The 70,804-nt window shown below is 45.5% G+C and overlaps 2 protein-coding genes and 1 long non-coding RNA gene across 6 annotated transcripts; 1 reads left to right on the top strand and 2 right to left on the bottom strand.

Annotated features, from left to right (window-relative positions):
• The first annotated feature begins 1,040 nt into the window (after positions 1 to 1,040).
• Positions 1,041 to 31,984, top strand: CDC25A (cell division cycle 25A). 4 transcript variants are annotated; one of them, XM_082347397.1, is made up of 16 exons: positions 1,044 to 1,964; positions 2,976 to 3,049; positions 4,559 to 4,601; positions 5,246 to 5,282; positions 5,787 to 5,888; positions 7,966 to 8,085; positions 11,542 to 11,676; positions 12,186 to 12,260; positions 14,944 to 15,117; positions 19,716 to 19,814; positions 21,693 to 21,755; positions 21,843 to 21,941; positions 22,638 to 22,768; positions 24,452 to 24,563; positions 24,774 to 28,988; positions 31,478 to 31,984. In XM_082347397.1, exons 1-15 carry the CDS (start codon positions 1,795 to 1,797, stop codon positions 24,912 to 24,914), a joined length of 1,575 nt encoding a protein of 524 aa, XP_082203523.1. In that variant the 5' UTR covers positions 1,044 to 1,794; the 3' UTR covers positions 24,915 to 28,988; positions 31,478 to 31,984. The 4 variants fall into 4 exon arrangements, with proteins under 4 accessions (XP_082203526.1, XP_082203523.1, XP_082203524.1 ...); XM_082347398.1 differs by having other exon boundaries at positions 24,774 to 27,095; XM_082347399.1 differs by having other exon boundaries at positions 24,774 to 27,095; positions 31,883 to 31,984.
• Positions 31,985 to 59,215: 27,231 nt separating this feature from the next.
• On the bottom strand, positions 59,216 to 59,955 carry LOC309608131. The gene is made up of 2 exons (XR_014232661.1): positions 59,850 to 59,955; positions 59,216 to 59,509 (listed from the first exon to the last, which is right to left on the bottom strand). It is a non-coding gene; the product is annotated as an uncharacterized lncRNA (long non-coding RNA).
• An 8,278-nt stretch (positions 59,956 to 68,233) lies between these two features.
• LOC309608121 (bolA-like protein 2) lies at positions 68,234 to 69,185 on the bottom strand. The gene has a single exon (XM_082347517.1). It carries the CDS (start codon positions 68,573 to 68,575, stop codon positions 68,315 to 68,317), a length of 261 nt encoding a protein of 86 aa, XP_082203643.1. The 5' UTR covers positions 68,576 to 69,185; the 3' UTR covers positions 68,234 to 68,314.
• Between the last annotated feature and the right edge of the window lie 1,619 nt (positions 69,186 to 70,804).

The following is a 70,804-nucleotide window of genomic DNA, read 5'->3' on the forward strand; positions in this document are numbered from 1 at the left end:
AACACAGCCATAAATAAAAAAATTAATTAATTAATTAATTAATAAAATTAAAAAAAAAATTGGGTTGGCCAAAATGTGCCTTTGGTTTAAAAAAAAAAAAAAAAACCCAAAAAAAAAAAAAAAAAAAAGAATTAAACGAATTAGGGCTTCCCTGGTGGCAGAGTGGTTAAGAATCTGTCTGCCAATGCAGGGGACATGGGTACGAGCCCTGGTCCAGGAAGATCCCACATGCCGCGAAGCAACTAAGCACATGCGCCACAACTACTGAGCCTGCGCTCTAGAGCCCGTGAGCCACAACTACTGAGCCCATGTGCCACAACTACTGAGCCTGCACGCTAGAGCCCATGAGCCACAACTACTGAGCCCGTGCGCCACAACTACTGAGCCTGCGCTCTAGAGCAACAAGAGAAGCCACTGCAGTGAGAAGCCTGTGCACCGCAACAAAGAGTAGCCCCCGCTCCCCACAACTAGAGAAAGCCCGCGCGCAGCAACGAAGACCCAATGCAGCCAAAAATAAAAAAAATTTTTTTAAAAAGGATTAAACAAATTAATAGATAAAGCCCTTGGAACACGGGGACCTAAGCACTACATAAGCGTTAGCTATTATTATATTTACGGTATTGCTATCCCAAATGAGGTAAGAAAGGGTGGGAGAGAAGGAAATGATTCTGAGAAAATATACAAGAGCTAAAATGGAGGTGAGCAAACAGTGCCGAGGCCCACAGTCCAGGCCGTAGGGTTAAGTCTTGTGGTCAGCGGCTCATGGCCAGAACTACTGGCTGGACAGGAGTCAGCGGTCCAGAGTTGGGCCCTGGTGTTCAGGAGGCAGAGCCCAGTCCTTGGGTCATTCACTTCCCTCTCTCGTGATAAAATTAGACTTGGAGGCCCAGGGTGGGAGAGGGGCCCGGACGGCCTTCTCCACCCTCCACATTTCCTCAGCTTGTGGAGCACGGGACGGGGAGGCCGATACAGCTTCGGCTTAACGGGGGTAAGAAGTGACTGGACTGCCGCTGGCTGTGGAAACTACGCTTCCCAGCATGCAATGGGTCAAGAGGGGCCTTCCGGTCTCCCCCGGCGCCTCGCAGGTTCAGCTGGGAGTTTTCATTGACCTCCGAGCCCCTCTGGTTCGGAGGAGCTCAGGTACCCTCTAGGCCCCTCCCCTTTCTGAGGAGGGGTGACCTCGCGGAGTCCCGCGAGCTGTTTCCTTCTTCCGCTCTGATTGGTCCAGCCTAGCTGCCATTCCTGTGCGAGGAGGAGAACTGGTTACTGATTGGTGGATTCCGTTTGGCGCCAACTAGGAAAGGGAGGGCGGGGCATTGGCAGGCCCCAGTGAGCAGCTATTACCGCGAAAGGCCACCTCGGCAGCGACAGCCCGGGAGGGAGGTGAAGGTCGGCCTGGTTTTCTGCACTCCCGGGCTGGGCAAGAGAGTGAAAGAAGAGTGAAGAGAGTGTGAGACCAGGCCATTGCCTCGCGGCTCTAGCCGCTCTCCCTCCCCGACCTGCCCCGCTTGTTTGGATTTAATCTTCAGGTTGCCGGCGCCCGCCCGCCGGCCTCGCGGAGTGAGGGGAAGCACCCGAGCCTGTGGCTGGCGCCTGCCGAGTCCGGACACCACCCGTCCTCTTCGCTTGCCCGCGGCAGCCGCGTCCCTGAACCGCGGGGTCGTGTTTGTGTTTGACTCGCGGGCGCCGGCAGCGGGGCGCGCGGCCGAGGCCAGTGCCGGCGGGGCGGGGCGGGGCGGGCGCGGCGGAGGCGGAGGAAGAGGGAGCAGGATCCCTGGGAGGTAGGGCGCCGCCATGGAACTGGGCCCGGAGCCACCGCACCGCCGCCGCCTGCTCTTCGCCTGCAGCCCCCCTCCCGCACCTCAGCCCGTCGTGAAGGCGCTGTTCAGCACGCCAGCCGCCGGGGGCCTGTCGCCTGTCACTAACCTGACGGTCACCATGGACCAGCTGCAGGGACTGGGCAGGTGAGGAGGGACCGACGAGCGGTGCCTCAGGCCGCTGGCCTCCCAGACGGCTTTCGGGTAGATCGGGCCGGGAAACCGGCCGGGAGAAGAGCGAGACCTGCCTTTCCGCCGCTTGGGGGCGGCCCCACCGGCGGGGGCCTGCCATGTGCACCCGCCCCCCCCGCCAGGCCGAATGTTGGGCGGGAGAGGCCGTTCGGACCCTCCAGGGCCGCCCTCAGCCCCGAGCCGGGCCCGGTAGGGGGTGGGGTCGGCCCCGACTCCCCACCTTCGCCACCCCTTTCAGATTGCCCTGTGCTCTTATGTCCCTATCCCAGGAAGCTCTTTGAAATCTCCCTCCACGCGGGAAGAGCAGGCCCTCCTAGGCGCTCACTTCCACCCTTTGCTGAACCACCTCGTAGAAGCTTAGTTTCCTGTGAGCTTTGTTTCCTTTTCAGCAAAGGGACGTGGCATTTTCTTTCTTGGCGTTTGCAAAATCGTCGCAATCCCTCGCCCCGTGCACCTTCCTGATGTCCACCCCGATGCTTTCCTAAGACCAGGTCTTTTTATTCAACTTTCCATGCCCAAAATCTCCCTGCTCTTTTCCTTATTGCAAAAAATGCATCCCACCGTTTTTCTGGTGAAACTGCTTTCTCTTCAATCTTGGACGTCACATTTTCTAAATAAGCACATGTCTTTTCCAATCTCTGAAAAGCAGAAACTTGTCCTATTCACTCCTGCTGCTAGCTCAGTACCTAGAACACATGCTCTCATTTCAGGAAATACTCCAATAGTCATCTTTGTCGTCCTGTCCTATAGTGTGACCCAGGCCATGCCAACCCACTCTTTTCTCATCTCCTTTTATGCTCAAGTGCTAACTGGGTGTTCTGGGTGTCCAAGTGTTCCGTGGTGTGGCCTAAAAGTAATGATGGTTGATGGCAGCATGGCCACTTGCCATGTCATGGCCTGTCTCCTGTATGTAACCTTTTAATTATGTCCTAGAGCTATAGAGAGAGTTACTTTTCTTGGTTTCAGTGAGTATGAACAGCCACTGGAGGTGAGGAATAGCAGTCTGCAGAGAATGGGCTCCTCCGAATCAACTGATTCAGGTATTCTTTTAGTCTTAAACATTTTTATCATGTGTCTGCCGTGTGGGAAGCAATACTTGGAATTTGCTGAAATGTGCGCTTTCACCTAGAAACTTAGTTTGGTGAGTTGAGATAGTAAACAGAAAAGTCCGGCATTGAGTGACAAACACCCTTAACAACAGTACAAAGGAGCCCCTGTGGCAGTTTATGAAGAGAAGAAACGTGTCAAGTGGCCACAAGGAGGTGGTTTGTGCTTGGTGTTGAGGATGAGTAGTAGTGTGAAATTAACCATACCACTCTACGTGGCATTCAGGAAATCTTATTGGTTAAAATGCTGCGTCAAATTATTGGAAGTATAATGAAATTATTTCATTGAGCCTGCTATGGAGAAACTGTGCCAGTGCATTTTATTGTAATTTGTAAGTTCATGTTACTGCAAGGTATATTTGCACAGATGCTTTAGGTTAGGGAACTGCAAGAACAAAAGTCTTAAAATGTAGGCTTCTTAAGAGCCAGGGATAGGATTGTGGCAGTGTGGCAAGGGAGAATGTCAGGACCGGTAACACCTAACTTCCTGTACGATTATTTAGACATCATGGAGGAAAGGTGTGTGCTAGGCAGGCCCTGGTGGCTCTGGGCCACGCTGAGCAGTGTCTCCTCTATTCTGCTGCTGTTGGTGAGTTGAGCACCTCACTTGATGTTATTTTGTTGAAGGCAATAAATACTTGCCTTGCTTGTCAGAGGACATAATTGTATTTTCCAACCCCCTGAGTTGTGCACATGATCTGACAGGATATAAGATATTTGAAATCAAAACTATTCCAGAAAACGGGTACCTATTCTTTCCATGGTTGGAACTCACAGAAAGTTAGCCTGGGTAACCTCTATCTGAATAACGAAGCAATCATGAGGTTTGGTTTAGGAACTTTTTTTTTTTTTTTTGATTGAAGTATAGTTGATTTACAATGTTGTGTTAGTTTCTGGTGTACAGCAAAGTGATTTAGTTATACATATATATAGTTCTTTTTCATTATAGGTTATTACAAGATATTGAATATATATAGTTCCCTGTGCTATACAGTAGGACCTTGTTGTTTATCTGTTTTATATGTAGTTTGTATCTGCTAATCCCAAACTCCTAATTTATCCCCTCCACCTCCTCCTTTCCTCTTTGGTAACCATAAGTTTGTTTTCTACATCTGTGAGTCTGTTTCTGTTTTGTAAATAAGTCATGAGGTTTGGTTTAATTCACTCTCCTCAAATTCTATTTTCCATGATGGTATTTGCAAGTAGGAAAGGATGAGTAGGTATACTATGAAAATTTAGACTTTTACAAATACGAAGTTTTGGCAATCATGGAGACTCAACTTCAATTCTGGCAAAAGTCCAAGCCATGAGCCTTTGTTGATGGCCTTAAAGAAACAGTACTAGTAGTTTTATTTATTTATTTCAATGACAAAGTGGTGTATCATGTATTAAATCCTGAGAGGTTTTTTTGTTTGTTTGTTTGTTTGTTTTAATTTCCCACAGGCTTCTGTCTCGATTCTCCTGGGCCCTTGGATAGTAAAGAAAAGTATGTATTCACTGCTTTTAAATATTTGTACTTAGAGAAAGTTTAATTTTTTTAAGGAAATTCTTCATGCTCTGGACTGGAGCTCTGGATTTAGCTATCCCTAGTAAGACCCCTGGATCCTATAAACAGTCTGGTATCTTTTGAGAATGAGTAGTTTGTGTCAGCGGTTTTCAGAACTTCCCTTCCTTTATTTTAGCTGTAATTTTGGTGTTCTGTTCCAGTCTCACCCACATCCTTGCTCCGCCTTCTGACATCATTGTCTTAAGAGAACCTTTTGTTTGTTTGTTTTTTGTTTTGTTTTGTTTTGCTGCGCCGCAGGGCTTGCTGGATCTCAGTTTCCTGACCAGGGATTGAACCCGGACCATGGCAGTGAAAGCCCGGAATCCTAACCACTAGGCCACCAGGGAACGCCCTAGAACGTGTATATTTTAAGAGAAGACCTGGGCTTGCTTTTTTCACTAGAAACCCAGCAGTGGGGATGCTTATGAGAACAGGACAGCTTCAGAAATCTATTCTTCCATCTTGCCTAAAATGGGAATGTTTGACTCTCCCCTCACCCCACCAAACTGTAGGTTTGCATCTGCTAATATATATACCTCTTTACTTGCTTTATTCTCATTATTTACTTTCTGATTTCACTGCAGCCTTGAAAATTCCATGAGGAGAATAAATTCCCTGCCTGTAAGTTAGTTCCCTTGTTTATTTTGAGCCAATACCTATTATCTGCCCCTTAGCTACCAGTATAACCTTGATAGTAGACCTTAATTTATACAGACTGCTTTTCCTTACTTTGTCTCATAAACATTCAAAACACTCTACCTAAAGCAACTTCAATAGTGGCTAATTCTTGAGGGCTTTTTCTTCCATCTCTAACTATTAGAGTTTTATCCAACCAGGAAGGGGGTTCTTTTTATGTAAGTGATGTTATTTTGGGGTTGATTTGGTACCTAAGTCCTTGCTGAGAGGGCTGTAGACGTTGTGAAGTTAGGTGTAAATCCATGTAGTGGGAACTTCTATCTTGTGTTCTCGCAAGGTGGAGCCCTAGCCACATTTACTGGTTACCCACTGCAGTGTATGAGGGGCTAGGTCTCCCCAACCCACCACCACCATATGTTTTTTCTTTTAGAACTGAGTTTCCATTGAATTTTCATTTATGTACCCTAATTCCTCTTTTCACTTTGATAGCAGAAGCTCTTGGGGTGTAGCCCAGCTCTGAAGAGGAGCCATTCTGATTCTCTTGACCATGATGTCTTTCAGCTAATTGACCAGGATGAGAACAAGGAAAATGTGAGTGTGGCATTAATCTACTCCCCTGGGGGCAGAGGTCAAACCCACAAGTGTCTGTGGCTTATGGAGAAGTAGCTGGGCTGGCTGCTTCCTGGGAGACTAAACCTTCACCAAAGTCATGATGGTCTTTGGAGTCAGAAAAACCTAGATTTGAATCCTGCTGCTTGCTAGCTGTGACCTTGGCTTTTTTTAGGCTTCTTTGTTTCTTTGTGAAATAGGAGTAACAGTCCCTTGTAGGATTATTGTGGGAATTAAATAAGGATAATGTAGATAAAGCATTTCAAATGGTTCCTGGCAAGTAGGAGTTGCTCAGAAGGTAGCTCTGAGGAGGAATTATATCCATGAACACTTTATCTGGAAGGGTCTGGCCAGGCCTTCCTTGCTTCTTTGTGCTGACCCTGGGATGAGTTAGAAGTTTAGGGAAAGGCTTCTTGACAGTATTTGAAAGAACAGAGCCAACAAGTCCCAGGGGATCTCAGAGTAACTGAAATGGTAGCTTAGAGGGTGAGTTGGGGTAGTGCAGCCAAAAGTCCAAGAACACCCTGGCCTGGCTTTTCTCACACCTGGCGGGGCCCCTTGCACAGAGTAGGCACCAAAAGAATTCAGTGAATCAGCTCAACTTTCCCAGTCTTCTTTCTCACTGTATTTCCACATCTATTTTCTCCCCTTCTTCATCCCCTGCTAAAATGCCACATTTCATACTTCTTATAATCTTCTGGACTTAATACTTCCAGAACCTACTGCTTCCATGAACTCTCCCAGTGATTCCTTTGGCAACTTGCAAGATGTCCTGAGGGAAGTACAGAAATGAGTTCCTGCCTTGAGTGCTTAGAACACTACGTCTCCTTCTGTGTAGTACATTTAACCAAACAGTCCAACGCTATTGTACCCATGCCTGGTCTCTCTCCCCACAACCCCAGGTTGGCTTCTCCCAGGGTTGCCTGCTTGGAGCTTCATTCTGGAGGGGAAACAGCATAGGTTAAAGAGCTCTTGCTCTGGAGTTGTCCAGTCGGGTTACGAAGCCAGATCTCTCAGCACATCACTTAACCTATGGGCCTAGTTTCCTCATCTGTAAAGTGGGGATGATCGGATGGATAAATGAGTTAATGCACTGAAAGCACTGTATGGGCATGTAAATACTCTGTGATGTTAGCTGTGCTTAACAAGTTCTTCAGTGGATATTTTAGGGTAGGGGAATTATTAGTGCTAAACTTTAAGTAAATGAAATCATACAGTTTGTATTCTATCACTTCTGGCTTTCACTCAACATTATGTGAGATTCATCCATGTGGTTGAATAAACCAGAAGGGTTTTTGGTTTTTTTTTCTCATTTTATTGAGAAATAATTGACAGGTATCACTGTAAATTTAAGGCATACAGTATGATGGCTTGATTTACATGTATTGCGAAATGATTACCTCAGTAGGTTCAACTAACATCCATCTTCTCATATAGATACAGTAAAAGGAAAAGAAAGGAAAAAGGGAAACTTTTCTCCTTGTGATGAGGACTCTTAGGATTTACTCTCTTATCATCCAGAAGTGTTAGCTATAGTCATGATGTTGTCGTTAGTTTTTTTTCCCCCATTGCTTTTAGTATGGAAAGCAGTAACTTTAAGTGTTTTCCACTTAATTATCTCCTATTGGTAGAAAGAAGATGGAAAATATAAAGGCCTCTTTTAAGTTTAGACTGAAAAGTTTTTATTCCTATTCAATTATATTGAAATGAAATTGCTTTCGATTTTAGAAAGTTTTTTTAAATTGAAGTATAGTTGATAGAAAGTTGTTGATTTAGTTTTTAACTCATAGTGTTTTGTGTACCTGGCAGATACTCATGTGTTTATTAGGAAATAAAGTGTTTGTGGTAAGAGAAAAAAGTGCTGTATTAGAAGTTAGCTTTTGACAGAATCTTTGAAATTCTTAATTACACAGATCCAGTATTGGAATTAGATCAGAAATGGGTTTGGAGGCAGGTGATCAATACCCACTCCCTTGCTTGTCTCCTGAAGCTATAGCCGAGACCCTAGAGCTGGTTTTCATAGACAGTGGATGATGTCTCAACTTATACTGTCTTGCAGGAAGCCTTTGAGTTTAAGAAGCCAGTAAGACCTGCATCTCGAGGCTGCCTGCATGCTCATGGACTGCAGGAGGGTAAAGATCTCTTCACACAGAGGCAGAACTCTGCCCCAGCTCGGATGGTATGTGCTCTGGCTTTCACAGTCCTGGGAGTTCCTGATGGGAAGAGATGAAAGCACCCTCTTTAACCTGGAGTTGAAGCAGCAGCTCTTGCTGTCTTTACCTTGACTTTGTTTTTTTGAAACTAGACTCACATTTTTGGTGTTTCTGCTGTGTCTGGAGAGCAGACAGGCAGGAGCAGAGTGAGAGGTGATATGTTTGAAATATTGGACTTGAGCAAGGAATATTTGACCTTGTCAATTATGGGAATTCTGCAGGCATCCTGGGTCATTCTTCTGAATGTATGTATGGTGGGGTTATACGTCTTACTTCAAACTTGTCTTTTACGATGCGTCCTGAATGCTGAGAGGTACTTCCCAGAGTGATTTTGTTTGGAGAGAGCACTTGTCTTCTTCCAAACTTGGTTTATTAAGAACTATTATGTATTCCAGTGAACCCATTGCCTATAAGGCTCCTTGACAGTATTTGGGGCCACTTGTCCCACAGTTATTTACTTGCCAGAGACTGTCATTACTTCCTAATTTCCTACTGATGATCTGACAGACAGCTATGGACTAGAGAGGCCCAACTTGAGCAAAATGACCACATTCGGTTTCCAGGTTTTCCTGGGAACTTGCATCTGAAAATACAGCTTTCCAGTCTGGCTTATGGTCTGAGGTTCAGGTTCAGCTAGTATTGCTACTCTGTCTAGCATTTGCACAAAGCAATTTATGTTTTCTTGTCTTTAATCTTCATAAGCCTTTGAAGTACCTGGAATTACCCCACTTTACAGATTGGGAAAGTGTGGTCAGGGAGGTTGGGTAATTTTCCAAAGGACACAGATAAATGAAGACCAGAATTAAACAGTCTGCTGATTCCCAAGTACACAGTAACCCTTTGAGAGCTGGGTGTCCAAAACTAAATATCTCTAGTGTACACCTGAAGAACACAGCACCAGGGTTTCCTGTGATCACTTGGCCATCCCTAATTGTAGGTGCTGAAGGTACAAACTGAAAGAAAGCCAGTGCTAAGCTCAGTGGTTTGGCTTTTGATCATGTCAGAGGGTATTTCTTTCTTTCTTTCTTCTTTTAAAAATATTTATTTATTCATTTGGCTGCATTGGGTCTTAGTTGCGGCATATAGTATCTTTGTTGTGGCGTGTGGGATCTTTTGTTGCGGCACACGGGGCTTCTCTCTAGTTGTGGCATGCGGGCTCAGTAGTTGCAGTGCACAGACTCTCTAGTTATGGCACGTGGGCTCTCTAGTTGCGGCACGTGGGCTCTCTAGTTGCGGCACGTGGGCTCTCTAGTTGTGGTACACAGGCTCCAGAGTGTGTGAGCTCAGTAGTTGTAGCACGTGAGCTCTCTAGTTGTGGCACGTGGGCTCTAGAGCGTGCGGGGTTAGTTGCCCTGTGGCATGTGGGATGTTAGTTCCCGGACCAGGCATTGAACCTGAGTCCCCTGCATTAGAAGGTGGATTCTTAACCACTGGACCACCAGGGAAGTCCCAGAGGGTAGTTCTTTTGTATCCTTGCTTTTAGTCTCCAAGCACCATCTATATTTCCTCATAATGGCTTCTTGGTGTAGGAATCATGGAGAAAGAATTAGTTCCTGTCCAGAGATTGTCATTTTCTATAGCATATCTGCACCTGGGGACGCCAGAAGCTGGGTTACAAAAATTGGTATTATACCATAGTGTGAGCCTTCAGTGGATGCTGCCCCATGATAGAGTTATCTGCTCCTAGGCTCTGCTCGCTGAAAAACTGCCAGTGTGCCCAAGGTGTGCTCAGGTACACTTGTGGAGGATGAGAGGCAACCCAGAACTTGTTTTATATTGTGAAGCAAAGCTAGTGCCTGAACCCAGAGTAGGCCAGCTGCAGAGAGGACCTCTAGGTGAGGTATCTACTGAGAAAACCAGAGGGCTGCTTGAGGATTAATGCATTCATACCCCAAAGAGATTCGTTGCTATGGGAGAGAAAAAAATCTATCTCTGAACTTTTTTCCTGGCTTTGGGAAGTACCTGGAAAAGAAATAATTCATTATCATCAATGTTTGTATTAGCAGTGTTTATCTCTAGATGGTAGATTTTTGAGTGGTTTTTATAAATTTTCTATACTAAATATATATTCATTTTATAATGGGGGTTTTACCTGAAAAACAAGATAGGGTTGCCTAATGAGATATACTCTATATTTTGACTCCAGGAATGGTCTCTCCTAGGGAGGGTATAGTGGGGAGAAAAGCTTGGGCTTTGTGGTCAAACAGGTGAGCTGTGTGATCTTGGTAACCTCTCTTAAGCATCGGTTTCCTGATTTGTTAAATAAAAAGAAAAGGATTAACTACCCTTAGTGTATTGTGAGGCTTAAATGGGATTATACAGAAAAGGTTATATCCTAGTGTCTGGCACAAGTAATTCCTCAGTTAAAACTGAGCAGCTGTCATTTAAATTCCAGTTCCAAGTCTAGGATGGACTTTCTTTGTTGCGGCATGTGGGATCTTTCGTTGCAGCTTGCAGGCTTCTCTCTAGTTGCAGCACACAGGCTCCAGAGCGCGTGGGCTCTGTAGTTTGCGACACGTGGGCTCTCTAGTTGTGGCGTTCGGGCTTAGTTGCCCCATGGCATGTGGGATCTTAGTTCCCCAACCAGGGATCGAACCTGCATCCCCTGCATTGGAAGGTGGATTCTTAACCACTGGACCACCAGAGAAGTCCCTAGGATGGACTTTCTAGAACTTTCTTGACTTTATATCCCTCTGTCAGAACTGGAGTTACAGAAGCATTCTCTAGTCCATTTTGTGGTTTCCGTAGAGACTTGGTATCTTCTCACCCTTCCTCATTTTAGCAGATTATCACTTCGTCACAACCCCCATGCTGATCCCTGTTCACCAATTATAATCCTCAGAAAAAACAAACCTTGCCCTTCACAAGAGGCTAGCCCCAGATCTCACTGTAAGGTGAATTGCTCCTGGGGAGAGTTCTTTGTGAAGACTACTTGGCCTGACTCTACTCAGAACTGAGTGTGGACATCAATTCATTTATAATCTTAGGTTTCATTTTCCTTTGATTAGAGCTGCTAAAGCTTCTTACAAGAAATATGTTTTCGGGGCTTCCCTGGTGGCGCAGTGGTAGAGAATCTGCCTGCCAATGCAGGGGACATGGGTTCGAGCCCTGGTCTGGGAAGATCCCACATGCCGCGGAGCAACTAAGCCCGTGTGCCACAACTACTGAGCCTGCGCGTCTGGAGCCTGTGCTCCGCAACAAGAGAGGTCGCGACAGTGAGAGGCCCGCGCACCGCGATGAAGAGTGGCCCCCGCTTGCCACAACTAGAGAAAGCCCTCGCACAGAAACGAAGACCCAACACAGCCATAAATAAATAAATAAAGAATCAGTAAAGAAATATGTTTTCCTCCTAAAAACTAGTGACCCATCCAAGGAAATCAAAGCTGATTATTTATTAACAAGCCATGAATTCTGTCTTGTAGCTTTCCTCAAACGAAAGAGATGGCAGTGAACCAGGGCATTTCACTCCTTTTTTTATGCCCCAGTCACCTGTGACTGCCAATTTGTCTGATGAGGATGATGGCTTCATGGATCTTCTCGATGGAGAGAATCTGAAGGTACTATGTGTGTGTGTTTTCCCATCCATTTTACAACTACCCTGGAGAGAAGTCATCTGAAAAAGAACAGTGATCCCCCAACTGGCGGATATTTTTATTCATTTGTTGGGAATTTATTGAGACTCTGCTTCTAGCCTGATTAAATCCTATGGAGGAGTTCAAATGAAGACACTGATGTGATCCTTCTTACCCTGAAGGAGCTGACAATCCATTTTTCTGGCAAGAGATATGAATCAGGAACAGTGGAAGAATATCTGCCACGTGGTGTAAAGCTGAGGAGAACAGGGTGCCTCCTCACGGCCCCTCAGGGGCATACCTTTAGCTATGCTCAGATACCGGGACTGTTAAGTGTTACTCTTTTCTGACCTTAAAATGTTGGGGACGGGGAAGGGGGTGAACATTAGAATGCTTCCTATCCAGGTCTTTCTGGTATTCTGCAGGAAGAATTCTAAAGCATTTAAACTAATGTTGTCTCTGCTGGACCTTTGTGACAGTTTTTCTTTGTTTAGAATGATGAAGAGACGCCGTCCTGCATGGCAAGCCTCTGGACAGCTCCCCTTGTCATGAGAAGAACTACAAACCTGGTAAGTCCTGGTGTGTCTAGAGGGAGCCACAGGAATCAAAATTGTTTCTTTTGAGATCCTGTGGTTGGGTCTATGGGCCTTTCCCTTGACTGGTCGCTAGTGTTTCCTGGTGTTAATGCACACTGTTTTTTCAAGTTTGTTTGTTTGGAGTTTTTTTGTTTTTGTTTTTGTCCTCATTGGTGTGTGAGGAAGTCTGGGTAATATAAAATGCATGCAGTTCTTGTTTTTATAATTTCTAGTTCATCTCAACTGTTCTTGGTCAGTTAATGTCTTTTCTATACAACTCTGACCTCTCTATTAACTTCTTTAAGATCACTGGATAATGCTGGAAAATATCTGCTAAATTGAACTTAAGAGACTCAGTTATTCTCAAACTCTGTCAGATTTGGTATCAGCTTAGATTTTAACTGACAGCTTCATGGGTGAGCAGTTTGTATCTGACAAGGAATTTGATCTCAGGCAGCAGGAATAGAAAGACTTCTGCTACAGGTACCATCTGTACCCACCCAGCCGATGGCCCTGTAGCAGATAGCGCTATCCTTCCTTAAGAGTGTTGACTGGAGAACCCTGGCCCAGAACAGAAAAAGGAGATGCTAGCCCTGCCCTATTCTGATGGGGAAGGAGAGAACACACTGGACTACCATATTGTTTTACTTTCCACAGCTGAGAGAATGTGGAGAGACTGGAGCACATTCAGAGAACACCCAGTAGAAGGAGGAGACTCAGACTGTGATAGATATTATGGACTGGTTGAAAAAGTTGGGACAGAAAGGCTTCATTTGAAGAGGAATTAATTAGTCTTTTTTTTTTGGCCTCGCTGCGCGGCTTGCAGGATCTTAGTTCCCCGACCAGGGATTGAAAGCGCCGAATCCTAACCACTAGACTGCCAGGGAATTCCCTGAAAAAACCTTCTCAATCTGAAGCCTTTAGTCTGAAGACTGTTTACTTTTTTTGTTGTTGTTTGTTTGTTTACTTTTTTAATATCCTTCTCATTTATTTACATTCCTTAGCATCAGCACACTTGGCAAACAACAGTAACTCACAAAATGTCTCTTTCTCTCTCTCTCTCTCTCTATATATTTTTTTAAATACCCACCTATCTATATAGACTATAGACTTCTGTTTCCATCAGGGACACTTTCAAACAAAGTCAGACGCAAGGCTGTGCCTGTACAGGAACATATCCTCATTTATGCAAACACCTAGGGAAAGTGAGATAGTATCACAATACAAATACAGTTATACACCCTTAGGTATACATATAAATTGATAAGTATATTTTTAAGTATCAGTGCCCCTGAACTATAAATATGGAACAAATGAACTACAGTCTTGAAGCCACTTACACATTATAGTAGATTAATATGCAAAGCTTTGAGGGAATAGGCTACCCCAATACAAATGTTATGATGAAATTTACTAGGTCCTTTTGAAAGACAAAATTATATACAGTGTGAGAATGCTTAGGAAATGGCTATCAGTTTTATAAGTTGGATTTAAAAATCATGAATAGTATGTCTGGGCCCTTCACAGTGAGGGGTTTCCTTTCACAATCATAGTAGACTTACAATTGCCAGGGGCTGAGCTGGAACTGGGGTTTCTGCCCTTGAGGAGCTTACAGTTCCTCTGAGATCCTATTAAAAGCAGTAGGCCCTCTTCCCAAAAATGCTTCCAGCTCTCCTAGGTAAAAAACAACAACAACAAGACAAAACTGACCTTACTTTTCTGAACAACATACTGTTAAAATAAACTTCTGTTAAAATAAACTTCAGAAAAATAAGGGGAAAATCCTTGGTCTCTAGGAGAGCCAGTGTGGGAGTGACATACTTGCTGGGGGACTATCAGGAACATTTCAAAGAAGAGGCAACACTGAAATTTTAGTATCAGCTTGAAAGGGAGTGGTTTACAGGGTATGAAAGGGCATTCAGCACAGAAGGAAAAGCCCTGCCAAGGAACACTGAGTTGTGAACGGGCTGAGATGAGTTTAGAGAGCTGAAGTCAGACTGTCTCTACCACTAGTCAGGTGGGCTGCCCTCAAACTGAGAAATTAGTCTTTAAAAGATCAAGTGCTATAGCACATCTTCCTGTATTTCCTTTGGCTTTGTAAGTCTTGAATTAAAATGCTCTGGTACAATCCAGAAAGAAAAACAACCAAGTAGAGAGAACGACTTTTGAACACAGTTTTGAAGGCACCCCCGCCCCCTGCAAACTTAGACTCAACTCTATTTTACCACCTTAACTGGCTCTGATTTATAGTATAATCCAGCTACCTCACACCCTTCTGGATTAAGGTGGGCTGTTAAAGCCTGTTCAAGCTGCTCGAGCAAAGTGCAAGTAATAAACTAGAAGGGAAGAAGAAGCCAAAAATGTGTCCCTGGCTGGAAGGTAGGTAACAGTTATTTGACTCTTAGGACCCTGTGCAGACAGTAGGCTTTTGAGGGCATGGATAGTCTTCCTCATTTCCATATAATATCAGCTTTAGAACATGTTCATTGAACACCAGGGACTTGGTGTCTACAATGTGCCAGGAACTAGATAAATGGACAGTGTCTGTTTCCTAATTTAGGATGGATCAGTCTTAAACCATCCCAGGAAGTCCTTGGTCTATTCTCTTTACCATTCAAGTGAGTGTATGTTAATGAAATACATTAAATGGGTCTCTTTCCCCCCCACCCCCACCAAGGGCAATCGTTGCAAGCTGTTTGACTCCCCTTCCACGTGTAGCTCCACCATCCTGTCAACGTTGAAAAGAACAGACCGATCGCAAGAGGAGTCCCCACGTGGAAATAGGAAGCGGAGGAAGAGCGTGGCTGGGGCCAGTCCCGAAGAGGCAGCTAGTCCAAAGAAGCCCCAGGAGGTTAGTTATGCAGGTTCTTTTTTGCTCAAGGACTGTGATATTGTATCTTTCAGTTCTAAAATGTTCATTTGATTCTTTGCTGAGACTTGCTGTTCTTGTTTCTCATTTGTTTCAATCATGTTCATAATTGCCTGTTGAAGCATTTTTATAATGGCCAGTTTAAAATCCTTGTCAGGCAATTCCAACGTCTGTTTCTGGTGTGGCTTTCTGTTGATTGTCGTTTCCTATTCAAGCTGAGATTTTCCTGGTTCTTGGTATGACAAGTGATTTTTCAATTATATCTATATTCTTTGGGTATTATGAGGCTATGTAACTCTTCTGTTTTAGCAGTTAGTCCTCTGGTACTGCAGGAAGGTGGGGATGGAAGTTCAGTTTCCCTTGATATGCCACCTAGGGTGGGGCAAGCCTCATGTTTGCTGGGCAGGATTTGGAGTTCAGGCTCCCTTCTAGGCCTCCGCTGACACCATCCCAGTGGAGTAGAGATTGGGACACTTAAGTACAGCTGGGCAGGGGTGGAAGTCTAAGCTCCCTACTTGTCGGGCCATGGAGTAGGGCCATAAATTTTTTTCCTTGGTGTTAGTTTTAATTTTTTTTGTGTCCTGTTCTATGTAGATCTATAAATTCCCACTACTTTAGGTTTGTCTCACAACTTTGAAGTGTTTCTCATTGTCACTTAGTTCTAGGTATTTTAGTTCTTTTATTTCCTTGTGATGAGAACTCTTAGGATTTATTCTCAACAACTTTCATATATACCATACAGCAGGCTTAACTATAGTCATCATGTTGTACATTACATCCCTGGTACTTATTTATATTATAACCGGAAGTTTGTACGTTTTGACCACCTTCATCCAATCCCCCTCCCCCACTGCCTGCCTCTGGTAACCACAAATCTGATCTCTTTTTCTATGAGTTTGGTTTTTGTTTTGGTGCTTGTGGTGATGGTTTGTATTGTGTTTTTTAAGTTTTTTCATTCCCCATATAAGTGATGTCACATAGTTATTTATCTTTCTCTGTCTGACTTATTTCAGTTTCACTTGGCATAATGCCCTCAAGGTCCATTCATGTTGTCGAAAATGGCAGGATTTCCTTCTTTTTGTACGGCTGAGTAATAATCCATTGTGTGTGTGTGTGTGTGTGTGTGTGTGTGTGTGTGTGTGTGTATCACAGCTTTGTAATCCATTCATCCGTCAATGAACACTTAGGTTATTTCCATTTCTTGGCTATTATAAATAATGCTGCTCTAAACATGGGGGTGCAGATATCTCTTTGACATAGTGTTTTCATTTCCTTCTAATATATTCCCAGATGTGGAATTGTTGGCTCCTAGTTAGTTCTGTTTTTGATTTTTTTTTTTTCTTTTTTTTCTGTTTGCTGCACCGCGCGGCAGGTGGGCTGTTAGTTCCTTGACCAGGGATCAAACCCATGCCCCCTGCATTGGAAGTGCAGATTCTTAACCACTAGACCTCCAGGGAAGTCCCTATTTTCAATTTTTTTGAGGAACATCCATACTGTTTCCCATAGTGGCCATCCCACTTTACATTCCCACCAATATTGTACAAAGGTTCCCTTTTCTTCACATCCTTGCCAACACTTGTTTCTTGTTTTTGTTGTTGTTGTTTTTTGTTTTTGGCATGACCGCGGGGACTGCGGGATCTTAGTTCCTGACCAGGGATTGAACCCGGACCCGCAGCAGTGAAAGTGCGGAGTCCTAATCACTGGACCACCAGGGAGTTCCCTCTTTTTTTTTTCATTTTTATTTATTTACTTATTTATTTATTTATGGCTTCGTCGGGTCTTTGTTGATGCGCGCAGGCTTTCTCTAGTTGCGTCAAGTGGGGGCTACTCTTCATTGTGGTGCTCGGGCTTCTCATTGCGGTAGCTTCTCTTGTTGCAGAGCACAGGCTCTAGGCCCACGGGCTTCAGTAGTTGTGGCTCTCAGGCTCTGGAGCGCAGGCTCAGTAGTTGTGGCACACGGGCTTAGTTGCTCTGCGGCATGTGTGTTCTTCCTGGACCAGGGCTCGAACCCGTGTACCCTGCACTGGCAGGTGGATTCTTAACCACTGCAGCACCAGGGAAGTCCCCCTCTTGTCTTTTTGATGATAGCCATTCTTATAGTCATGAAGTGATATCTCATTGTACAATAATTTGATTTTCATTTCCCTAAATGATTAGTGATATTGATCATCTTTTCATGTACCTGTTGGCCATTTGTGTATCTTTGGGGAAATGTCTATTCAGGTCCTTTGCCTACTTTTTAAAACCAGATTATTTTAAAGATGCAGATGTAGAGAATGGACTTGACCTGGGGAGGGGGAAGGGTAAGCTGGGATGAAGTGAGTGAGTGGCATGGACATATATACACTACCAAATGTAAAATAGATAGCTAGTGGGAAGCAGCTGCATAGCACAGGGAGATCAGCTCGGTGCTTTGTGACCACCTAGAGGGGTGGGATAGGGAGGGTGGGAGGGAGACACAAGAGGGAGGGGATATGGGGATATATGTATACCTATAGCTGATTCACTTCGTTGTACAGCAGAAACTAACACAACATTATAAAGCAATTACACTCCAATAAAGATGTTAAAAAAAAAAGATTGTGTTTTCACTATTAAGTTGTATGGATTCCTTATATATTTTGGATATTAACCCCTTATCAGATAATATGGTTTGCAAATATTTTTTCCACTTCTGTAAGTTGTCTTTGCATTTTGTTGATTTCTTTTAATGGGCAGAAGCTTTTTAGTTTGATGTAGTCTCAATTATTTTTTATTTTGTTACTTGTGCCTTAGGGGTCAAATCTAAAAAAATCATTGCCAAGACCCATGTCAAGGAGCTTTTTTCCTGTGTTTTCTTCTAGGAGTTTTATGGTTTCCTGTCTCACATGTAAGTCTTTAAGCCATTTCAAGTTATTTTTTGTGAGTAGTGTAAGATAGGGGTCTAATTTCATTCTTTCACATGTTTATATTCCATTTTTCCAGCATGATTTATTATTGAAAAGACTGATCTTCTCTTCATTGAGCATTCTTAGCTCCCTTGTCAAATACTAGTTGATGGTATTTATACAGTTTATTTTGTAAACATGCACTTTCACTTTTCTTGTGGACTTGCCGGGTCCTAGGCTAGACATGTGTTTAGCTTTAACAGACACTGCCATATAGCTTTCCAAAGTGGTTGTCCAGTCGGCTCTCTGTATCTGGGGGCTCTGCATCCATGGATTTAACCAACTTTGCAATGCATTCTTACTGAGCACTAGCTGTTCTACGTGTCATTTTACATGAGCATCCTTGGGTGTCCTGAAACCAGTCTCACAGATACCGAGGGCTGGCTGTACTCACAACAGTGTGTGAGAGTTCCAGTTCTTCCACATCCTTACCAGTAGTATCCGGTGTTGTTCATCCCTTTAACTTTAGCCATTCTGGTGAGTGTGTAGTATCTGATTCTAACTTGCATTTCCCTGATAGTTATTTTTCTTGGTCTTAGATTTTCTTCTCTATTACTCAGCCAAGTTTCTAGCCCATATTTCTATTGGGTTGTCTCTTATTTGTGGGAATGTCTTATATATTCAGAGATGAATCTTTTATTGAGATGAATGCATATCTGCCCACTCTGGCTTGCCTGTTCTTACCTAATCTTGTTGTTTTGATGAACAGAATTTCTTGATTTTTTTTTTTTTAAACATGTTTTAATTTATCAGTCTTTTTATGTTTAGTGTTTTTTGTGTACTGCTTAAGAAATCCTGGGACTTCCCTGGTGGTCCAGTGGCTAGGACTCCACGTTCCCAATGCGGGGGGCCTGGGTTCGATCCTTGGTCAGGCAGCTAGATCCCACGTGCCGCAGCCAAGAGTTTGCATGCCACAACTAAGACCTGGTGCAGCCAAATAAATAAATATAAAATACACTAAGTGTATAAAAGAAATCCTTACTTCCCCCCGATTAGCCCTTTTGACATGTCCTTTGAAATATGAGTGCTTCCTTGACTAATGACAAAGTGTTCCAGGTTTATCTTGTACATTTCTTGTCCCAGCCTGGAGTCAATCAAAAAGCTCTGGTTTCTTTTAGTGGAAAATACAGTTGACCCTTGAACAACATGGATTTGAACTGTGAAGGTCCCCTTATACGCAGATTTTTTTTCAATAAATACATACTGTGGTACTGCACGATCTGTGGTTGGTTGAATTCGGGGATGTGAGATGGTGGCCCTAACCCCCGTGTTGTTCAGGGGTCAGCTGTATTATTTAGAGAGCACACTGACCGAGGGGCTACTTACTGCAACCCTGGAGCTTCTCAGTGGGTAGAGCTAAGAAATACTTTTTTTAGACTTAGCCCTAATTTTAATCCTCCTTTTTTTTTAAAAAAAAAAAAGGAAGTTTCAGAGCAATTCAGTTAGAATTGAATTCAGTTCAAATAATAGTATACCTAGTCAGTAACCCATATTCTTTTCTTCACTCTAGATTCAGTCAAATGAGAAAGGTATCTTTTTGCTAAATATGGACTTTAACATTTCAGTCTCTTCTTCCTGACATGTTCCAGGTGAATGTTTTCAGAAGTTCTGTTCAGAAGCCTGGCCTCATTCTCCACCTTTGATTTGTTACAGATTCTACATCAGTCTTTATCCCTGGTATCTTCCCCAAAAGGGACCATTGAGAATATTTTGGATAATGACCCAAGGGACCTTATAGGAGACTTCTCCAAGGTAATTGCACGCAGAACTGCTCTGTGATGCAGGATTGGCAGGGGCGGTACCTAAAACGCCCCCGCTCAGCCTTCCTCCCTCCCTGAAGTGGCTCCTGGGGTTCCCCCCACCCCACCCCACCCCGCCAAGGGGACGCAGTTTGAAATTTTTTTTTAAGATAAGGAAACACATTCATGATCAGGTGTATCTCAGTCTCTGTGGGACTGTAGAACTGACTGGTGCTGGTCAGAGGTTTCAAGTAGGGAGCCACCTGCCAGCCACCTTGACACTAACCCAAAGACCAGGCTCTCTGGGAACTGTGTTTGTGATTATAAAAGCAGTACTGCAGAAAAGTGTAAAGAAGCAGAAATAAACCTCTAGCCTCACTGTATATAAGTCTGTATATCAAAAGGTCCTCTTAGAATGTCCAGGATTGAGACTAAATTTCTCCATTGTCCAGAGGAGCATGGCCCTCGAGGGAAAAGGCCCTCAGGGAGGTCCAGAGGAAGGTCTGCTGATGGCCTGATAACAGGTTGGCTGCCTTTGAGCTGTGGTGAAATGTGACACATTCCTGTGTCAGTAGTAGCTTGTTTAGCCACATATGACTTGAAGGTCCCCAGACCAGTCTTTTACGTATTAATGTAGCTAACATTTATGGAAACACTTATTATGTGTAAGGCAAAGATTCCAAAATGAGACACAGTTCCTTCCCTCAAAACACTTAACATATGGTCAGTAAGACATCATGCCACATGGACATGTACCTCATGTATCACATGGTAGATTGAAGTAAACATCAGTGCAATGAAAGCAGCAGACTAAGAAATAAAAGGGTTGTCTCAGTCTCAGCTAGGCGATTGGGGAAGGTTTGGATCTGGGCTAGATATTTCAACCAGGTGGGAGAAATAAGTGGATTAAAAATAGAAGACAACGGGGAGGGGGAAGGGTAAACTGGGACGAAGTGAGAGAGTGGCATGGACTTACATATACTACCAAATATAAAATAGATAGCTAGTGGGAAGCAGCCGCATAGCACAGGGAGATCAGCTTGGTGCTTTGTGACCACCTAGAGGGGTGGGATAGGGAGGGTGGGAAGGAGACGCAGGAGGGAGGGGATGTGGGGATATATGTATACATATAGCTGATTCACTTCATTGTACAGCAGAAACTAACACACCATTGTAAGGCAATTATACTCCAATAAAGATGTTAAAAAATAAATAAAATTAAAAAAAAATAGAAGACAGTTGTAGTCTGAAGGGAAGAGCAAGCCAAGACCTGGGTGTGGTGTGTCCTTGCTAGTAGAAGCTTGCGCCTGAATTGAAGCTGTTGGTTGTGTTTGTCATAATGACCCCACACATGGCCACGGGATTGGGTGAGCACTTGACTCGGCCAGTCCGCCCTAGTGAGTAATTATTGATGTGCCCGTCCTTCCCCCTCAAGGCTGGGCCCAGCCTCACTCATTCCACCTCCAATGTCTAGCACCATGCTGGACATAGCAGGTGCTCAGTAAACAATGAAGTCATTCCTCTCTGTGTCCTTTATGTGCTGCACACAGTCTGGCTGCTGAGGTGAGGGTTCCTTCCAAAAGCGGGAGAAAAAGGAAATCACCTGAGGTTTCTGTATTCAAGTCTGGCTTACTAGCTGGCTAACCTTGGACAAGGTACCTAGCTTTGACATATGGAAATGGGGATAATGTGCCTTATAGGTCTGTGTGAAAATTCAATGTCAGGATATTAATGAAGTGCCTAGACAAGTAACCAACATATTCTATTAGATTAATGTTTGGTTTTTGTTTTTAAGCTGACTCTTACCAGGAAGGCAAGCAATACAAAAATGTTGCATTTTTAAGCTTTTGGATTTGCTAAGTATTTCTCTCTCTCTCTCTTTTTTTTTAAGTGTTACCTCTTTCATACAGTTGCTGGAAAGCATCAGGATTTAAAATACATCTCTCCAGAAATTGTAAGTCATCCTTTTGGAACCTGCCACACATGGAATCTCCATGTTCCTGGCAGCCAGAGTTGATTCTCCTTGACTCTCTCTCCACAGATAGCGTCTGTTTTGAGTGGCAAGTTTGCCAACCTCATTAAAGAGTTTGTTATCATTGACTGCCGATACCCATATGAATATGAGGGAGGCCACATCAAGGTATGGATTCCTGAGGCTTGTGGGCGAGCCCTGCTGTTGTGGGAGGCATAGCAGGAGCCCTGGACAGCATCTGTGATTTTTTTTTTTAAAGGGGGAGGTGACACCTGGCTGCTCATTATAATGCTTACATGCTGGTTATGAGAATTGTAAAAAGCAGCAGTGGGCGTGAAAGGCATTTGACTCCTGGTGCACTGAAAGAATGTTCCCTGGTCTGCACTAATCTCTACCACACTGTACAGCAACTGCTTCCTGTTCTGTCCCTCAGGCCATCACCATCACCATCAGGGGCATTTCTAAATGGTACCCACTGACTTCTAAGCCATGCCTGGACATGAAGCCATGAGGAGAAGCCAGTCTCTGGCAACATGTCCCAGTCTGTGCCAAGCCTAGTGATGCCTCTTACATTTATAGTTGCCTGGTTAGGTGGGTGTTGGAACATACTTTCCCAGGAAGAAAGTAATTGGTTGTGCCCTTTTAATCTTTTAACCAATAATATAGTGTTGAAATACGGTAAGGAGGTACTTTAAATACAGTGTTAGTGTTTGCCACTGTCATGGCCGTGAAAGTCCCGGGCATTCACAAATATCACTTATACAGTGCACACAGTCATAACAGAATTTGAGGTGCCCATTTGAAGACCACTCTTGAAGAATCATTACTGCGAGTGTGAAACGTGAGTCTCTGGTGCCTTCACAGGGTGCAGTGAACTTGCACATGGAAGAGGAGGTTGAAGACTTCTTACTCAAGAAGCCCATCGTACCTACGGATGGCAAGCGTGTCATCGTGGTGTTCCACTGCGAGTTTTCTTCTGAGCGAGGCCCTCGCATGTGAGTGGGCTCCAGGGCATGGCCCCCATACTTTTGTGGGACAGCCTGTTGCACATCGAAAGTCATTTCCATGCCTTAGCCTACACCCATGGTGTGTAAATACCTAGTTTTGTAAAAGTATCAATTCACGTGTAACAGGTATTCTCTCAAATCCTTACCTGTTTTGCAGTCAATTGATTTCATGAACAGCTTCCTGGAGTGTAGTTTATAGGCTTGCCCTAACAGTTTCACAGTAGTCGTCGTGGAGGGCTTTCTGGCTTCCCCAGTCCAGCCTGTGTGACACAGGTGTTCCCTGTGCAACATCCCCCGAGGATCTGGCCTCTGCTTCATCACCCCCACTCCTGAGTTAGTCCTGGCTACTGCTGGGCATGGCTCACTGTCCAACCTTCCTTTGTATTGAATTAAACTCTGGCTCTTCCAGTTTCCCCCACTGTCCTTATTTCTACCTATGGGGCTACTGTTCTCAGGTGACATCCTTCAGGTACAGTGTGGTTGCTCCTTATGCAAATGCCAGAAAAGTGTGATGTCCTCTCTGCAAAACTTGATGTGATGCTCTCGAACACTTGTCAAATCCACGTTTGCAAAGGAGTGGGTTATGTTACCTTCACATTATCGCCACATTAGAGGTGAAAAGAAATGCCGCCCGCCCCCCCATCCCCACCCCTTATTAATAAGAACTTCTGTTAGGGCTTTGGTGACTAAGGCCCTGTTATAGTTTACTACAAAGATAAGTTTTATACCAAAATAAGTGAAAGTATAATTACAATAAAACAACATCACTTCAGATTTAAAATAATATTCTGATGCTCTAACAACATCTTTCCACACTCTCACTAATGGTGACAGGACTGGTTCTGAAAATGTGGTCAGAAGTGAGTGGTGGTATTAAAAAACTAGGGGGAAGGCCAAACAGCTGCCCATCTGTGCTAGGTCCCTTCAGAAATGACTGCCAGCCTGGACGTGTCAGGGCCTATTGAGGCAATGAAGGTACAGCAGTGAGCAAACAGGACTGACCTGCCGCAGGGGAGGTCCCAGTGGAGAGACGGAAGATGGTTGTGACAAATGCTGAGCAAACGGGGACAGAGGTGGCAGGGAGCAGTGCAGCTTCACTAGGAGGGTCCAAGAGAGACTTTTCTCATGGTTCAAGTTCTTGTGCCACCTTTTTATTTGGAACCATTTCAAGCTCAGAAAGAGTGCATGCTTCCCCTGATTTCGACTGGTGATATTTTGCTGCATTTGCACACACTAACTATAGGAGTATACAGTACACTACACAATAGTCCATTTTAGTACAGGATGCAAGTAGGCGCCCTGAGACAGGAGCAAAGCTCAGAAGGAGGTAAGGGAGAGACACTGGTCGTGGAGGGTGGAGAATGCAGAGGGAAGCTGGCTGAGAAGCTGTCGCCGAAGATTAGGTGCTGGTGGTGGCAGGGAAGATGCTGGGCAGAGATCAGTTGCTAGGGCTGTTTAACTTGAAAAGTTGGGAAGAGACCATCTACCTGCCAATACGAGGCAGTGGCACTGGCTGTGAACACTATTCCTGAAGATAACAGGTGGCCAGGAAATCACAAGTCGACACTGATTGTTTCCAAGAATGAAGGTAAAGTTGGGGAGATGTGTGTAAGGAACACTGCTTTCACTGTGTAGAGCTAACCATGCTTTGGCTTTCCTTCCCCTTTATAGGTGCCGATATGTGAGAGAGAGAGATCGGCTTGGTAACGAGTACCCCAAACTCCACTACCCGGAGCTGTATGTCCTGAAGGGCGGATATAAGGAGTTCTTCCTGAAATGCCAGGTAAGATGGACTCTCTGGAGGGCAGTGGCCGCCCCTCCACCCAGATGTCTGGTGGTCATGGGTGTTTCTTGCCAGGGGTCTGGGGATTTGCCCTGCACACAGAAGGGCCCTAGAACTTGCTGAGCAGAGCCTTGCAGCCCCCCTCAGGGAGGGAGCAGGAGTGTGCGTATGAAGCAGGTGTGCCCTGACTTCGTCCTGTCTTCCCGCCAGTCTCACTGCGAGCCCCCCAGTTACCGGCCCATGCACCACGAGGACTTTAAAGAAGATCTGAAGAAGTTTCGCACCAAGAGCCGGACCTGGGCCGGGGAAAAGAGCAAGAGAGAGATGTATAGCCGTCTGAAGAAGCTTTGAAGGTCTCAGTGCCAGACAGCAGCAGCCTGAGCCTCCCTCCCTACCCCCCTCCCCTCTTTGCTGCAGAGAAACTTGAGCAAAGGGGCCACCCGTGTGACATTTGGAGAGAAGGCCTGAGGCTTCCATGTCTTAAACCTACCTCCCACTCTCCCAGGGTTGGAGCCCAGAGCATCCTGCTGGCTCTTCTGTCCCTGTAAGTCGTCCTTCTTCTGCAACAGGACAGTCTGCCAAGGCTGTCAACGTGCCACAGCACAGTTCCAAGCACCAAGTCAAGATGTTCTGACTCCTCATCCCCCACAGCTGGATGAGCTGCCTGGGCCTCGTTGGGTACTGGCCTTCTCCCCTGAGGGGGTGGGTAGGAGAGTCTGAGTGGAGAGAAGACTCACAAATGCTGCTGGCCAAATACCAAAGACGGCCTGCGAAGGAAAGGTCTTTGTGGGATAACCCATATCATTAATTTATTCAACTTCATCAGTCACTTTCTTTTCTTTCTTTTTTTGTAATCAACTCCTGGAGACTTTTATTTAACTGCTTTAAGTTACAATACTGCCATCCTAGGTGGGGTTTTATCATCCCAGGGACTACCTCTGCCTTTAATTTTTAAAAAAAAAAGAAAAAGGGAGGGGGAAGAAGAGGGACATGAGTTGTGGGACAGAGAACTAGGCACTCTGTCACCCCCAGGAGGCGCTGCAGTACTGGGGCTGCTGCTATTTACAGCCAAGGACTGAGATACTGGTGGGAGCAGGCCCCAGACTCAGGCTTGGCTACAGGACATAAGCTAAACCTCCCAGACCTACCTCGAAGGCCCCTGAGATCTACTGGGGTGACCCTGCTCGCTGTGATGTTGCTGGTCTAGGAGTCACGGTCAGGAAAGCACTTGAGGCGGCTTCCATTGGGCCACCCCCAGGTCAGTGTTGGAACATGGTAGAGCAGGGATCCCAGTGTAGGCGGGCAGGGATGGGGGGCTCTGCCAGATAAGGGAAGGGAGTATATATTGAGTGTCTTTCTTCTATTACTCTGATACTCTTTGATCGCTTCTATTTTAATTTTTTAAAAATAGTCATTTTATGATCAAGGAGTATCAAATCAGTGTTGGCTGGGCCACCCAAGGCTGGGGAGAGGGGCTGGAAGCCCTGGGCATTAGAAGGGAGTGGGTGCTGGCAGAGATGACTATAGAATGTGTTTCTCAGGAGGCAGCGTGGTGGATTTTGAAGGTAAAACTTTGAGTTTATCATGTTTCAATTTGAGGGACAGGGAGAGATGGATCATCACCAGTTGCCCCTCATCTCATCCCACAGAAGTGGGGGTCTCAAAGGAACACCTTCCAGGGAGCTGGGGCTGAGTTGATTGACTCTAGACAGGCCTGTTTGGTTCCTGTTCATCCCCACCCTTAGGTGCTGGCTTCCTCACCATCTTTGTTCCATTGGGGTATAGCGAAGTTTTTCTTATATAGCAGATTCAGTCTCCCCTCTTGCCCCGGCTTCCTGTTCTGGGGGCGGGGAGAGAATCAGTGATACTGGAGATGACTGGTTGCTGTGTTATGGGTTTGAGTTGCATTTGACTATAAAACAATCTTGTTAGAAAAAGTATGTGGGAAGGAGGGGAGCAGGGGGAGAAGGCCTCTTCCCCCACACACATTGAGACACATCTTAATTAGTCTGTAATCTTTATTGTAGGGATTCTGTTGGTTGAATGCCTGAAAAGGGAGGTGGGATGGCCTTTAGAATGTACCAGCTTAGTAACATTGGTAACCAACTGTTGCAGGCTCTGAAAATAAAAACAATCTTGAACCCATGCTCTCTGCCTACTTCATAATGTATTTAAAGGGAATTGTGAGTCCCTTTAAAAGTTCTGGGACCACACTTGACTAAAACCAGAGGCTGGGGCAGCGACATTTCCTTAAGAGGCCAAAGAGCTGTCATGTGGCCTGGCGTCAGGGATGGCCAGATGACCTTCACTTATTACTCTGAGTCCAAAAACAAACTTGTGATTCAGGTTGATTTACAAGATGCAGTAGGGACATGAAAAGCCTGCCTGAACCTCTGACATTCTCTTACAAGATGTATTAATTCATAGGATTGAGCAACAGACCAAAGGAGGGACCACTGTAAAGGAGATAGGAGTTTCAGTTGTGTTCTGAAGGAGCCAGAGAGGATACTGCAGAAGGAAATCAGGCAGATGGTGAGTCACGGGCCCACATGCAACCAGAGAAACTTGGACCTGTAATGCTGGGGGCTATTGCCAGAATGGATACCAGCTGGAGCAAAAGTCTATTACAAAATAGAGTGGTGCCGAGATAGCAAGTAATTTGTGTTCTTTTTTTTTTTTTGGGCTGTACCACGTGGCTTGTGCGATCTTAGTTTCCCGACCAGGGATGGAACACAGGCCCTCAGCAGTGAAAGCGTGGAGTCCTAACCACTGGACACCAGGGAATTCCCTCAAGCTTCATTTAGACATAGTCCCCTTCTGATTTGCCTCTATAGTAGAGGCATTATTCCAGCCTTTAAAAAAAAATTATAAGACAATGTGTGAAGAAAGGAAGTCCCCTGTGATACCAACCTCCAGTGAGTGTTACTGTTAACGTGCTCATAAAGATTTGGAGGGGAGAGCACTATCTCCCTCATCTCCCCACTTCCTCTCCCAGATGGTTTATTAACCCTTCCAAAGAGACACTGCATGTCTAAGCACGGCCACCCTACTCTCCACTCAACTTTCGTCACACCATTTTTTTAAACAGTATATATATGTAGGTATATATACATGTACATATATAAAGAGAGTTATGTACAATATCTAGAGGTGATTTTCAACTGCATATAGAATCACATGGCTGTACTCTGTTTAACCCATCCCATATCACAGTACCTTCCCAAAGACAAGACTCCATATTCCTAATGAGAAGATTCGAAAGTTTTGATTAGTTAGACCACAAACTAAGTTTCATGGCGGAAATAGCTAAATATCTACTATAGCTATAAATATATTATTTGTACACATTTAAAAGCATATAAATGTTAATTTAGATATGCTGCTTTTCTCAATCTTTCAGAATGAATTGTTATTTAAACTCTTCAACATCTATTTCTGTATCATGGGCTATTTCTGTATCGTGTATTTGAGGTGATACAGTACTTTTCTAATTCATTTATGAAAAACTTTATGCCAAAACCAACTATCCTTTCTTGTAATTAGGGTTTTTTCATTTGTCACGTCAGTGTATATTTATGATTTCTACAAGATCACTACCTTTTTTAATCATGAGGAATTTCAAACATAAAAGTAGAATAAGAAGCCCCTTTTCTGCGCATCACACAGCTTCAACATCTACTCAGAGCAAGTCTTGTTTCTCTTCTTCACCTCACCCCATTTTGCTTTTTAAATTTACTTTGAGGGAATTCCCTGGTGGTCCAGTGGTTAGGGCTCCGCATTTCCACTGCAGGGGTCAGGGGTATGATCCCTGGTTGGAGAACTAAGATCCCGCAAGCCACACGGTAATACTTCTGGATTGTTGCCAAAGCTAGCTGGTCTCCTGTCTGGCCCGTTGTTGCCACAGTCACCTTGCTAAAATGAATAATTCGTTCAAACCATTCTTCCTTGAGAATTTAGTGTTTCTTTGCCTATAAAATGAAACCTGAACTCTAGCCCATGTGCTAAGATATAACCCCAGCCTTATCTGTGTTCATATTAAGCTCCAATAACAGGGTGGTATTCTGTTTTCCAGAATGCACCCTGCCCTCTGAACCTTGCTTGTTAGAGCTGGAAGCCTGCCATGCAGAAAGTTTACATTTACTATTAAAAAAAAAAAAAAACCTAATGGGCACCCACAAGGTTATGGGCTGGTTAACTGAAAGCCTTCAGCAAAAAAACTCATTAAAAAATTTGAGGACAACTGTGTGCAAGGCGTGATCCCTTGGTCCAGATAAGAATTTTTAAAGGACATAAGGATGTATAAAAAATAATTAAACACTCATATTCCGCACACAGCTTAGGAGTAAACAGCATGGCTGAAGCCCGCCCCCCCTGCCTACCCCAGCTTGGTTATAAACCCTCTAATCTTCCTGCATCCTCCTCAAGGTAACCATTATCCTTCACTGGCATGACTGTTTCCTAAGCAAGAAGATACAGAATAGTTTTTCATGTTTAAAACTTCTACATAAGTCTCTCCATTTTGTGCGCATTCATCTGCAACTCTGGTTTTTACTACTCTGCTTCTCACACTAAACCACATGAGGGCACTTTGCTCCAGGAAGGTCAAAACATGGGTCAATAGTGACTCGCTGGGCCAACCACTCCAGGGGATGAAACTGCAAGTAAGCCACTTCTCCTTCTCTGGGGCCTTTTCTCATGGATCACAAAGGGCATTTGAAGTAGATGTTTCCCTGTGGCCACCCCTGTCCCAACATTCTGTGGCTCAGGTATTTGGATGGCCTTTTGGATACCCCAGTACCCACTTCAAGATCTACTGGGAAGAAGTACCTCTGTGGAAGAAGAGCTGGTTTTTTACATGCCCATTCAACAGACATTCAAATTGTTCCCGGCACTGCAGATAAGGAGGTGTGTGAGATGCAGGCTTTCCCTCAAGGAGCTCACCAACTAATGGAAGGAGGAGCTCCTTAAAGATCAGGAGCCCTTGGGAGTAACACTTGCATGTAACTGAAGCTAGGATAAGAGACAGGTTCAGAGGAAATGGCGCCCAAGAGGAGTGGCAGGAAGCACACCACAGAAGTGACCATTAAGCCTAATCTCGAGTAGAAGTCTCAGGAGAGAGAGGGCATTCCAGGAAGAAGGACTAAATGGTACAAAGGTGACAGCATACCCTCATGAACGTAGGTGAGGTAAGAATGAAGTTTGGGGGTCAGGGGTGGTAGAGAGGGACACTCCTTCAATATGGAGCTGAGGGGTCTGCTTCAGGGATCTCTGAGAGCAGGACTTCTCAGACTTAGCAGAAGAAACACTTGGGGAACATGTTAAAATGCAGGTTCTGATTCTGTAGGGCTGGGGCCTGAGATTCTGCATTTCTAACAAGCTCCTGATGCTGCAGGTCCTTGGACCACACTTTAAACAGCCAGCTTGTGTGAAGCAGTACAGTCGCTGATGGCAGGGTGGAGGATGGCTGGTTGGTGAGGAAGGATGAGGGCGATGAAGAGAAGGGCAGTGGGCATGAGGACCTGATGAGGGCTGGGCGGGAGGGAGGGAGGGACCTAGGTTCCTAACCTGAGGAACTGGGTAGACCCTTGGCACTTAGAGCAAAAAAATGCAGGAGGAAAGGAAGTATCTGCACTGAGGAACTATATAAAATTACCAGCCTAGATTCTTCACACATGTCAGTGTCATACACAACGGAGAGGCTAAGGAACTGTTCAGATTAAGGAGACTCAAGAGACATGACAAGTAAATGACATACGTGATCCTGGATGGGATCTGGGACCAAACAAAAAAGCAAAAAGTGCTAGATAGGACATTTTGGGGACAACTGACCAAGTGGAAATATGGACTATTGATTAGGTTAAAATATTGTCTCGATGTTAAATTTCCTGAATTTGATAATTACAGAAGGATATCCTTATTTTCAGGAAATAACACACTGAGGTTAAGGTTAAGGACTATGATGTAATCTACTTCCAAATGGTTTCACAAAAGAAACTCTGTGTGTGTGTGTGTGTGTGTGTGTGTGTGTGTGTGTGTGTGTGTGTGTGTGTTATAGAGAGAAGAACAGAGAGGAGAAAGCAAATGAGGCAAATGTTAAAAAATAAATGACTTGGTAAAGTGGGTAGGGGAGTTCTTTGTACTACTCTTGCAGCTTTTCTGTAAGTATTATATTTCAAAAGAAAACATTTTAGGAGGAGGGGACAGCAGTGCTGAGCTCCTCCTATGTGGACAGGGCGGATTTGGACAGTGGACTGTCCAGATTCCTGGGTGGTCAGGGGGTGAACGTGCGGGGATTCCTTTGGAGAAATATCCAGGCTGGTGACAGCAACTTGTCCCAGGCATGCAAATGGCAGTTGAAGGGACAGGTGGAGAGAGGTCCCAGTGGGGGCGGGGACCCGAGGGAAGGGGAGCCGGAGGCGGGAGGGAGGTCAGATCTCAGGGAGAGGGGGAAGGAGGCGTGGAGCTGCAGGCCAAGTGCCCCAGGGAGGATCACAGAGATAAGGTAAACTCTGCTGCCTGTGGCCGGAATGTCTCTGAGACCTTGATGAACAAAGGCTGCCCACACTGGGGCGGGGGCGGAGGAACAGCAGGAGCTGAGTGATCTCGGGCAGTTCTCAGTGACTGTGACCTGGCGGCAGGGGTGGGAGTGGGGATTACCTCCTCGATGATTCTAAGATCTTAAGACTTTGGCCTTTCTAATTTCCAAGTGATGACTCCTGGAAGTAGTGTAAAGCCCAGTCTAGGGCTCCCTGTTTGCACACTCTCAGGACAGGGAGCTCAGCCCTTCCGGGGGGCGCATCACCTTCCAGTGATGGACAAAGCGGGTCAGGTCTTCGGGCAAAGTCAAATAGCCCACCCTGGCCCCTCCGCCCACATTTTCTTTGTTCTCTCCTTTCGCCTCGCGGCGCTTGCAGGCGTGACCACTGCAAGAACCGGAGTACGTCACCAGGTGGCGACGGTGCCCCAAGGTTAGCCTCCTCAAGCATCTGCCCTCCAGCCTCTCTTCCCGGAATCAGCAACTGGGAGGAGTTGGGGGTGTCCGCGGGAGCCCCGCACCGCGCCCTGCCTTACAGCTGCATTCAAGGACATCCTGCCTGCCCCAGTGCAGGCAAAGCTGTGGCTTCTTTTTCAGGCTGCAGTTCCCAGTAGCCTAGTTTGAGCGTGTGTTTCATGTACCACAAAGCAGGGGCACCAAAAAGGGAAACAAAAAGAGGAGGATTCGGGTGGTTTATCAGTGTATATTTTTAATAAATACGTCAAAGTAGTTATCATGGAAGAACAACTGACTTTTGTTGCGTTTCTCTATACTTCATTCGTAGTTTATTTTGGACGACACAAGGTGGAATCCATCTCAGTCTTTTCAATACCTAATTCCTTCCCTCTTGGATGGTTCTGACCAATTGCTAGACTCTAATCAAGAATAAGAAGGCGGGAACTTCCCTGGTGGTCCAGTGGTTAAGAGTCCGCCTTCCAATGCAGGGGATGCAAGTTCGATTCCTGGTGGGGGAACTAAGATCCCACATGCAACTAAGCCTGGGTGCCGCTACTACTGACCCCGTGTGCTCTAGAGCCCGCGCGTGGCAGCTAGAGAAGCTCACAAGTAGAGAGAAGCCCGCATGCCGCAACGAAAGATCCCAAATGCCACAACGAAGATCCCGCATGCTGCAACTAAGACCTGATGCAGCCAAAGAAAGAAAGAAAGAAAGAACAAGGCCTATGTTCCAATCCTGGCTCTGCCCTTAGCTAGCTGTGTGACCCCTGTGTGACTCTCTGGACTTCAGAGGTCTTATCAATAAAGAATGGGCTTGGATAGCACCCCCATCGCTCCTCTCCCATTCTTGCACTCATGTTCTCACCTTTGCTGACACCTCTGGGGAATGCCCTTCTTTTTCCAGAGAATTCATTTATTTTTGTAAAAATGAGTAATATAATCATTGAAATTTAAAACTCAATTGATGGGTTAAGCTACAGATTAGACCCAATTGAAAAGATAATGCACTGGAGAAATGTGCTAGGAAATTATTTAGAATGTAACTGTAAAACAGGTATTTATCATACTTACACTGATCAGGAGAGTAGGAAAGAGGTGGAAAGAGAGAAGAAATAAAACATAATGGAAAGGTCTCTCTACATCAAATTTGAGTCCCAGAAGGAAAGAAGAGAGAAAATGGAGGAATGTTAATTTTTAAAGAAAGAGTGCCTGATGAAAAATTGGAATCCACAAAATCAAGAAAACCCCATGAATCCTAAGCAGAGTAAATAAGAAGAAATCCGCTGCTGGGCATGTAATGTGGGCAGAATACCAAAGACAAAGGATCTTAAGCACACACTGAATCGAAGACCTTAACACAGGGACAACTCAGCAGCTGCTCACCAGCAACGATGGGAGACTTAAGACTCTGGGAGGCTGTGCACAACCTGTTGAAAGTCAAGTTAGAATGGTGTAACTGGCAAAACCACCTTGCAAGAATGAGAGTAAAACAAAGAGAATCACAGATAAACAAAAGAAATGAGTTCCCCACCAAGAGAACTGAACTAGGTGAACTTCTAAAGGATACACTTCAAAAGCATGGGAAAGGATCCCAGAAGGTCAGTAATGCAACAGGGGCCGAGGAAAAGAACAATAATAAACATACAGATGTGAGTGTGGGAACAGGGTAGGTGGGCATTGCTGGCTCACATGCTCCCTCTAGGCTGTGTGCTCCAGAGACCGGGGACTATGAATGAAAAACAGACAAACTGACTCTGAGGGTGCCCCACAGCATCACAATACTTCCATTCAAAATCCACTGCAGAATCTGCGCCACCCTATTCACTGGAGATTATTACTAGGGTTATTTCCAGAGAGAGGACTGGTCAGGTTAACGAAGGTAGCTCTGACATCTTTCTTTCAAGATATTTTTTAAGTGGTGTGTTATACATTATTGCAATCTTCAGTATTTTTCAAATACAAACAAGCAAAAAAAAGTGTTTTTATTTTGAAACCAAAAGCAGTGAATCTGGGGATCCAACAGTCATTCAGTGCTTATATTCATAACAAACACCCATGGCTTCAGGTTACAAAAAAACAAAGGCTTTGAGTTGGCTACAAAAGAAAAGCTATCCTCCTGAGCCTTGTTTTAGTGTTTTTTTCTACCAATTAAAAGACATCTGGACTTCCCTGGTGGCGCAGTGGTTGAGAATCCGCCTGCCAGTACGGGGGACACGGGTTCGAGCCCTGGTCTGGGAAGATCCCACATGCCACAGAGCAGCTAAGCCCGTGCGCCACAACTACTGAGCCTGTGCTCTAGAGCCCATGAACCACAACTACTGAGCCCTCGTGCGACAACTACTGAAGCCCGCGCACCTAGAGCCCTTGCTCTGCAACAAGAGAAGCCATCGCATTAAGAAGCCCACGCATTGCAATGAAGAGAAGCCTCCGCTCGCCACAATGAGAGAAAGCCCTCGTGCAGCAACGAAGACCCAATGCAGCCAAAAATAAATAAATTAATTAATTTTTAAAAAAATAAATAAAAAATAAAAGACATTTTTCAAAATTTCAAAAGTAATGCACGTTCACTGTAAAAAATAAAAACAGCATGGAAATGCTGATAAGTCTCATTGTCCTTCCCACCCTTCTTCCTAATCCCACATCCCTCTGAAGAGAAAGCCCCTGTTAACTTTGTCATGTCCCTTTCTGGACACTTTTCTATGTATTTATAATATATGATATGTGGTACATATGGATATGGATGTGTCATTTCTATTTAGATACATACACACACATATATCTTTGTATAAATATATGTATATATACATATTTGCATGTGTATATGTGTGTTTACATATATATTACATATGTGTATATATACATATTACACAAATAAATATGTGTGGATATATGGATACATACATGCATCCATATCTATATGTCTGTATCTCTCTCTGTCTCTGTCTGTCTCTCTCTCTCTCTCTCTCTCTCTATATATATATATCTTAAATTTTTTTTGATATGGCAATTTCACTTCTAGGAATTTATCCTATATAAATACTTACATGGGCTATATGTACAAGAATGTCCACTGAAGTGTTATTCATAAATATAAAAAGCCAGACATATATTATATCTATGTGTATATACATAGAGAGAGAGAGAGAGGAAAACAAAGTTATTTTTCTGCTGAAACGCATATCTAGGAGGTCTTGCATGTCAGAGTGCGCAGCCACGCTTTATCCATGGTAGCGGCCCAGGCTGCCATATGCACAGAACAGTCATCACTCAAATGCTCCCCTAGGGCTGGATGTCTAGATTGTTTACTTCTTTTTTTTTTTCTTTTTATATTTACATGTGATGCTTCAGTGAACATTCTTGTACATACAATTAAGTGCAAGTACTTATGCAAGATAATTTCCTAGAAGTGGAATTACCAGATCAAGCGGTAGAGACTTTGACATTTTAATCAGTGTAGTCAAACTGTCTTCAACGCAGCCATGTTCATGTCCACTTCCACCCACTGTGTAGGAGCGTGTTGAAGGCCTCCCTGGTTTCCAGGTTGCTGTCATCCTTCTCTTGGTTGAATCCTCTCCCCCAGGAAAGTAGGCTACTTGCCGTTTTCCAAACACCACAGCCACTTAATGTTCGCGTTCAGGGCACTCACAGCACCACCCCACAGAACACTTCTTTCCTGGGCCAAGTTTGGGAAACGCTGTGTTAAACAATTTCCACCTGCTTTCCTTATTGCAGGGCTTCTCCGAATCCTTCACCTGTGGCGCACATTTCAGGAGAGGAGAGAGTATTTTCCAAACCTATTTGCCCACAGAGCCCTTCTTCCATGGAGCTGGGTTCCTGAGGACTGGCTTTGTGGACGCTGGTTTCTCTCCTGTGTGGCCATTCTCGCTAGATTCTCATGAGGTGGGGTTGCCCCCATTTCAGGGATGCGGACACTCGTGCTCATCGATGGGTGAGTCATTTTCGCTTACTTGGCCACCAAACAGCAGAGGTGGGAGTAGACATTTGTGCTTCAGGTTCCAAGTCCAAGACTCCTGACTTTCTCCTACTACGTCCAAGCCCCCTTCCTAAGACCATCAGTTCTGGATCTGGGCTTCAGCTTCTTGAGCCCAGAAGCCACCTCTGGGTGATTGCAACATTGCTGAATTCCTGTGAGACTTAATTTCCTAATTTATGCAGGAAGCCCCACTTTCCCTCTCTTTCCTGGGCTCGTGATGGGTCCTGAACAAATGGTTCTGAAAAAAGGGAGAAGTTGGGACCACTTGATTTAAGTTTGAAGAGGAAAGTAAATTGCGCCTGCACCTGGGCGGAGGACACCTCCTGGCCACTCATGTTCCAAGGATGCCGGGTCTCTCCCTGGACACGCACAGGTGTTTTGTTTTCCTGAGCCCCAGTTCTAGATGAGTTAATGCTGTGATTCAGTTGAGGTTCCATCTCAGCAATTCTGAGCCTGAGAGATACCCTGTCTCTCCCCTACTCCCTGCCCCACAACTACCCTGCACCTGGAAGTTGAGGGCAGCTGGGCCGGTGGAAGCTGGTGCTCCTCACCTGCCTGGCATTTGCCGGCACCCAAACAACTGGGTTGGGGGGGAAGCATGACAAGCCTTGGCAGCTGCCGAGCTATCCAGGCAGGTAGGGAAGGAGGCCAGTCGGGGCTGAAACAGGGTGTGGCGACAGGTCTAAGAGTTGCAAGTCCTGCCCAGACATCTGGCTGTCTCGGGAGGCCGGGTGTGCTGACAAGTGTGGGCTGACCTGGAGCCCAGGCCACTAGGAACCTGATGAGCAGTGCTGGGTGAGGGAATGGGTGGATGGAAAGCTCACATTCATTATCTGCAAAATGCGGATAATAGCAGGGTGGTTTGAGAATGAAATGACAATACATATAAGGAACTTAGAATATTTCTAGCAAGTACTCAAAAATGCCAGATCTGACTATGGTGAGTCCAACACAGAGGGTCCAGTTAGTTCATCTCTTATCCTCCACAGAACTCAAAAACAACAGACAAAATCAAGAGAGCAACAAAAATCACCTAACACCAAGTCCTCAGGAAACCCCATAATGGAGCCCATTTTGTAGATGGGTAAACAGGCCTGGAGGGGCTGTGAGTCACCACAGATAACACCTGAGGCTGGCACATAGCAAGAGGACCTGGTCCATACCCCGGCTCAGCTGGTTCCTTCCCTCCCTCCACCCTCTCCTTAAACCCAACACCTTGGAGAAGGCTGCTGAGGCAGGAGAAGCTGCCGTTCACAGAGGGAAACGAAGCCCTGAGAGGTGGGGCGGCGCCGACATTCCTTCCTCCAAGAGGCCTCCCCAGGTGGCTTCCACCAGACCGGTCCTCACTCCTGAGCCCACCTCCCACTGCCCCCTCCACTTACCCCGTCCCCACCCCGGTGGGGTCACCTAGGCCTCTCCTGCTCCAGGAAGTTTTCCCCCACCCTGACTCAGCTGCCTGCAGGGCTCTGGCGGCACTCCCACGCTGGGCGGCCCCGTGGAAGTGGAGGGGCCCCTTCCTCTTCTGAATGACTTTGGTGAACCAGAGAGACTGGGAGTTACTTCCTGAGGTGTTGGCCAAAGCCAGGAGACAACCAAAAGAATTCTTTACAGAAAGCTTCATCCAACAGCTATCACTGAGCACCTGCCAGGCACCAGGCACGTGGGCCCTGCCACTGAGAAGCCTCAGTGTGGGTGTTCCTTGACAGGTGGCTCATTCATGGTGTTGGGCATGGTGACCTTGGACGGCGCTATGGTGGCCCAGAGTGCGGACCCAGGTTTCAGGTCTTAAGATCAGAAGAGTGAACTCTTTAATAAGCTCCAACTTGCTTCCTTCCGTGTAAGGGGGTCGTCACCCTTAAGGAGCTGCTATGGCTCTGCCGAGCTCCCTTCTGCCCTGCCCCCTCCTCGGACAGGGCTTATACCGTAGAAAAACCATGGCTCTGTCGTGTCTGCCCCTATAAAACGTGCACATTGCGTGATGTGGAGAAAATGCCTGTAAGCCACTGGGCACAGAGGAGGCACTCCATACACAGCTTTATTTCTCAGCCCAAATGTTCATTTTCCTTTCAAATGCAAAATGCCTCAACTTCCCAAGCAGTTTGGTCTCTGTCTGAAGGTCACAGCAAGGTCTCACGTTCCGGTTTGCCCTGCTGGCCTTTCCTCCCTGCTTCCTGCCTCCCATGCATCCTCAGCGAGCCTCAGTGATTTGCCTGTTCACAGCTCTGTGTCCCTGAACTCTGTTCCCTCGCGTGAAACACCTTTCCTTCCCCCGCTTTGCCGATCCTTTTCACTGGGTTCGGTCCTCCTTCCCAGCGTTCTCAGGCCCCACAGGCAGCATTAATCACCTCTTCCTCTGCTCTCCCAGGGGCTTTTCCAAGCGCTTATTTCATGTTTATCTTAGCTGCCATTTCTCTTATTCTCTTCGTGTTTCTCTGGCTCTCCCTATTCTCAACAGAGTTGGCCTTAGAGAAACTGAGCTGGGTAGAGGAGTTGTGTACTTTTTAGGGTATCATAGGATATCAGAGCATGGAGAACGGGATCACCCCTGGAACCCATAGCTCAGCTGGACGCAGTTTGTGGAATGCTCAGTGTCAGACTCGATGACGGATCCCAAAGCTGGTGTCCAGGAAGGAGCTGCATCGGGCCCCTCAGTATTGAGGTTCCCACCTCGCCTGGGAGTGGCCACATGCCAGTGAATCCTGCCCCTGAACGTGGGTGGGGCAAGGCTAAGAGGCTGTGTGTCTCTGAGCCTGTGCAGCGTGAGGCCTCCTTGGCCAGGAATCCGTCTGAGTACCTTTGGCCATCAGAAGTCTTGGATCCTGGCCCTAAGCCCCCGTAGAGGCACTGAGGCTCTGCTGGAAGGATTCCTTACTCTTTAATTAGGCTAAACGTATATAGGTCTCCCCAGCCACCCAGATTCAGTTTCAGGCCAGGACACAGCACACGTGGATTCTCTTTGGCTTCCCAGAAACTTTGAACATTCTCCTGTGTTGTGGACTCCCCCACTCTGAGTCCCACTCCTCCAGGTAGAAGCCAGACCTAAGCTTTACCAGCCTCTTTACAGCTGGGGCACCGCCTGGGCCCTGGGCGCTGCCCCATTGTTGGCAACTGAGAACCCAGATGGACACAGGCATCATCCAGATGCCATACTGTGTTCTGGGCAGACTCCTGGTGTCTGGAGATGAATCAGAACAAGCAACTCTAATAGAGCCCTGGGGAAAAGACTACAATGAGGGGAGGTGTCCTGAGTTCTGGGAGCAGAGACTATGCAGACTGGCAGGGAGAGGCCCCGTGTTACTCATTTATTAATGACCCTGTCCTTCTGGCAGTGAGGTGTCCTATAAAGTAAACTGGATTGAATGTCTGAAAACATGAGTTGGGGGACTTCCCTGGTGGTCCAGTGAGTAAGACTCCAAGCTCCCAATGCTCCCAATGCAGGGGGCCCGGGTTCGATCCCCGGTCAGGGAACTAGATCCCACATGCATGCCACAACGAAGACCTGGTGCAGCCAAAGTAAATAAATAAATAAATAAATATTTTTTTAAAAAAATTTTTTAATTGAAAAAAAGAAATGAAAACATGAGTTGGAGGGAGTTGTGCCACTGTTTAGTTGGTATCTTAGGCAAATCACCACATCCTCAGAGCCTCTGTTCTCTTAATGTCGCCCTGAAGGTAGTGGGAAGGTAAAACAAGGCAATGCATGTAAAAGAGCTTTAAAAATGGTCAAGCACTGTATTATTTTTTTTTCCAGTTCATTTCATAGATTCTGACACACTGTTGGCACTTGAAGGTTTCTGTTGACTAGATGAACGAACAAATGAATGAACAAACAAATGGATGACCGAATGGATAAGAGGCACTCAGGAAATGCTTTATTAAAAATAAAACATAAACGAGAAAATTGCCACTCTTGACATACTTACTATCAGCTAATGAGTTGAGAATTTCACACACATTCCCTCACTTAATTTTCACAGTAACCTTGTAAGATGATTACTCCCATTTTTTTTTAAATTAATTAATTAATTTATTTATTTTTGGCTGCATTGGGTCTTTGTTGCTGCGCGCGGGCTTTCTCTAGTTGCGGCGAGCAGGGGCTACTCTTCGTTGCGGTGCATGGGCTTCTCATTGTGGTGGCTTCTCTTGTTGCAGAGCACAGGCTCTAGGCACACAGCCTTCAGTAGTTGTGGCACGTGGGCTTCAGTAGTTGTGGCTCTTGGGCTCTAGAGCGCAGGCTCAGTAGTTGTGCACGGGCTTATTTGCTCTGCAGCATGTGGGATCTTCCTGGACCGGAGCTTGAACCCGTGTCCCCTGCATTGGCAGGTGGATTCTTAACCACTGCGCCACCAGGGAAGCCCTACTCCCATTTTATAGATGAGGAAACTGAGGCCCAGAGATGTTAAGTAATTTGCCTAAGGTCATACAGCTAGTAGGTAGCAGGGCTAGGATTCACACTCCAGGCCTTCGTTCTCAGCTAGTCGTTATAATCCCTTCTGCAGTATACGCACAGACATTTCCCAACCTAAGTCACCCAACCTCTCATTACTAGATAAAAACACAACTATAATCCACCACTTTGATGCACGTCTTTAACTCCTGTCAGGGCCACCATTTGACTTGGCAAATCCGGACAGCAAGTCAAGGATGGCAGTTCCTGAGAGGCCATTTCTCTGAAAAGGTCCTTGTTTCTACACTCACTGGTGACAGGAGTGAAGTCTTTCCTGCTCTCTGAATCCTTTTGACCTGGGGCCTACGTGTGCCCCACGGGTTTCCAGAGCGGTGCACCCAAAAAATCTCTTCCTGTTGTCTCATCTGCACCCGGAGGCCGGCGGGATGAAAAACATCACCTTCCTCGTGGTAAAGAGCCCGAGGTCACTGCTGCCGCAAGTCCGCACAGGTATGCAAACTCAGATCTTTGAGCTCTGAGGCCAGAACCTCCTCTACCAAATGGCATGGCTTAAGATTTGAGCCCGGAAACTACCTGGGCATGGGAGAGGTTTATTGGAATGGGAGAGGGGAACTGGCTCAGGGCAAAGGGTCTTAGGCAGTCAGCCTTTGCTCAATCGATTCTTTTGGGGCCCTTGCAAGGGACAGTGTGTGTGTCCAGGATAACAGCTTTGGTGCCCCCCTCGTGTGGCTGATGGAAGGACTTGGAAGTGGAGCAGGAAAAATACTTTCCCATACAGCGGCTGGGATGTCCCTGGGAGAGAAGGAACAGAGTCTAGGTGTGTCAGACATGAAGTCAGCCAAACCAAGGGGAGCCGAATAGCAGCAAGAATCAGGGGCATTGGGGTGGAAGGCCAGTGTCTGGGTCCTTGGTTTGCTCTGACCGCTGTGCACATACAGAGGATGCTACTTTTGGACCAGACAGTGCTGCATCCATGGGGACATCTAGGCCTAGTGATGCTCAGGAGAGATGAGAAACCCCAGGACTTTTAAGAGATCTGGGTCAATCCTGTTTTCATTCTCTTCCCTGCTGGCTGCTTTGAGCAGTTTAATTTCACTGAAAGGCAAAATCCTTTAATCACCAGCTCTAAATCAAGGGATGACATTTGGGGTAATGGAGGGGGGGAGGGCCGTGACCAGTGGGTAAGGTGAGGCTGCAGGGAGACAGGGCCTGGGGAGGGGTCTGAGTTTGATCTTAGCTGCTGAGCTGAGCCTGGGCCTCCCATTAGCCCTTAGTCACTAACAGTATTGGCTGCAGACGCTCCAAGGACTGGGGAGGAGAGACTTGGTAAATTACGGTTTACCTTTAAAGAAGGTAAACCATTTGGAAACACATGTCCACACAAGGGCATATATGTGAATGTTCATAACAACATTATTCATAATACCAAAAACTGGAAACAATTCAGGTGTCCATCGTTGGCGAGTGGATAAACCAATTGTGATGCACCCACACGATGGAATAGTACTCAGCAGTAAAGAGGAATGAACTCCCGACACATGCTACGACATGGATGAACGTCAAAAACATTATGCTGACCAGAAGAAGCTGGCCACAAAAGACCACAAATTATATGAGTCCATGTATGTGAAATGTCTTGTAAAAACAAAACTTAGAGACAGAAAGCAGAACAGCGGTTGCCTGGAGCTTGGAGCGGACATGGATTGACCGCAGATGGCCCAAGGGAACTTTTTGGAGTGGTGGGAATATTGTAAAACTGGATTGTGGAGATGGTTGCACAGTTCTGTAAATTTACTAAAGCTTATCAAACCGTACACCTTAAAATGGGTGAATTTTTTGATATGTCAGTTATAATATAATAAATACTTGAAGTCTTTCACTTTTGACAAGTCCATCCTGGAGCTCCCCTGTGTGCCAGGCTGGGAGTAGAGACCCTCCACCTCCTCCTCACAAGGGAGATGAGGGTTCTCCAAGAGTAGCCTCTGGACCACTGGAGCAGCAGCCCCTGGGGGCTTGTTAGCAATGCAAATCTCAGAACTGCTGAATCAGATACTGTGGTGGTGAGGCCCAGAAATGGGAACGTGAACTCCCCTCCAGGGGAGTGAGAACCATGGTCTAATGGAAGGGGGAGAGGAGAGCAGAAAGGTCATTGATGTTGATCACCCACTGTGTGCAGCCACCGGATATGCCCAGAGTGATACCATCCTCACAGCAGCCGTGTGACATCAATATTATTGGCCCCATTTTTTCAGACAAAGAAACTAAGGTTCAGAGAGGCTGACAGACTTGCCAGTTAACTAAAGGACAGAAGTGGGATCAAACAACCAAGTTTCTGACTTGAAACACACCTGCTGCACTTGTGTGGACCTTGTGAATGTGAGCATCTTTCCCAGCACCTGGAAGCCCAGGGAGGAGACAGGAGAATCGCAATAAACACAGCCCCTCAGGTTCTATCTTGGCACTAAGTGTGGGTATGAAGAAATAAACAGTCAGCAGAGCACTGAAATTGGCCCAGTATTTTCCTCAAGGCTGAGGCAGCAGTCTTTGTTTAAAGTTATATTGTTTACTCCCAAGGGACGAAGGGGTGGGGGAATTTGGAACTAGATGCTTGGATGGAAGCCCAGGAGGTCCTAGCTCAGTTCCTTGGGAGCCTGGAATACACAGGGTTGGGGATATAGAGAGAACGGAACTTGGGGATCCTGGCCAGAGAACATGAGAGCCGCTGGAGACCCAGGAGGGCTGGTCTGTGGTTTCCAGATGCACAGATGACATCATGTCTGCCTGGCCTGCAGACACCAGTCCTGCACGGAGTGGCCCTTCCAAACAGTGGTGCCAACTTTGTCCTGGAGCTGCTCAGGAAACTGAGGTTGAACTGAGGCCTCCCTGTTTAAACCCAGCACTGCCAGAAGCTTGGCTCAATGCCCTACTTTAGGCCACCCCACATGAGGTCTCTTCCTGTGGTCTTTCAGCGCTTGTTGCTGCTGTCTGTTTGCCTTTGCATGGCCCTCCCACGCAAGGTTCACAACCCCTGCCTTTCCTACTCTGATCCTGTTGACTGTTAGACTGAATCAAATAGAGAAACTCTTCTAGCCCAATTATTTTTTTGGTTTCACCGGGTCTTAGTTGCGGTAGGAGGGTTCCTTAGTTGTGGCATGCGAACTCTTAGTTGCAGCATGCATGTGGGATCTAGTTTCTAGACCAGGGATTGAACCCAGGCCCCCTGCATTGGCAGCACAGAATCTTAACCACTGTGCCACCAGGGAAGTCCTTAGCCCAACTATTTAAATGGGCAGAGAGGCTAGGGACTTACTCTAGGTAAAGGCAGGGCCAATACCAGAATCCAGAATCTCTGGCCATGGAGTTATTTAATAATAATAATACCTATCATTTGTGTAGAGTTTGATCATTTACAAAGCACTTTCATGTGTTATCTATCTCCCTTGACCCTCTCACTAACACTGTGCTTGATTTATAGATGAGCAACTTGGGGTTTATGGAACTTAACTGACTTGCCCAAGATCACTCCCTGTTGAGTGACAAAGCCAGCGCTCATAGCCAGGTGCTTTGGCCCCAAATGATTTGTGCAGCGCTTCATTCCTGATGATGTGAGCAACACCAGCAGCGCCCAGGGAAGAGCCAGGGGAGTCGCATGAAGCACAGCCCCTTAGGGTCTCTCTTGGAACAAAGTGTGGGTCTTTTTCTTGCCCATTGGCTGAACAGGGTCTTCTCCAGTGACTTTCCAGTCTAAACTGGGCAGGTGAGTCCCCAGCTTGAGCAAGTGACCTGGGCAAGAGCTTCTTCTGACTGCTGAGAATGGGACTGGACTGGTGAGTGTGTGACCTGCCCCCCAGGTCCATGGCAGCCTGGAAACAGCCCTCTGCTCCTGCCCACTGTGTTCCTTTCCATCGGTCTTCTCTGGTTTTTCGCATGCTGTAGATGACAAAACCCACAACCTCTCATGGTCAACCTACTCTCCCCTCCAACAGAGCTGAAACATGATGATGATGAGCCTTGATTCCACTTACCAAGGGCATGCTGGGTTCTGGTACTTTTATACATCATCTAAAGTCCTCACAGCTCATTATGAAGGAGCCAGGACTGGAGCGCAGAAACAGGGTGATGCTGGCATGTATCATACAGCATCATACTTCTCTCCCATGCTTTTAAGGAAGGATGCTGAACACACCCATGAGTCTCAGGTCTGGGGCAGGCAGGTACAGGATGTGGGTGCTGTATCCCCTTGTGGGATCTCAGAGAAGTTCTCTGGGGCAGAGGCTTCCTTCCATACATAAACTGTTAACCATGCCTCTAGGCAGTGTTTTCCTCACCTGGGTGTCCTGACGAGCCAGACTAGGCTGCCATGTCCCTCTCTTCAGGCTGGGTGTTGGACATGAGTGCCGAATGCCTGGGATTCCCCATTGACATCAGTACTGATCTCTGGCTGGGTTCTGGGGTGATATGTGCCAGGAGAAATGCCTGGAGGTGGTTTTCACCAACCTGCTTGAGCAGAGAGGGGTGTGGCCTGTCATGATGCAAGAGTCAGATGTGTGTTCCTAGCTATGGCTTCAGACTCCCTGAGTTCATCTCCTTTGACTTACTTGTGCCCCCTTTTATTTTTATTATTAAAAACAATTTTAGTTGAATAAATTTGTTGTGTAACATTGTATAATTTTAAGGTATACAAGGTGTTACTTTGATACATTTAGATATTGTGATATGATTGCTGATACAGCAATATTTATCTCATTTATAATGATAGTACAATATTCTTGTTTATATTTATTATACTGTGCTTACCTGCCCCTTACGATGGGCTTTCCAGGCCAAGAAAGTGTGCTGACCAAGGTCATATCCCTTCTCTGTCTAGAGAACACACAGTCCACTCACTCCTGCCCAAGGGACAGATGGAGTCAGGGCCCAAGACTTCAAGGAAGGCAAAAGCCACAGTCATAGCTATAAAGAAGACCCAAGTGAGCCCTTTCATTGTAGAGAGAAACAGGCACTGACAGAGGTAGAAGGATTCAGCATGTCAACGCTGAAGCATCAACAAACACTCATTATGCTCAAAGTAAGGATGCTCATAACACAATCATTTTTATCAAAAAGCATTTGAGACTTCCCTGGTGGTCCAGTGGTTAGGACTCCATGCTTCCACTGCCGGGGGCTCGGGTTTGATCCCTAGTCGGGGAACTAGATCCCGCATGCCGCAACTGAAAGATCCTGCATGCTGCACCGAAGATCCCAAGTGCTGCAACTAAGACCTGGTGCAGCCAAATAAATAAATAAATAGATATATTCTTTTAAAAAAGACATTAAAAAAAAAAGAATGCAGTTCTGATGTATGCTACAACATGGATGAACATTGAAGACATTATGCTAACTGAAATAAGCCAGCCATAAAAAACAAATACTGTATGATTCTACTTATATGTGATACCTAGAGTAGTCAAATTCATAGATAGAAGATAGAACAATGGTTACCAGGGACTGGGGCAGGGAGACTGGGGAGTTAGTGTTCAATGGGTAGAGAATTCCAATATGGGATGATGAAAAAGTTCTGGAGATGGATGGCGGTGTGGGTTGCAGAAGAATGTGAGGGTACTTAATGCCACTGAACTGTACACTTAAAAATTATTAAAATGCTAAGTTTTATGCTACATATATTTTACAATAACTTAAAAAAAAAAGTGTTAAGAGAGCTTAATGCTTGAATACAAACTCTACCACTGAGAAAGTTCAGGAAGATAAGCTGTTACTTCATCAAGTAAGTTTGGCAAGTAAAATGCTGCTCTGTACTTGTTTGAAATCCCACCGCCCAATGAGACTTTTCACTGTGATATTGTGATTTATAATAAATATATATTTGGCCTTCATCTCCATTCCTGGCACAGAATTCCTAAATCTCTTGAAATTTCCTAAGCGGAAAGATCAATAAAGATATCTTGATACTCATAACAAACTCTGGTCAACCACACCCAAGTTTATGTTAACCTAGTGACTTTTGGAAAGCACCTAAGGATGGAGGCTGGTTGCCAGGGAAACTAACCAGGTGATTGGAGGTTGGAACTTTCATCCCACCCCCTTGACCTCTGGGGAGGGCAGAGGGGCTGGAGGTTGAATCAATCGCCAGAGATTTAATAGATCCCATCTGTGTAAAGCAGCCTCCATAAAAATTCTAAAGGAGAGGTTTGGAAAGCTTCATTCACGTGTTCATTTGCATAATGTACATTTCTTGAATGATAACTATGCACATGACACTTTGTATACTAGTTATGTGGGGAATACAGACACATATAAGACATCTTCCCCAAGGGGACTACAGCAGCTAACCTGAGAGGTAATAAACATGAATAATCATAGTACAAGGAAGATGTTAAGTGGTCAAGCTAAGGTTGAGATAAAGCCTTATAGGAGTTCAGAGATGAGAAAGCTCATTTCCAATGGGGCAATCAGAAAAGGCTTCATGGAGGAGGTTCAGGGCTGAAGGAGAATGGTCAATTCAAAAATGTTCAGGATCTAGCTATAAGGGGTGGGCTGGGGCAAGCTTTCTGGGTGAGGGCACAATGTGGGCCAAAGCAGGATCTGTAAATGTTTGGAGTGCGTGACCCCTTAAGCTCCTCAGGACAGTGGCCATGCTGATCTAGCCGGTTCACTGCCCTATCCCCAGTGTCTGGCCTGGGCTGGCACACAAGGTACTCAGCAGAAATGTGTTGCTTTGAACATTGAGTGGTTCAGTATGGCTGGAGCAGAGGGAGCTTTCTGAGAGGCAATGGGGAGGAGGATAATGTCTTAGTTACCCACTGCTGTGCAACAAATTACCCAAAACTTAGTGGCTTAATTCAGCAAGAAACATTCATTATCTCTCACATTTGCTGTGGATCAGGAATTCGAGAATGGCTTGGCTGGCCAGTCCTGGCTTGAAGTCTCAAGCATTGTGGTCATGCATGGGCAGGGGCTGCAGTCAAGAAGGCTTGACTAAGGCTGGGGCATCCCCTTCCACGGGGCTCACTCATTCACCTGGCCAGCTGGTGCTGGCTTTGGTGGTGGGAGACCTCCTTTCCTTCCCGCAGGGGTCCTCCACAGAGCTGCATAAGTGTCCTAAAGACATGGTGACTGACGTCCTCCAGAGTGAGCGGTCCGAGAGGAAGGAACCAGGAGGAAGCTATAACTTTTTATGTGCTGGCCTCCAAAGTCAGAGCACCGCTTCTGCCACATTCTATGCAGTAGAAGCAAGTCGCTAAGTCTGGCCTGCATTCAAGGGGAGAAGAATGAGGCTTCACCTTTGAAAGGGAAAAGTGTCTAAGAATTTTTGGACATATTTTTAAGTAACCACAGATAATGAGGATGGGAAGGTTTGTCTGTTCAGAAGTCATGGGCTCTCCGAGCTGAGTGGGACTCCAAGGGACCCAGACTCCCATGGGGATCCAGCAGTCCTGCCCCCATGTCATCTATTTAGGGGACCATGAACCCTGGCAGTAGTTGAGGCAGTATAAGTACACAACCCAGTGAAGACACAGCACCGCTTGCTGTGGATGGAGGAATCAGAAGTGGCTTGGACCAGGGCAGAAGGTGCTCATCATCTGGTGAACACATAACCTGAGGACATGAACCTCTTCCCCCGAGTAGAGTCAGGGAAGGGCTGCCAGGGGTGGCATCTGAGCTGCATTCTTCCAAAGCTTTTATTGAGCCCACAAGTGTGGTGCTGGGGGTATCCGTGGAAGGTTGACTGCACATGGCCTGCCTGCTCAGATAGCATGGGAAGCTGCTCCTGGGATCCGAGGCCTAGAGGGACCTCTACCCACCAAAAGGAGTCTACTCTCCTCTCTGCTCCTACTTCTCTGAACATGCCCACCCTGCATGTGCCTTGCCATTTCTCAGCTTCCTGACTGCATCTTTGAGAGACCCTGGAAGGCCCTCCCTTGCCTCTTTCCCACCAGTTGACTCTCAGGTGAAGCTTCAGGATTAGCTCAGTGAAAGGATGAGTCTGGGGAACTCCTACTGTCCCTCAGGAAGCAGCAAATGCCACCTCTAGGCCTTTTCCTTTTGCCACCCAAGACTGGTGAGCAACCCTGCCCACCTCCACCTTCCCATGTGTGCGCCAGGACCCCAGGGCAGGCTTCTCAGGGCCTGAGTGGACTCTAGCTGTGGGGATTATAGTATATATTTTTAAAAGTCAGTGCTGGGCATATAGGACACCAAGTAACTCTTCCTTTTGATACTTTGGTTGTGAATTTCTGGGATTTGGCTGTGTGACCTTGGACAAGTTATGTAGCTTCTCTGAGCCTTCAGTTCCTTAACTGTCAGAAGGGGAACAGATACCAGCTTCACTGTGAGAATTAAAGGAGATTATGTGTGTGAAACTTTGAGCTTTTCCTAGAACTCAGTAAGGGTTGGGGAAATGGGGCATTTCTGTCCTGTCTTGCTTGCAGGGCTGGTGTGAAGATTGGAAACAGGTGTCGTGGGTGCTGGACCAAGGAGGGCTGTGACTGTCCTGTATCCTTTTCAGGTAAATCACTACCTGTCCTCTGTGAACTTGGGGAAATGGAGGGAAGGTGTGGAGGAGAGAGGATGAGTCCCCAGGCTGTGCATTCACACATCACTTTCTTGTTATTCTTACAACCAGGGCAGTGGGAATTGTTACCCCTTTCACACTTTCAGCCCCTGAAGCTCAGAGACTCCTGACCTGCCAGCAGGGCTCTTTCAAGCCTCAGCCCAGATCAGCCAGGAGCTGGAGCTGGACACCACAGTGACACCCCTGACCGGGGAGGAAAGAGGAAGATGGGAAAAAGACAGTGGGGGCTGTGATCAGAAAGACATCTGCACGTCAAGGGGAAAATTAACATTTGAGAGAGAGCCTGGCAGGCTGGTTGCAAGAAGCCTGGAGTAGGGAATTCCCTGGTGGTCCAGTGGTTAGGACTCCGCGCTTCCACAGCAGGGGGCATGGGTTTGATCCCTGGTCGGGCAACTGAGATCCTGCAAGCTGCGTGGCAAAGCCAAAAAAAAAAGAAAGAAAGAAAAGAAAAAGACTGGAGTAGAGAAGTCTCAAAACTGGAAGGAACCACAGGGAACAGTGGGGCCAGCACAACTGATTTACAGATGAGGAATCTGGGCCGCAGAGAGGGATGGTGGCAACAGCAGGACTGGAAAGCAGGCTTCCCGACTCCCAGTGTGTTCATTCCGGAGGGTGCTGAGGGTGAGCTGCATCTTCTGGGCTGTGGCTGAGGGCCAGAGGGGAGGTCAACGGGCAGCCTAGACCTTCAAAGGGAACAGGAAGTCTTCAGGGAGATCAAAGTTACTGGAGAGCTGGGAATTAAGACAAACTGAATTATCTCCCTGATTCACTTTCAGACTTCTCACCTCCGGGAAGGTCATGTCTTGACCACTTTTCTGTCACAAAAATTGTCCTCCTTATCAGCTGGCTAATAAAAGCAATAGAAAACTTTGAGTTGCTGTTCTCCCCACTGCCGGCTGTTCTTCGCATTGCTGGCTCTCTCCACTGCCTTCCTCTACTCTGGCTGTCAGATGTCAAAGCCTTACACATACACACACTCAGTGGCTCCCCATTGTTTACTGAGTCAAAACCACATGCTCTTGTCTGTCTTTTAATTCCCATCCCAGCCTGAGCACAGTTCAACTCATCGGCCTCCTCTCTTGCCATTCTGCCCCCAAAGTCTCTCTGCTCCCTTGCAGCTTCCCAAAAGAGCCTAGCATTTTCACGCTGCCCTGTTTTATCTACTGGGATGCCCTTTTCCCCCTTTCCCTCTTCTGCCTTTAAAATCTTATCTTTTAGGCCCATTTCCTAGGGCTCCTCCTCTCTGAGACTCTGCTTGACCCCTGCCACCATCCATCCCCAGCAGAAGTAATCACTTTCTCCTCTCCACTCCCACAGCAGAGAAAGCTGGTTATTTCTCAACCACATCATTTATCAAACTCTGACTTGCACTGTACAGTACTGGCTTTCCACTCCAACATTTTATTATGAAATATTTCACATGTACAGCAAAGCTGAGAGAATTTTCCAGTTAACTCCCATTTCTCTGACATCTTGTTTCTACCGTTAACACTTTATCATCCTTGTTTTATCACATATCTGTCCATCTTTCCATGCTGCTATCCATCTATTTTTAAAAATAAATTTATTTATTTTATTTTATTTATATTTGGCTGCATTGGGTCTTCGTTGCTGCATGCGAGCTTTCTCTAGCTGCAGCGAGCAGGGGCTACTCTTTGTTGCGGTGCGTGGGCTTCTCATTGTGGTGGCTTCTCTTGTTGTGAAGCATGGGCTCTAGGCATGCAAGCTTCAATAGTTGCGGCACGCAGGCTCAGTAGTTGTGGCTCGCGGGCTCTAGAGCACAGGCTCAGTAGTTGTGGCACACGGAATTAGTTGCTCCGCAGCATGTGAGATCTTCCCGGACCAGGGCTCAAACCCGTGTCCCCTGCATTGGCAGGCGGATTCTTAACCACTGCGCCACCAGGGAAGCCCTGCTATCCATCTATTAATCCATATTATTTTTGATACATTTCAAAGTAAATTCTAGACATCAGTACACTTCTCCCTAAATACCCCTAGAAGTATACCATTAATCAGAGTTCAATTGTTTTTTACAATTTTTTTTCTATTTTGATGTGAAATTTATATACAATGAAATACACAAATCTTAAGTGAACAATTACTGAATTTGGACATGTGCATACACCTGTGCAATCTGACCCCTATCAACATATAGCATACGATCATCACTCAGAATGTTCCCTCCTGCCCCTTCCCAGCAACCTCCTGCCCTGCCTCTGTCCTAGGCAACCACTCTTCTGATGGTTTTTCCTGTCTTGGAACTTCATATAAATGACATCATAGAATATGTACTCTTGGGTAAGACTTCTTCCACTCAGCGTGTTTTTGAGATTCAGACAGGTTACATAAAATCAGTTGTTTGTTCCTCTTTATTGCTGAGTAGTATTCCATTGTATGGATGTACTATAATTTTTGTTTATCTATGCATCTGTTGATGAACGCCTGGGCTATTTCCAGTTTGGGGCTATTAAGAATATAGTTGCCATAAACATTTTTTTTTATTAATTTATTTTATTTTTGGCTGTCCTGGGTCTTCATTGTGGTGCATGGGCTTCTCATTGCGGTGGCTTCTCTTGTTGAGGAGTGTGGGCTCTAGGCGCGTGGGCTTCAGTAGTTGTGGCCCTTGGGCCCAGTAGCTGTGGCTCGTGGGCTCTAGAGCGCAGGCTCAGTAGCTGTGGTGCACGGGCTTAGTTGCTCCGCGGCATGTGGGAATCTTCCCGGACCAGGGCTCGAACCGGTGTCCCCTGCGTTGGCAGGTGGATTCTTAACCACTGAGCCACCAGGGAAGTCCTGCCATAAACATTCTTGAAGAAATCTTTGTGTGAATGTATGTTTTAATTTGGGGAGGGGTAAGTACTAGGAGTGGAATTAAGTTTGTCTTTTTCTTCCTCTAGATTGTGAGCTTTTTTTTAAAAAAAATTTTTTATTTATTTATTTATTTATTTATTTATTTATTTTTAGCTGTGTTGGGTCTTCGTTTCTGTGCGAGGGCTTTCTCTAGTTGTGGCAAGCGGGAGCCACTCTTCATCGTGGTGCGCGGGCTTCTCACTGTCGCGGCCTCTCTTGTTGTGGAGCACAAGCTCCAGACGCGCAGGCTCAGTAGTTGTGGCACATGGGCTTAGTTGCTCCGTGGCATGTGGGATCTTCCCGGACCAGGGCCAGGGCTCGAACCCATGTCCCCTGCATTAGCAGGCAGATTCTCAACCACTGCGCCACCAGGGAAGCCCCAGATTGTGAGCTTTTTGAGGGCTGATGTATTTAGTCTCTACCTATAGGCTAGTCTTTAGCCTCCACCATAGTGCCTTGGTACGTGGTAGTCTCAGCAGATGTTTGTTGAAATGAAACATAATTCAAGCACAACCTAATTTTCCTATATTCTGTATAATATGTACCTCTCATTTAGCACTCTATGGGCCCAGTAGGATGAGCATTGTTTCTTAATCTTCCCAATGAGCCTCTAAGGTAAGAATTAGGAACCAGAGGCTGAAAGAAGTTAGGTGAGCTGTTGGAGGTCACAGAGCAGGTGAGGGGAAGAGACAGAGACAGAATTTGAAAGAGACACTGTTTTTTTGTTTTGTTTTGTTTTGTTTTATAATTTTTAAAAAAATATTTATTTATTTAGGCTGCGCCGGGTCTTAGTTGCAGCACGCAGACTCTTAGTTGTGGCATGCGTGTGGGATCTAGTTCCCTGACCAGGGACTGAACCCAGGCCCCCTGCATTGGGAGTGTGGAGTCTTACCCACTGGATTACCAGGGAAGTCCTGAAACAGACACTGTTTGTGTAAAGCCCCTGCATAGAGGAATCTCTGTGCCACTTTACTTCTCTGAGGGTCTCAGCTCCTTTAGCTGAAACCCTTGGAGTTACTGTTCCAGTTCACCTTTATCTACTCTTAGGGGATGGGCAATGTTGGCTATCTCCTTTCCCTCCATTCGACATGAATGATTGTTTTCTAGTGGAACTCCAGATCTCGCTTACCTTGATAGAGATCAACACTGCACCCCTCCAGAAGGGAGGGATATAGTTGACAACAAAATGCTGAGTGTCAACAGGTAACTGTGGAAGGAGAGGTGGAATGGAAAATACACCACTGTGCAGTCATCATAGGAAAGGTTGATTTAGGCAAGAATCATCAATGGATGACGAATCTGGGGTATAACTTTGATGAGGAGCAGGATCTGAGCATGTGGTAAAGCATCTCTCCACAGATTGCATATTAGTTGCAAGGGAAAAAATAGTAACAGTACACCGGAGAAATCAGAACACACCTTGTCTCAATGATCAAAATTAACATCACCAGTGACGGGCAGATGGCCACGGCATGCCTCCTAGTATGATATTCTGAGGACATGCCATTGTTCATGCAGTATTCTGACTGGGATGTATTGATATAAGCTGAATCTAACCACAAGAAAACATCAGACTCCCCAGATGAGATACATTCTAATTAAAAAAAAGGGGGAATTTTGAAGAATTTGTATTCTTCAAAAATGTTAATGTCATAAAAAAACATACACATATACACACACACAAAGGCTGTGAAAATATTCCACATTAAAGGAAACTAAAGAGACATGACAACGAAATGTGACGTTTGATCCTGGACTGGGTCCTGTTTTGGAGGAAGAAAAAAAATACTTTAAGGGACATTACTGGGTCAATTGACAAACCTGGAATATGAACGGTAGATTAGATAGAACTGAGTCAATGTAAATTTACTGAGGTTGGGACTTCCCTGGTAGTGCAGTAGTAGTTAAGACTCTGCGCTCCCAATGCAGGGGGCCCGGGTTCGATCCCTGGTCAGGGAACTAGATCCTGCATTCACGCCGCAACTAAGAGTGCACATGCCACAACTAAGAAGTCCACATGCCACAACTAAGAAGCCTGCATGCCACAACTATGAGCCCGCATGCCGCAACTAAAAATAATAAATAAATAAATAAATTTGCTGAGGTTGAAATCTGTATTGTGGTTATAAGAAATAGCATCATTAGGAACACATGCTGAACTATTTAGGGGTAAAAAGCTATGATGCATGTGATCTACACTCAAACTCCAAATATATTATTTGTGTGTGGTGTGTGTGTGTGCAGCACATAATCAAGCAACTGGGAAAAATCTGAAAAAGAGGTGAATTTTGGTAAAGGGTACATGAGAGTGCTATGCACTATTTTTATCCTTGCAACTTCGTATGTTTGAAATTATTTCCAAATAAAAATTTTAGAAAATGCTCCCCCGCAAAGTCCCTGGAATCCTAATTCAATCAGTGTGGACTGTGCCCACAGGAATTCCATGAACGTGGGCAGCTCTTTCCTAAATATAAGTTAGTTTGTCCCAACCTGCCAAATCTTTGATCCCAAGCTAAGTGAAGAAGTGCCATGGAGCTAAGGCAGGCATCTTTTAAAAGAATCCCTTCATCTTTGTCTCCTCTCAGAACATCTTTCTAGAGCAGACTCTCACCAGAGCCTTGTTAAATTGGCCAAATCTGCTTTCTGGCTTCAGAGTGACGGATGGTGAGCTCTGAATAGAGGGTCTGAAGTCTGGGTCTTGCCTCCTCCTCTCCTGCTGATCTGGTGCATGATGTTGGCCTCTTATCTGTGGGTGAAGGATTTGGACCAGAGCACAGGTTGCAAATTGGCAACCCAAGAGCCACTGGTCCAGAGCTGTGTTTGGCCTAGACAGTATTTTCAAAAAGGCTTAATTAATTGTCGACACTCAACACCCAGGATACTGTACATAAACGTTTGGCTTCAGTGTGACCACACTGGGCCCACATTTCCAGGAACTGGCTGGAGTTGGGGTCAGCGCCCTCCTGCTCCTCACGGCCCCCACCCCACTCTTTTATATTGTGACTAAGCAATTTCCTCATTTTCAACTTCTGCTGGGCCTTTGGACTGGAAGATCTCTAAGGGCCTTCCAGTTTACATCTTCTCTGACCATGGCTTATCTCTTTAGGGGCTTCAGATGCTGAACAAGAGGTTGGATGGAGTGAAGAGTGAGGTGAAGAAGCAATAACAGAACCAGGATGAGAGTTGTCTCAAGCATATTGAGACAAAGGGCCAGATTCTGGTTCAACATGGTGATATATCCAGTGGAGCTCTAGATGGGATGTGATGCTTGGAGTCAGAGTTGGGGAGAAGCTAGGAGGTTTTATTGAGACTGAGGGTTCAGAATGGAAAATGGAAGAAGAATTGGGGGAAAGCCAGGTGTCTGCTGAGCTGGCCAAGTGCCTGGAACTGAGGGCATTACTCTGAGCAGTCACAGTGATAGGGTCACAGTTGAGAGCAGTTTTGACTTGTAGCCAGGAAGTGGATCCTGGAGAGAAAAAGGAAAGAGGAAACAAAATAATCAAGGTGTAGTGGAAAGAGCACTGAGCAAGGAATCAAAGGATGGGGCTTCTAGTTCCAGATCTGCCACTTACTAAGTGTTTGATGGTGGGCATATCACTCCACATCCCTGCATCTGTTTCCTCAGTTTCCAAATAGGGATGATAATACTAGCCCTGCCTATCTCAGAGTTATAGAAAGCTTAACTGTAATATCAGAGAGCAAATCATTTAGCAACCAGGGAAGTACCATCCCAATGTGAGATGAAATTCAGAAGGTGTAATACAGTCTTAGAATGTCAGGGCTCGAAGGGCCCTTTGAACATCTGCAACCCTCTCATTTCACAAACGATGAATTTGAGACCCCAAGAGGAGAAATTACACAGCAACTGTAGGGCAGAGGTGGGCACAGTGCTCCATTAGTTTCAGAGTAAAACCCCCTTTGTGCTCCCTCTAGGTGTAGGTAAATGAAACTCACCAAAGGAAGAGAGAGCGAGAACCTAGCTAGGGGGACTTTGTGTTCAGGGAATACCCCAAAGTTGCGTGTTGTATCACATGCACTCAAAAGGAACAGGCCCTTGTAATTACTCCAGAGGTCACAGGAACAAGGAAACACTTAGTGAACCTTGAAAGAAGTAGTCTTATTTCAAGGGAGAGGAAGTCCCACCCTGTACATTACACAGCATGCAAGTGAGTGAAGAGAGAGGTGAGGCCATCTTGTTCTACTTCCCCTGATAGAGATGAGCAACCTGAGGCCCAGGGATGGGAAATGGCTTGCCCAAGGCCATACAGCTTGTTCCTGGCAGAGCTGGGACTGTAACGGGGTTTCTCAATTTGAAGTCCAGGGCTTTTACTCCATGTGCCATTTGGGGTTGCATTTCACTGCAAATGGCAGAGACCAATGGTGCCTAACACCAATGGAGATTTATTGACTAATGATGACTTTAAGAGATAGGGGTTACTTTTCTCACTTCATAGGAAGTCCGGAGGTGGGCAGTCAAAGATTAGTGTAGCTGCTGGAAGATGTTAAGGACCTAGTCTCCTCCTATCTTCCTATTTTCACCCTCAGCCCATAGCCCATAGCTTTTGTCTTTATTGTCATAAGATGGCTGCTTTACCTCTAGGCATTGTGTCCATATTCTGGACAGGAGGAAGAAATGCAGCTGAGTTTGTCTTTTTATAAAGGCTTACCTGAAAACTCCATATAATATATATAATACATATATAAAATATTCTATGTTACATATTAATATGTTGTATTATATATAACATGTAATATAGATTAATGAGTATATATGTATGTACATATACATGTTTTAAATATATATATATATACACACATACATACATATGTTTGCTGAATCACTATGCTACACCATTTTAAAGATGAAAGAAGGGGTGGGGGCAAAAAGCACCCGCCTGAGAGTCGGAAAATTGGTTTAAGTCTGGATTCTGCCACTTTTTTGTGGGTCTTTGGCATGTTCCAATTACCTCACCTGAAAAAGGTTTGGGCTAAATGACCCCAAAAGACCCTTCTGGCTCTTAAGTTCTATTTCTCTATCCTATCTGAATTTGAATCCACGTAATTATATTTCCTTCTCCTCATGGAATTCTAACATAAACATCATAAATTATGATAAAAACTGGTATGTAAAAATTGTGTATTTATCTGACAAGTGTTGGTACCAAGAAATTTCAGCCAGAGATTCCTACCTTGAGAGCATCAAGATATCTCCCTATATTTTCTACTAAAAGTTGTAAAGTTTTATAACACTTTTCTATCGGGGTCTTACAATTCTGTTGTTAGGTTTATTCCTAGGTTCCATAACAATTTTATTGTTTCACTGTGATGAATGAGATTTTTTTTCTATCCCATTTTGTAATTGGTGATTATTGGTATTTAGGAAAGCTATTCTTTTTGTATATTAACTTCGTATCCAGTAACCTTGCTGAATTCTTATTAATTCTAATAGTTTGTAGATCTTCCCTAATTTTCTATGCAGAAATTCATATTACTTACAAATCAGGATAGGCAGAGAAAACAGCCTGAGGAAGGTCCTGAGAGGGGAAAGTTCAGGAAACAAAGAAGGCAGATAATGCTGGACATATTGAGAAACAAGGCAGATGATGAGGGGTAACAGAGACAGCATCATTGCACAGGATCTTGGACGCCATTTTCAGGATTGTAATGCAAAGGAAAGCTACTGAAATAGTTTAGGTTAAAACTAGAGGGAAGGCTCTATGGTAAGCCATTGGACTCTGCCCATGTTTGTGTCCTGGCCAACATTTTGATCAAAATTTGGATGAATAGGGCTTTCCCTGGAGGTCCAGTGACTCAGATGCCATGCTTCCAATGCAGGGGGCTGGGTTCGATCCTTGGTCGGGGAACTAAGATCCCACATGCCCACGTGCCACCTGGCTCCGCCTTAAAAAAAAATTGGATGAATAAATATAAAGCAGGCTTTTCATGGGTAATAAATATATTGGATAACCCTAAAATGTCTTCTTGTGAACTTGTAGAGCTTCAAGAATATATCCTTAGACATGGGACTAGATGTTTGCTAAGATTCCCTTCCAACTCTGAGATGCTGGGGATCTATGTTTTGTTTTGTTTTTGTTTTTTTGTTTTTTTTGGCCATTCCATGTGGCTTGCAGGATCTTAGTTCCCCAACCAGGGATGGAACCCCCAGCCCCCAGCAGTGGAACCTCAGAGTCCTAACCACTGGACGGCCAGGGAATTCCCTGGGGCTCTATGTTTTCATCCTGGGTACCCTGGAACTGAAGGGAATGTTCTTTCCTATTGCAGGTGGGAAAACAGAAAGTACCTATACCTTGAGAAACAATTAGGGCAGATCTGTGTTTACACAAATAATTACCACATATGTGGTGAGTGCTGTTAATAGAGAGGTATATAAGGGGTGCAGGAGGGTGTATATGAATTGGAGGGGGGGGCGGTCCAGAAGGTTGTCAAGCTTGGCAGAGGGCTTGGAAGTAGCCGTGGCAGTACACAGGAAAGAGAACAGGGAACAACATCCGTGTTGATGGAGATGTTTCTGAGGCAGAAGGGGCATCTGGTAGGCCTGAGAAGGGAGGAGGAAGGGAATAACTGAGATGGTTGTCTAGCTTGGGATACACAGAACATGGTGATTCTATTACATTAAGGAAGAAGTGGAGGATTCCAACACTTCTGAATCTTCTTAGCCATCTGTCTTCTAAGGATTTCAAAGCCAATTCTATTCATAAAGTCTGGGACAGGCCTAGGGGCTGGTTATTCCAGGCAGCAGGGAGAAGGAGCAAAGTAACTTTTTTAGCTCCCACCTGTGTGTTTTTCTTCAATAGTAAGTTCATGCTTAGACCAAGTCAGTGGGCTTTGGTGTGAAGTAATGCTAATTTCACCAGACAGGAAACCTATCTTTTTTATCTTTGTACATGTGCCCCTCACTGTGTGGCCCTTCCTGATGTGCAAGTACTCAGTCAACATCTGTTGGATGAATGAATTCAGGCTTGCAATGGTAGTTCTCCTACTTTGGAGTCTGGGTAAGGTGAGAGGGGGAAATCTCTGGGTTTGGGCCAAGACACCTGTCTTATTAATTGGTGTGTGATCCAGATCGGTCATTTCAGTTTTCTGTGATTGGCTTAAAGTCCTTTCCAGGGCTCCAAATTCGCAGTGCTATCCCTTTTCCACTTATCCTTTACTTTCTTTAATTTTATTAAGTACAGTTGATATGCAATATTATGTTAGTTTCAAGTGTACAACATAGTGAGTCAATATTTATTTATTTATTTATTTATGGCCGCACCCCAACGCTTGTGGGAACTTAGTTCCCCGACCAGGGATTGAACCCGCGTCCTCAGCAGTGAAAGTGTAGAGTCCTAACCACTGGACCACCAGAGAATTCACAGTGATTCAACATTTAAATACATTACAAAATGATCACCACAATGTCTAGTAACCATGTCACCATACAAAATTATTACAGTATTTAGTATTATCAACTATATTCCTTATGCTGTATATTACATCCCTGTGACTTACTTATAATTGGAAGTTTGTACCTCTTAACCCCCTTCACCTATTTTGCCCAACTCCTCACCCTCCTCCTCTCAAGCAACCACCAGTTAGGTAAGTCACTAAGGTTCTGTTTGTTTTCTCATCTGTAAAATGATAATAAGAACATGAATACCAACCATATAGGATTGTTGTGATGATTTAAATGAGTTATTAGGTATCACATACTTAGAGAGTGCCTGGAATATAGTGAGCATTCAATACAGTGTCAGCTATCACTTTTAACTTCTGGACCAGCGTTATCCAGCAGAAATACAACGTGAACCAAACAGTAATTCTTTTTCTGGTAGTTACATTTTATTTTTTTAATTTATTTTCTTTATTTGGCTGTATTGGGTCTTTGTTGCTGCGCGCGGGCTTTCTCTAGTTGCAGCAAGCAGGGGCTACTCTTCGTTGCGGTGCGCGGGCTTCTCATTGCGGTGGCTTCTCTTGTTGCAGAGCACAGGCTCTAGGCGCGCGGGCTTCAGTAGTTGTGGCACGTGGGCTCAGTCGTTGTGGCTCGCGGGCTTAGTTGCTCTGCAGGGATCGAACCCGTGTCCCCTGCATTGGCAGGCGGATTCTTAACCACTGCGCCACCAGGGAAGTTCCTCTAGTAGTTACATTTAAAAAGTAGTAAAAAAGAAACATGAAATTGTTTTAAATATATTTTATTTAACCAAAGATATTCAAACCTGCAATCAATTTTGTAATGACCCAAATTGTAATCAATGATTATGAATGAGCTATCTTATATATTTTTTAAGTCTCGGAAATTCGGTGTGTATTCTACACTTATAAAGTATCTCAACTTGGAACAGCCACGTCACTTGTGGCTGGTGGCAGAGCAGCCCAGGAGAAGCCCCCCAGCTGCGTCCTCATCCCGCTAGGGTTCTTCCCAGCGACCAGCTGGCCAGCGCCCCAGGCCCCGCCCCGCGCCCCTCCCAGTTTACGTCATAGAGCCACAGGCCCGGCCGCGTGTTCCCCGCCGCTCGCATCCTCCCCGCTCCAGGCACCAAGTTCTAAAAGGAAGCGACGACCAGTGCACAGAGCAGCGGAGTAGGCCAGTCTGTCCTCCCGCCGCTCTGGCGGCAGCAGGCGGGCGGGAGGCGGGCGTCTGAAGCCCCCATGCGTACCTCACCCCCAACGGCCCTCCGCTTGGCCGCTACCCCGGCGGGGTCGAGGCGGCGGGGCCGGCGCCTGTTGGTCCGCCGCTGTCGTCCGCCCGCCCCCTCACCGCGCTTATTGGCCGGAGCCGCGGCGCCCGCGGGATAGGCGGTGGCGGCGTCCCACCCTCGCGCCGGCCCTCAAGAGGGCGACAAGGAAGCGGCCTCTCCCTGCGTCCCGCCCCTCGGGCTCACTCGCTGGCTCCCGGCTCCTCCCGGCTGCTCTCGGCCCTCTCCCGGCTCCCTCCGGCTCCGGCTCAGGCTCCGGCGCGGCGGCGGCGGCGGCGGCGGGTAGGTGCAGCGGCAGGCGGGGCCCGGTCAGAGGGGTGGCCTCCCTAGTGCCCCCGGGACTGCCCGAGCCTCGCCCCGCGGCCGCCCGGGACCCCACCAGGCCCGCCCGAGGCGGGGAAGGGCGGTGGCCGCCGGCTTCGGGACGCGGGGGCGGCCGGGCGGGGGGCCTGCGGGCGTGATCTTCCAAGTCTTCGAGGCGCGATCCGGGGACCCGCCGGGCGGGGCGGGCTGAGAGGTCCAGCTGCTGGGGTCTGGAGCGGTGGGGCCGAGAGGCACGCCTTGGGCGCGGGATGGGGCTGAGCCTGGGGAGCGAGGGTCGGCTGCAGCCTGGGGCCCTGGGTGGGGCTCGGGGACGTAGGAGAACTCAAAGGTTGTCCCGTGAGGCTTTGGGGGGTCAGTTGAGGTGGGGCTGAGGCGAGCCTTAGAGAGGGTGCAGGGTCAGGGGTTACGGGAGGGGCTGCAGGGTGGTCGGGAGAACGGGGCCCCAGGCAGGGCTCTCCCTGCGTGCGTGGCCCTAGCACTGTTTGGGGACTAAGCATGTTTCTTGCTGCGGGAGTGCGCAGGGTCGCTGTAAAGGGTGGGGATGCGAGGATAGGACAGGCACCTGGGGGGCAGTTGGAAATGTTACCCAGAACAGAGATTGTGATTTAGCACATGGACCAGGTTCTCCGCTGGTATGTTGCTTGAGCTCTTCGGTGAAATTACCCCGTGGGGGTGGGGGTGGGGGGGTGGTGGCGGGGGATGTTAGGGTTTTGCTTGCATCCAGGAATGGGTAAATTAAATGCATTTACTGCTTTGGGGAGGAGACAGTGATTACGCTTAGATCTGTGTTTTAGGACCCAGACCCAGAGTGAAACGTACTTCTCGGGATGGTTAGTGTTACCCAGCTTTCTCCTGGGAACCCCCTTTTCTCCTCACCCTCCTCGGTCCAGTTACAGTATTGCTCCCCAGGGCCTCTCGATTCCCTCTCCCTGGCTCCCTAGGATTGCAGTGTTTCTGGCTCTGCGTGTGTGTGTCTCCCGCCCATTTTCCTGCTGCTGCGCTTTTGGCAACTGCCTCTGCTCTTTCCCAGGGATGGTTGTGGCATTGCATCAGGGGATATTTGTGCTTGTAATTTGCTCACTCAGCCCGGGAAGAGGGAGAATAGTATGCTGCAGAGATGGGGGTGGGGTGGGGGGGGTGTGCCGTCAGCCCGGCTGGGCAGACAGAGAAATGGGTGTGGTGAGGGAATACAGCTGCTCTAGGCCTATAGGGTAACACTGCCCAGTCATCAGCTCAAAGAGATTCAAAGAGCAGCAGCAGCAGCTATTTTTATAAATCAGTTCTGAATCCAAGCTGAGCACATGGATTTAGAGTGAACAGTTGTCATGCTCTAACTATTATGGGCTGGGTGTTTGGTAGACAACACTAGAGTTGCTAAGCAAGAGACTCCATCTGTACAGTGCAGGGGGTACTTGTAGCATTTTAACTGCGCTTCTCAACTCTCTTGCATGGGACATCTCTTGTCAGGGGATGTCTTTTAAATTGATGTGGTTTGATGGTCCATACCGCTGCTTTTTTTTTTTTAATGAATTTATTTATTTTTGGCTGCGTTGGGTCTTCGTTGCTGCGTGCGGGCTTTCTCTAGTTGCAGCGAGCGGGAGCTACTCTTCGTGGCGGTGCGCAGGCTTCTCGTTGCGGTGGCTTCTCTTGTTGTGGAGCACGGGCTCTAGGCGTGCGGGCTTCAGTAGTTGTGGCTCACGGGCTCTAGAGCGCAGGCTCAGTAGTTGTGGTGCACAGGTTTAGTTACTCCGCGGCATGTGGGATCTTCCCGGACCAGGGCTCGAACCCGTGTCCCCGGCATTGGCAGGCCGATTCTTAACCACTGGGCCACCAGGGAAGTCCCATACCGCTGCTTTTTAAATGAAATGTTTTTACCTCAATTATACACTTCCTTTCAAATTTGCCTTAAATATAGTAAAGCTATCACTTTTTGAGCACTTGCCATCTTCCAGGCACTAGCTGTTGGTGTTTATTTACAGATGAGGAAATTTAGACTGACAGGAATCAAGGTCACACAGATAAAGTGTCATCCACACCAAGGTCCCTCTGACTCCCACAGTAGTTCAGAAACTGGACATTTTTGGTTCACACAGGGGTGATTTAAGCACTTAAGAATTTATTCATGCAGAGTAATCTCACTGGAGACTGATAAGCCAGATATCAGTTTATTTACATCAGGGACTTCCCTGGTGGTCCATGGGTAAGACTCTGTGCTCCCAATGCAGGGGGCCCGGGTTCAATCCCTGGTTGGGGAACTAGATTCTGTATGCATGCATGCCACAACTAAGAGTCCACATGCCGCAATGAAGATCCCGCATGCCGCAGCGAAGACCCAGTGCAGCCGAAATAAATAAATATTTAAAAATTTAAAAAATTTATGTCCAAAGTTTTAAGTGCCATATGCACATGGGAATTAATTATCCACTGGCCAGGGCACCTCCTTTGTTTCTGGGCAGCCAAATCAGTAATAAGGATGCGGTTGATTATAGAATTGAAACTAAGGGCACGGGATGTTCTTAGGGGATGTTTTAATCAAGTCACAGAAGCCTAGTGGGTCTGCCTTCTTTCTCCACTGTGCAAACTCCTATTGGGTTGGCCAAAAAGTTCCTTTGGGTTTTTTTCCGTAACTTATGGAATACGTATGTTGGACAGTGCTGGGGAGATTCTAACACATTTCCCCACTGTCTCAGTTTTTTAAGTCGTCTCTTCATATATTTGTCATACCAGCATATACTTACTTGAGTTAAAATTCCCAAATTTATAAATAAGTTTATATTACATATTTAAAAAGTCATTTTCCATTGTTTGCTGACAGTGAAGGAAACACCTGTCTTTCTTATGCCTAGTGGCTTAGCTTTATTTTTTAGAGGGTATGAAAACTTTTATTAATTAATTGGCTTTCAGGAGAGAGTAGGACAAGTTTGTCATACTTTTTCAAAATGGCTTGAGAACAAGGAAAGATACTTGCTTGCAGTTTTAATTTTGGTTGTAGGGTGGGGGTGGGAGTGAGTGTTCCCTTGTGTGGTTTGAACGTCCCACCTACATCAAGATAGGTTGCTTAGTTTTAGAGATATGGTTCCTATTGATCTTAGGGTCTTGTTCTTTTTCCTAATCTTGTTTCTGAATTTGGTGGTCCATCCTTTGGCTTCGTAAACTTTTGCTGTTGATACTTCAAATTTTTTTTTTTATACATTCATTTATTTATTTATTTATTTATTTTTGGCTGTGTTGGGTCTTCGTTTCTGTGCGAGGGCTTTCTCTAGTTGCGGCGAGCGGGGGCCACTCTTCATCGCGGTGCGCAGGCCTCTCATTGTCGCGGCCTCTCTTGTTGCGGAGCACAGGCTCCAGATGCGCAGGCTCAGTAGTTGTGGCTCACGGGCCTAGTTGCTCCGCGGTATGTGGGATCTTCCCAGACCAGGGCTCAGAACCCGTGTCCTCTGCATTGGCAGGCAGATTCTCAACCACTGCGCCACCAGGGAAGCCTCCATACTTCAAATTTTTGACATCACTATTTTCCTCCTCCTCCTTCTCCTCCTCCTTTTTAAATATTAAGCATCAGTCGTTGATATGTAGGTTTTATTTTTCTTTAAAAAGCAAGAAAATCTGAGAGGAACATTTTGAAGTCATCTTGGTGTAGTTCATTTGAGTTGCTCAGTGTGAAAAGGAAACCGAGTAGATACCAACTGATTTCACTTTGTCCTTCTAAATGGCGCTCTTAGAACCAGGTTACTGTGGCCTTATTGCTAGGAGTGAGTATGTTGAGGACAGTTAGGGTCAAGAAAGGGGATAGAGCAAACTGATATATATGAGGGGTTTGTACACACTACCTTCTTAGAGCATTGTAGGCTAATTTCTCAACGCACACCTTAGGGGAACTACTTTGTATGTCATTAAAATTTTAAGCTTGAAAGTCAACCGAATTTACTTTTGTGATTCTTTACAGGTTGAAAAGTTAATCTTCTCACCGTAAAACCCATTTAAAAATAAATAAATAAATAAACATAATTTTTGGCTGCGTCTGGTGCTGTGCGCGGGCTTTCTCTAGTTGCGGAGGGCGGGGACTACTCTTCCTTGCGGTGCGTCAGCCTCTCATTGCGGTGGCTTCTCTTGTTGCAGAGCACAGGCTCTAGGCATGCAGCCTTCAGTAGTTGTGGCACGTAGGCTTCAGTAGTTGTGGCTCGTGGGCTCTAGAGCGCAGGCTCAGTAGTTGTGGCACACGGGCTTAGTTGCTCCGCGGCATGTGGGATCTTCCCAGACCAGGGCTTGAACCCATGTCTCCTGCATTGGTAGGCGGATTCTTAACCACTGCGCCACCAGGGAAGCCCCGTAAAACCCATTTTGTTAGTTTGCATTTAAGTATCGTTTGAAATGTATTTATAATCTTTCCTCACTCTCCCTAATTTTACAAGGAAAATGCAATTTAAAAAAACCTTTTATTTTGAGATAATTTTAGATTACAGAAGAGTTGTAAAGATAGTAGTATACAATTTCTGTATACTCTTCATTCAGCTTCCCTTAATGTTAACATCTTATATAATCATCATACATTTATCAAAATTAAGAAATCAACATTAGTTTAATGTTATCAACTAACTTACAGACTTTCCTCTGATTTCCCCAGTTTTTCCACCCTGATACTCTTTTTGTGTTACAGGATTCAATCCAGGATGCCACATTGCACTTTAGATGTCATGGTTCCTTAGTTTCTTCCAACCAGTGACAGTTTCTTGGTTTCTCCTTGCTTTTGACGCTTGACACTTTTGAAGAATGGTGGTCATTCATAGAGTGTTCCTGAATTTGCATTTTCTGTGTTCCCTTGATTAGCCTGAGGTTAGGCATTTTAGGGAAGATAACCAGAGAGATAGTATGCCCTTCTTGTCCCATCATATTTCATATCAGAGGATATCTGATATCAACACGATTTATTACTGATGTTAACTTTGGTAGCTTGATTGAAAGTAGTGTGGCTGCCTGCTTTCAATAAAGTGACTCTTTTTCCATTTCCTTACTTCATTTGTTAGAAGCTAGAAATGAGTCACCGAGTCAAGCCCACACTCCAGGGCAAGGGAATTTAAGCTCCACCTCCTGAAGGGATGAGTATCAAAGAATTTGTGAGCGTATGTTAAAACCACCCACAGTAATTAGTAAATATCTCTGTGAGGCTAAACAAAGATCTGATTTTCTTTCTTAAAGTTTCACCCACTAACTTTAGCACTCATCAGTGAAACTTGCCTGCAGCAGCAATTATTATTGTGTTAGTCTAGTGGTGATTTTCTGTTTCCCTCATTCCTCTTACATTTATTATTTGGAATTCTTCGGTAAGGAAGATTTGTGCCTTTCCCCCGTTTATTTATTTAATCATTTATATCAGTATGGATTCATGAATATTTTTCTCCCTTTGGATTGTAATCCAGTACTATATTTTGTTGCATAAATTCTTATAGCTTTGGCCATTTGCCACCTATGTTCTTTTGACATGAGGCGCTCCCCCCCGCTTTTTTTTTGGATCACATTTTTACTTTCTGGTGCTGCAAGATGCTCCAGTCTCATCTTGTATTTCCCCTGCCCTGGCCCTAGAACCAACCATTTCTTCAAGGAGCTCTGGTTTCTTTTATTGCAGAAAAATATTTAGAAACCAAGGTCTGGTTTCTAAATAAACTGGGTGTACTCATTGCTACTGGGATATCACTGCTTCTTGGCACTCTTAGGGAACAGAGCTAGGAAATATATGTATGTATACTGACCCAGGTATACACATACCTATTTTGTTTTGTTTTGGCCACGCCTTGCAGCTTGCAGGATCTTAGTTCCCCAACCAGGGATTAGCCCTCAACAGTGAAAAGGCAGAGAGTCCTAACCTCTGGACCACCAGGGAATTCCCTACACAGATCTGTTTCTGTATCTATCTGTATATACATATAAACATGGGTTCATACTGGTCTCTTCTGGCTCTAATCCAGCACCACAGAGCTCATTCTAGCATTCACCTCCTTGCTTATTTGTAATTTCTTTTTCTGTCAGTGAGAAACTTGGTTCTTATTATTTATAATAGATTTACTTAATAGTCCAACCCTAGTGTATGTGTAAAGTAGGAAAATGCAGGGGGTTTTTCTTTAGTATTTCTTCTTTTTTAATTTAAATTTTATTTTATATTGGAGTATAACTGATTTACAATATTATGTTAGTTTCAGGTGGAAAATGCAGTTTTAATTGTCACATAAGGTAAATTCTAAAGTATTTTGCAGCTAACTAATTTAAATTATATTCCTGTAATATTGGTATTTTAAATTACTATTTTTCAGTTCCAGTGGAGAGGTGAAGTCATTTGCCCCTGGCCAAACAGGAAGTGAGTGACTGTAGCTGGAATTGGTGACCTATTCTCACTCCCAATGAAAAGCTTAATCCCAAGCAAAGCAGTCTCTTCATATCAAGTATCTTGACCAACAGGTCAACCTTTATCCCTTCTTGGTGGGATTGTTCCTTTTAATTAAAGAAATTCCTGGGTTTTAGGTTTTTTTTTAAACTTTGGCAGTGTTGAGAGCAAAAATAATTCCTTTACTGGACTTCTTCCTACTTGTAGAATCATAGACTTGGTAGAGATCTTAGAGATAATCTAGTGCAGTTTTTCACACAGTATAAGTGATTCATCCAGTCCTCTCTTTTAGGAAGTATTCCCCTAGACAGGGACTTCACAGCTGGTGGCTATCAATTCCAGGTTTGCAAATTTGTCATTTTAGAAAGACTTCCTTGATAATTATCTCAGAGCTGCCTCCCTGCAGTTTTTATTCACTGGTTCTAATTTTGCTGTCTACAATTATTCCTTGTAGCTCCAATCTCCACTTTACAGCTATTCAGTGACAGTTATTTTGTCCCACTTAAATTTTTTATTTTCCAGACTAAACAGTTTTTTCCTTCTAGCCACCTCTTCTGAAATGTGCTTTCTAAACTTTTTACCGTGTTGGGCATCATCCTCTGGACATGCTACAGTTTGTCACATATGTTCTGATCCAGATACTACTGTATTAGGCCCTGAAAGTAAAGTGATTAAGGAATTTAAAATGATCCCTGCCCTTGGGGAGCTTAGTTTCCATCAGTGTTGCTTTAGAATAAATTAGGTTCTTTTTTCTTTCAATATCCACTTTTCAGTGTTAGTTTATACTTGTCTGGTAGTAAGGTCACCTGTAGGTCTTTTTTCCTCTAGAACTGCTATTAACCCAAGTCTTTGTCCTCAGTTGGTTGTTTGTTTGGTTTTTTAAAATTAATTAATTAATTTATTTTTGGCTGCGTTGCGTCTTTGTTGCTGCGCGTGGGCTTTCTCTAGTGGTGAGGGGGGGCTACTCGTTGCGGTGTGCAGGCTTCTCATTGCGGTGGCTTCTCTTGTCGCGGAGCACGGGCTCTAGGTGTGTGGGCTTCAGTAGTTATGGCATGTGGGCTCACTAGTTGTGGCTCGCGGGCTCTAGAGCACAGGCTCAGTAGTTGTGGCGCACGGGCTTAGTTGCTCCGCGGCATGTGGGATCTGGCCCAGGGCTCAAACCCATGTCCCCTGCACTGGCAGGCGGATTCTTAACCACTGTGCCACCAGGGAAGCCCCTGGTTGGTTTTTTGAATCTATGTGTTGGACTTTTTTACACTCCTATATTCCTTCTGTAACTCCTGATTTCTGTCCATTGTTCCAAAGGGGAATCCTGATTCTGTTATCCTTTGCCTTTGTTATCCTTTCTATGTCTATAACTTTGATATGTTCTTTCTTTATTTTTCCTTGAATAGATTAAGAAAATATTCACCTAGAGAATGCCAAGATCAGATCTTAGTAGTAGGTAATTAGAAATAAAACTTCATGCTTTATTTTCTCCTTACTTCTTTTTTTTTTTTTTTTTGGGCCTGACTCATAATTTAATAGGTGTATAGGTCCGGGTCCCTTATTTCTGCTGCTCACGGGTCCACTGCTCTGGAGTCAGGGTTTTCTGCTCAAAGGCATGGATGTGCAGGAGCTCTTCTGCTAGGCAACTGTTCACAAGCCGGTGTCTCTGAAGCAGCGGCTTTCCCTCAAACTTGGCCGACACCACGAGGACTCGGAAGCTGGATGCGCAACGGTTGGGAATCGTGTCCTCCACTTCCACGTGTTCCGCCTCCAGGTCCCGCTGCAGCTTCTCCCGGAGATACTCGGCGCTGAGTTCCATTGTGGCAGCCCAACGGGGGCGACAGCCCAGCGGGGACAGAACCTAAAAAAAAAATTATTTACTTATTTGGTTGCACCGGGTCTTAATTGTGGCAGGCGGGCTCCTTAGTTGTGGCAGGTGGGCTTCTCAGTTGTGGTCCATGGGCTCCTTAGTTGTGTCATGCAAACCCTTAGTTGCGGCATGCATGTGGGATCTAGTTCCCTGACCAGGGATCGAACCTGGGCCTCCAATATTGGGAGTCTTAGCCACTGGACCACCAGGGAAGTCCCCTGTTCTTTTGTTATTGTTTTGTCTACCTTTCATTACCAGACATGAAGAAATTTTTTTTTTTTTTTTGCCGTGCTGCCTGGCATGTGGAATCTTAGTTCCCTGACCACGGATTGAACCCAAACCCCCTTTAGTGGGATCTCAGAGTCTTAACCACTGGATCGCCAGGGAACTCGCAAGAAATTCTTTTAAAAAAGCATCCTTGGGGGAATTCCCTGGTGGTCCAGTGGTTAAGACTCCACGCTGTCACTGCAGAGGGCCCTGGTTCAATCCCTGGTCGGGGAATTCAGATCCTGCAAGCTGCACAATATGGTAAAAAAAAAAAAAAAAAAAAAATTATGATAGAGTCTTCTTTTTTTTTTTCAAATTCATTTATTTTATTTATTATTTTTGGCTGCGTTGTGTCTTTGTTGTTGCGTGCGGGCTTTCTCTAGTTGCGATGAGCGGGGGCTACTCTTCCTTGTGGTGCGCGGGCTTCTCATTGCAGTGGCTTCTCTTGTGGAGCACAGGCTCTAGTGCGCGGGCTTCGGCAGTTGTGGCTCGTGGGCTTCAGTAGTTGTGGCTCGCGGGCTCTAGAGCGCAGGCTCAGTAGTTGTGGCGCATGGGCTTAGTTGCTCCGCGGCATGTGGGATCTTCCTGGACCAAGGCTCGAGCCCATGTCCCCTGCATTGGCAGGCGGATTCTTAACCACTGCGCCACCAGGGAAGCCCTAGATTCTTAAATATATATTTAATTACTGAGTCAGACAGTGTGTAACTTTAAGGCTTTTGATACATTTTGCAAAATTGCTTTCTGGAAGATTGTACATTCTTACCAACGCCCATTTCATCATACCGTTGGTAGCATTGAGAATTATCATTAAGAAAATTTTATCATTAAAAAAATTGTACATTAAAAATTGCTGATTTAATAGGTTAAATAGGAAAAAAAATCTCACATCTGTCTTTTTTTTAAACGGTGACAGAAAAAGTATTGCATAGTCATATACCTAATAATCAAGGGTAAGATTGGATCACTAAGAATGAGGTTCTCTGAAATAGCTGGTTGCCTAGTACTCAATCACTGTCCATTTTAGCGTGATTCTCTTGGGTTGGGTATAATTTAAAGTGAATATCAGCAGGCTACCCAGACAGCTGTTCTTTAGCAAACTAAAATGGGGGTAACATTAATAACGGGGACAAAATAAATGTTTGAAGGATATTCTGAACAATTTTATATGCATAGTGTAGCTGAGGCTTGCTGAAATGCCTCAGGGGCAAACAAGCCAGTTCATCAGTCAGGAATAGGGGTGCCTTTCAACTAATCTGTCTCACAGGGCTGTTGTGAGAATTAAGAGATATGTGAATGGGAAAGTACTCTTTAAAATGCTAGCGAGATATTGCCTAGTGATCCATATCAAAGTATAGTCTTGGTGGATATGGAATTGGTGGTGTATTGGTGTTTTCAATGGAAATTGCATTGTCTCTAAGTTTCATTTTTATCATATATATAGTAAATTGGCTATGAAACGTGAAATTCATGGACTCATGAAACCACTTTGAGGCCCAGAATAATTGTCTTCTTTGAGGTCACATGCCACATTTGTAGCTGAGTCAGGACTTGAAGTTTAATCTCTAGCATTCTTTTTACTATGTTCAGCTTAATACCACAGGTACTTCTGTTATCTTCTTTGTGCATAGCACTGTGATAAGTGCTGCAGGTGATTTTTTAATTTTTAATTTTAATTTTATTTATTTGTTTGGTTTTGTTTGGTTTTGTTTTTTTAGAAAATTATACCAGTAGTGCTCGTATATTATCCTACATTTGCTTCAAACTTTTTTTTTTTTTTTAATTAAAAATTAATTATTTATTTATTTTTGGCTGTGTTGGGTCTTCGTTTCTGTGCGAGGGCTTTCTCCAGTTGCGGCAAGCGGGGGCCACTCTTCATCGCGGTGCGTGGGCCTCTCACTATCGCGGCCTCTC

Source organism: Balaenoptera borealis (assembly GCF_965194805.1).
Source record: "Balaenoptera borealis genome assembly, chromosome: 12".
Classification (NCBI taxonomy): domain Eukaryota; kingdom Metazoa; phylum Chordata; class Mammalia; order Artiodactyla; family Balaenopteridae; genus Balaenoptera; species Balaenoptera borealis.

Bases quoted from the DNA above. Each gene is read 5' to 3' on its own strand.
- CDC25A (XM_082347397.1), top strand. From the start codon at position 1,795: ATGGAACTGGGCCCGGAGCCACCGCACCGCCGCCGCCTGCTCTTCGCC. The intron at 8,086-11,541 runs GTATGTGCTCTG...TCTGTCTTGTAG, and splicing joins ACTCTGCCCCAGCTCGGATG to CTTTCCTCAAACGAAAGAGA. The intron at 11,677-12,185 runs GTACTATGTGTG...TTCTTTGTTTAG, and splicing joins TCGATGGAGAGAATCTGAAG to AATGATGAAGAGACGCCGTC.
- LOC309608121 (XM_082347517.1), bottom strand. From the start codon at position 68,575: ATGGAACTCAGCGCCGAGTATCTCCGGGAGAAGCTGCAGCGGGACCTG.